The sequence below is a fragment of the Ricinus communis genome, chromosome 6, assembly GCF_019578655.1.
Source record: "Ricinus communis isolate WT05 ecotype wild-type chromosome 6, ASM1957865v1, whole genome shotgun sequence".
Taxonomy (NCBI): Eukaryota; Viridiplantae; Streptophyta; class Magnoliopsida; order Malpighiales; family Euphorbiaceae; genus Ricinus; species Ricinus communis.
Window position 1 is genome coordinate 14,900,408 of NC_063261.1, and position 72,089 is coordinate 14,972,496.

General features: G+C 32.2%; 3 protein-coding genes across 7 annotated transcripts; 1 reads left to right on the forward strand and 2 right to left on the reverse strand.

Moving 5' to 3' along the window:
- The first annotated feature begins 7,381 nt into the window (after positions 1-7,381).
- LOC8288402 lies at positions 7,382-19,859 on the forward strand. Of its 5 annotated transcripts, none has more exons than XR_001535925.3 (12): positions 7,382-7,757; positions 8,842-9,070; positions 9,754-9,901; positions 10,598-10,690; positions 11,755-11,912; positions 12,501-12,666; positions 14,036-14,172; positions 15,222-15,906; positions 16,270-16,382; positions 17,809-18,064; positions 18,784-19,404; positions 19,475-19,859. XR_001535925.3 is itself a non-coding variant. In XM_015725026.3 (11 exons), the coding sequence occupies exons 1-11, from the start codon at positions 7,568-7,570 to the stop codon at positions 19,051-19,053; spliced, it is 2,445 nt and encodes an 814-aa protein (XP_015580512.1). In that variant the 5' UTR covers positions 7,382-7,567; the 3' UTR covers positions 19,054-19,859. The 5 variants fall into 5 exon arrangements, 3 of the variants coding, with proteins under 3 accessions (XP_015580512.1, XP_048231628.1, XP_015580513.1); XR_001535926.3 differs by having other exon boundaries at positions 19,513-19,859; XM_015725026.3 differs by having other exon boundaries at positions 18,784-19,859.
- Positions 19,860-20,021: 162 nt separating this feature from the next.
- On the reverse strand, positions 20,022-23,959 carry LOC8288403 (pathogenesis-related thaumatin-like protein 3.5). Its single transcript, XM_002528556.4, has 3 exons — positions 21,831-23,959; positions 20,427-21,093; positions 20,022-20,329 (listed from the first exon to the last, which is right to left on the reverse strand). The coding sequence occupies exons 1-3, from the start codon at positions 21,934-21,936 to the stop codon at positions 20,188-20,190; spliced, it is 915 nt and encodes a 304-aa protein (XP_002528602.2). The 5' UTR covers positions 21,937-23,959; the 3' UTR covers positions 20,022-20,187.
- A 138-nt stretch (positions 23,960-24,097) lies between these two features.
- LOC8274869 (dynamin-like protein ARC5) lies at positions 24,098-38,242 on the reverse strand. Its single transcript, XM_002528555.4, has 17 exons — positions 37,815-38,242; positions 37,124-37,288; positions 36,916-37,038; positions 36,418-36,639; positions 35,528-35,661; positions 35,347-35,439; positions 35,027-35,090; positions 34,702-34,750; positions 34,436-34,518; positions 33,679-33,836; positions 33,494-33,554; positions 31,988-32,050; positions 31,799-31,899; positions 30,782-30,839; positions 24,670-25,017; positions 24,407-24,571; positions 24,098-24,306 (listed from the first exon to the last, which is right to left on the reverse strand). Exons 1-17 carry the CDS (start codon positions 38,121-38,123, stop codon positions 24,205-24,207), a joined length of 2,298 nt encoding a protein of 765 aa, XP_002528601.1. The 5' UTR covers positions 38,124-38,242; the 3' UTR covers positions 24,098-24,204.
- Positions 38,243-72,089: the final 33,847 nt, after the last annotated feature.

The window sequence follows — 72,089 nt, forward strand, 5'->3', positions numbered from 1 at the left end:
TTGAGTTTTCACAAGAGATCAAAACTTATTATAAATGCCAAAAAAGTCTGAACGATGTTTCATAAGATAAACCCAACAATAACGAGTGCAATCATTAATAAAAGATACATAATAGCGAGAATCCCTTTTTGTAGAAACAGGAGAGAGTCCCCATACATCAGAATGAATAAGATCAAAAGGAGCAACAGATATAGTAATGCTTTTAGGAAAAAGCAATGCATTAAACTTGGCTAGTTTACAATCATTACAATCAGAAATATCATGACTTTTCAAATTTTCTAAAGCTCCTGTAGAAACTAAAAATTTTAAACGAGACACAGAGACATGACCAAGGCGAGAGTGCCACAAATAAAACACAGATGAAGAGGGATTCAAACGAAAGGATGACAAATTCACACCAGGAACAACAACCGCAGTGTGAGGGGTTTTGAGCTGATCCAATACATAAAGTCCTCCTTCTCTATGCCCGATCCCGATCACTTTCTGAGACTGTGGATCCTGAACAAAACAAGCAGAAGAAGAAAAGGAGACTGAGCATCCAGTATCACAAATCTGACCAACAGAAGCAATATTCAAAGCAAGACTAGGAATGTGATAGACATTAGACAAAGATAGAGAAGGCGTAATAACCGAACCAACACCTTGCAATGGCATAGGTGTACCACTAGCACTCATGTGAGGCCCGAAACTTTAGGGGTTAGAGAAGTAAATGATGATAAATTAGGTGACATATGGTTTGAAGCACCAGAATCTAAAATCCAGGAGGAAGGGGATATACCTGAAGGACTAGATGACGGATCTACTTAAGAGGAAGCAGACGTGGCATGAGGCTGAGAAGCAAGGAACTGCTGAAACTGCTCAATCAGTGATGGGTCTAAGGAGGAGGTTGACAAGGCATTGTGAGGACGGGGTAGAAGAGGAGGTCCATTGTGGAGAGGCGGTGATCGATCGACCAGATGAGGCTATTCTTGCTGCTTTGATGAAATGTTATTTTCCTCGCCCAATTTGGACCGAGATTTCCAATGACCTTTTTGCTTGCAAAACCCGTATTCATCATGAGCAACAGATCCATATGGCCTGAACTGAGATTTAGAGTTTGATCGAGGAGGCATGGCAAAAACAGATGGAGTAGAAGCTGAAGAAACCTCTTTTACAACTGAGGACTTCAAACGAATTTCTTCAGCTAAAAGTTCACTAACAATAGAGTCAACAGAAGGCAGTGGATGACGATGCAGAATAGACCCACGAAGTCCCTCAAACTCATCACGAAGGGCCATTAAAAACTGTACCAATCTCTGCTCCTCTCTTCGTATAATATAAGGCCCAAATGCTCGTAATTCAGCAGGTTCTGTGAGAGCCAACTGATCCCATAAATCTGTCATAGCATCGTAGAATTCCTGAATACTTATACTTTTCTGCTGAAGAGCACGAATGTCAGACTCCAACTGGTATTGCTTTGCAAAATTAGACTGTGTATACAGTCTAGCTAGGTGATCCCAAACCTCCTTAGCCATCTCATATTTTGTTAATTGGGTGCCTATCGAATGCTTAACAAAATTATTGATCTAAGTAATAATTTTTGAATTATCGATCTCCCATTTATCCAATAATGCCACATCGTCTTGAGGCTTAATATAAGCACCCGAAATATATCCCCACTTTTGTTTCCCTTTCAAGAAATTTTTCATCACGTAGCTCCAATACACATAATTCTTACCATCCAACTGAACACTAACTGCTTGAAACAAATCATCTCTAGCTTCAGCCATACGAAACAGACAAAAGAAAGGAAATCAACAACAATCAATTACTCCAAAGAAGGGGCAACAAATCTACTTTTACAAACTGATAACAATCTTACAAAGCCTCTTTTACAGATTGCTTATGTTCCATAACCATTTATCAATATTAAACCACAATATATAATTTTCCACCAAGCAAATAAATTTAAGCCACAGCCCCTATCAACAAAATACCTATCACCAAGCAAAAAAATCCAACCTTATAATGTTATGTCTGTCAACGTCGAAGAGCAAAGAATTTTGTCGAGCAGGTGGCATGCAAAGAGTACCACTGAACAACACGCCATGAACAGCAGTCTACACAACAGATTTAACAGGGGAGTTTTGTCGAGCAGGTGGCGTGCAAAGTGGAAATGTCGACGCACAACAGCAAGAACCAGCAGCAAGAAGCAGATGCACACAACAAAGAAAAGGAAGAACGAGCAGACACACAGCAACCTATTTTCCAGACGCAGCAAGCAACAGCAGAAGAGAACAGTAGATGCACGCAGCAACAAGAACCAACAACAAGAAGTAGATGCACGCAGCAAAGAAGAGGAAGAACGAGCAAATGCACAGCAGTCTATTTTTCAGACGCAGCAAAAGAAAGAACAGTAGCAAAGCAGCAGACGCACGCAGCAAGAAGAAGACAAACAATTTATTTTCCAAGACCCAACTGCTCTGATACCAAGTTACAAATGAAGGAATAACATATTGTACATATCAAAGTAAGCTTAACCTAAAAACAAAGATTAAGATGACTATTTATACTCTAACATGGAAATAACTATACTACCCTTACAATAAACATTTAATTACAGTGTTTAACAATGGTTTGGGTCTACACTCGTCAAGAAGTTCAAAATATTTTTGTTGTTGATTAGTTATGGAAATCACTTGATCTTTTGGATTCGGATGGTAAGGCATTGTTGTTTGGTGTTTTATGGAGCATTTGATTTGCTAGAAATTTAATGATCTTTGATTAGAAAATGTTGGAGACAACTGAGATCATTACATTAGCAAATAAAATTATTATTGAGATTTTCTAAATGAACCTTTCTCTAAAAGGTATTTTTGTCGAGGTAAGACAACAATGGTCAGCTCCAAATACAGGAGTAATCAAAATTAATTCAGACGCAAGGCAGGTTGCAAGAGGAGGATATGATCTCAAAGTTGTTGCCCGAAATTCTATTGGAGACAAAATTCATGGCTCGTAAAACATGTGGTAATGCATGGTCAATCGATATTGCTAAAGCGCAGGCGATTATGTTTGTTGTCCAGATGGCTATTGAATAAAGAGTTGATAATGTAGTCTTTCGAGGGTACTGATCACACATGATTTCTATGTTACAAGGAGCTCATGCATGCATATCTTAGTTATGTATTGTGCTTCAAGACATTCAATTACTTTGTCATTACTCACTCATAATCTTTTACTCGTCATCAAGGCAGCTCAGTCGTTTCCTCAAGCTCATCCATCCACCACAAGATTTCGTTGTCAATCTGCTCTTTTTCTTTCTCCCTCATGCTCATGGCGTCTGCTTGATAAATGATACAAACCTGGTTGTTTTGATTACTCATTTTAGGTCATTTTCTTTTTCTGTTATTGTTTGGTTTCTACTTCTATTTATTTGATATTCTGACTTGTTCAACTTCTATTTTTGTTTCTTCTTCACCATATATTCCAATTTGATGGATTATTGTGGCGTATATTTTATTGTTGTTGCTGCTACTATGAATAGTTGTTGTCACTATGCCCGTTGTTGTTGTTGCTGATGTTTTCTGGTTGTTAGGTTCAATGGGGAGACGAGCGAGGTAGTGGAGGAAGATGATGGTACTTGTGGTGGTGGAAATATGATATAAGAAAAATGAAATTGATGATTACAGTAGGGTTTCAGCGATGGTGGATGAAGAGTAGGTAGTGGAGATGGAAATTACAAAGGAGTAAGAGACGGTGATGATGACATTTTCTCTTTCTTTTTTCTTTTTCAATTTTTTTCTCTAATACTATTATTACAAAATTATTAATCAATTTTTTTTATGATCCAATCTTTTTATGCGTTTGCAAAGTAATGAGTTTTGATTTTTTAAGAAGAAAATTTCACCAAGAAATGAAAAAAAAAAAAAAGAATAGTTAAGGATACAAAAGAAATTAAATTTAAAATTATTTTATATTTTATTAATATAGCTTACTTGCTCATAAGCCGTGTGAAATTCACTTTTCTAAATTTGGGGCAATCCACCAATTTAGAAAATGTGTAATAATTGAGCCAAAAAGATTAATTTTGAAGTTGAATTTGAACCTCGCTGATAAGTTAAGGCACAATTTACTACTTACACCGTCCCTTTTCAAAATAATAAGTATTCACATAAGGATTTAAATTAAAAAATTAATAGTTTAGGAATTCTTTGAAAATACAATAAAATCTTTAAGGACTTAATTAACTAAGGATCTGTTTAGAATGAAAATGGAAAGGAATAAAAATAAAAATGTTTAGAATGAAAATAAAATTTATTTACTGTGATACCAATAGTAATAATAATTTATTATAATTAAAAAATTTAATTTAATTTATAATTATTTATATAATAAATATATAAAATAATATTTATATAAATGTTAAGTTATTATTTAATTTGTTTGACTATTTATAATTGATTTAATTTGATTTTCATAAAAAATGAACTTTTTATTCTTTAAAAGGAAAAGTAAATGGTTGATTTCCATAGACGGGTAATCCCATTTCAAAATTAAAGTGACTTTTATGAACCAATAATGAATAATGAAAATTATATATATATATATATAATGTGCTTGGTGAATAGAAGCTCTCACCGCAAGTTTAGATCAAGGCATAAAGATAAAGAAAAAATAAAGATTGAATCTTGAAAATGCTACAAAAGAGTGAACTAAAGTCCAAAAGTTGGAAATCCGAAGATAAGTTTTGCCTTTTGTATCTACTAGTTTTTCTTTTACTCGCATAAATCATATGTAAATATGAATTATTTGATTTCTTTATTATTTAGAAAATAAATAAATAAATATATATAATTTCTTCAAAAAAAATTTTAGATCTATATAGTCTTTTTAATTTTTAATAATAATTTATATGAATACAAATATATTTAGTATAATTTCACTATAAATCTACAATCATCCATATAGTATTTATATAAAGTATATAAATTTATATAATTCTATAAATTGTATTTTAGTTAGAAATAGTATTAGATATAATTCAGTTAAAGCACTATTACTATTATTATTTTATTATTATTATTATTATTATTATTATTATTGTCCTGATAAAACTATAATGATATGTTTCTATCTACTTTAATTGATAATGTTTTTAACTTATTTGATGAACTCTCTGCACCATTAATTTATGTAACGGTTTTATAATATAATTTCAACATATTTATTTTAATAAACTGTGAATACTTATAAGCATACATATAAAAATTGTGGAGATTACATATAATATATATATTTTTATTTTTATTGTTACTGTGTTATATTAGTATATTATTATAATTTCTTGCTTATTACATTGATATTAGATTATTAGATTGATATATGATTAATATTAAAAATTATAGTTATTATGTTATCTATTAGAATTAAATATTATTGTGTAATAAAAATAGTTAATTAGTTAACATAATGTTAAAAATATAATTAAAATGCTATTTTCTAAAACTAGAATTTTTGTTAATTTAAAATCTTGATAGAGTTAGACTTTTAGAAGTAGACTTGTATTAATAAATTATTAATTAAAAATATTATATATTAAATTATAAATGACTAAATTAAACTAATTAATCAAAAATTAATAAAATTATATTAGTAAATATATATGCTACTTCCTTCGCATTTGTATATATAGTATGATTATAATTTATCACAACATAAACAAGGCAAAGGAGAGTTAAAATTAGATAAGTCACCCAAATTGAGATTATTAAGTTTAATTGATTGATTCACAAAGAGATATATAATAGAAAGTTTAATAGATTTAATAAATTTAATAAGCAATTATTATAAAAATTTAGAAAATATTATGAAATATATATATAAGAGAATGATTTAACCATAACTGCTATGTGGAATTACTAGAAAATGACATTTGTCATTCTTTTATAAATACTAATTTATAAAAGATATTTCTTTTCTCTCTTCTTTTACAATTTTAATAATACAACTTTCAAATTTTAATTTTTATATGAAATTTATATGTCATTTTATTTTATTTCTTATGATATTTCTTGCTATATCACAAAATCTTATTTTACAATTTAATTATTTATTTGATATGTTTCTTTTTTATTTGCTTTTCTTTATTTACTAGTTTGAGTTTATTTATGAATTTTGTGTTCTTTATTTTTTAAATTTCTTTGCTAATTTAATTGTTTATCTTTACTCATTTAATCTAAAATTTTCATTGATTTATAACATCTTTTTAAAGTGATTTTTATTCTTTTTTATTTATTACTTGTAGAAAAAAGACCAAACATTATATATTTTTATTTTTTTAATAATTTTTATCTAGAAACGACCTTAAAAAAGAAAAGAAGAACACTATCTTAATAAGACTGTATTAAAGTCATATAAATTTCTTTTAAACCATATCAACTTTGGTTTTTTCTTCTACATCCTTCTATACTTTATTTTTATTTTTATGTAATTTTATTGTTAAAATATTTAATTATTAATGAATAATTAATTTTATTTATTTATATATATTTTATATTGTTAATGAAATTAAATTTTAATTATGATTTTTTTTACATTTTATATATTCTACTATTATTTATATTAATTTTTAACATTTAGATCAAGAATTTATAAGTTACGTAAATAAATTAGTAGTCAGTCATGGATGTCTTTCTATTTATGGCATATACGATCTACAATTCTTTACCTCCTTGTGAAATATACTTTATGCTAAAAATAATTAATTTTAATTTTTATACCTTTTATGATATTTTTTATTTTAACTATAAAAATTCAGATTTATGAATATACTATAATGTAGATTTGATTTAGAACTAGACTGATTAAAAATGAAATCAGGCTCGAATCAGTCTGGAATCGAGGACTGATTCCTCGTCAGTTGAAACCGAAACCATCATTTGTTATTTCTAAATTGGTTGGAATCGATCAAAATTAAAATTGTGAATCAAAACTGATCGATTTTATTGCCACCATGTCTACTTTTATACATGGTATGATAATTATAATAATTATATTTGAGAAACAAACTAATATTAATAGAAACTATTTAATATATATATTTTATTAATTATTTTGTAGGAAGTGTTTTATTAATTATTTAGTTTATATTATAAATTATAATAATTTAAATAAGATTTTATTAATAAAATATTTTTTTCAATTATAAAATATAATAAATTTTTCCACTAGATATGAATTTAAAATTAATTCCATAATTAGAATATATATAATTTGTCAATAAATATTTAATTGAGTTCTACTAGCTTAGTAAAAATTCAAGCCACATGCAATTTTAACTATCATTTGATAGACACTTATAAAAAAGATAACAAGTATCAAAAAATTCCGAAAGCGTGTGAAATCATTACTCAAAGAAAAGAAACACATGGCTAAACTCGCTTCCGCTTTCTCTTCTCTAACTTTTGTCTCTTTGCAACTCTTTACTTCCGTTACTTTCTTTCCTTCCTCCTCCTGCTTTCTCTGAATAATTCCAATTATTATCATGAACTCGAAGCTTGAATCTTGAATATCCCAAAAGATACACAAAATGCTATCAAAACTCCCTTCTACACACTCTAAAGCATCAATACCAACTATACCCAGTTCTTTAATTTTGTTCCAGAGGAACTTTTGCAATTTTGGGTACTCTGTATTCAATTCCACTGACCGCAGGTTGAGGTTTAAGCTTGTGGGTCAATCTCTTGGAGATGGATGGAAGCTTAGGGATATTGATACTAGTAAGATTTTTTTCTTTTAATTTCTTTTGGTAGAAAAGCTTGGTGCTTTTCTTGAATTTCATGTACTTCTCAAAGGATTAGTAAAAGTAAGTAGTAGAGATTTGTGGAATTTAGATGAATAAAGGGTTGAATGGACAAAAGAACAACAATTACTAAGGAGAGATGGACCAAAATCAATAATTACTAAGGAAAAAGGAAGGTTCTTGAGGTTATATATCAGAACCCAGAAGGGGATATTGTCCCCATGACAAATTTGACAGTAAAAAGTTGGTTTAGTTGTCTATTTAAGTATTGGTCAAGGTGACAATTGAGAGAACACTGAAAGGGGATCAATTCTTTGTGCAGACACTAGTTTCTTAAGTAATTCTAATTAGAACCTTTCGACCAAATTTTTTTTTTTAATTAGAACCGAAAAGATAGATATTTATTGATCTTGGGACTTCTATTCAGCACTGTGTTATGCTGTGTATGTATATATATGTGTATATGTAACTGAACTCTATTAAACTTTAGTCCCAAAGTTAGCGTAGCTGCAAGGGTTCTGTTTTTCTGATTATCCCTGTTCTTTTTATTGGTCAGTACTCATTTACAGATGGCTAATTGCTGTTTTCTAGATGTTTCACAGTCTAGAACAAGAACCTCATGATCACATAGAACTTTGAGTCTGTTTGAATGCTTCTAGAAAATTAGAGTATAGGTTTAAATGAAAATGGTGCATATCATTTAAGAACATGGAACGATCTAGAACATAGACATGTACTTGTTTATATTTCTATAAAGTGGATAATCCAGAACTAAATACTTTCACTGCGGTTGTGCATTAATGATTTCAGAAAATGGAGTTCACATGTAAATGAAATGAATTATCTTAATTTTAATAATGCTGAAGTGTCTAGAACAATGACCTTGATCCGGATGTGTTTATATTTACGTGAGTATGAAGTGATCTCCAAGTCTATAGATTTGCATGCATTATTACGTGTTTTAGTTCAAAAGATTCTGATGACTTCATGAAAAATGTAAAAGTATACAATTGTTTCTGTTGTGTCTTTGATCTATTTGACCATCAACTATCTCTTGATAGAGGCGGTTCAAGAAAGATTCAGTTTTTGGCTGTCTAAGACTCAAGATCTTTTAAATGATGTGACCATGCCACTGGTAAAATCTGGCAACACTGGGAAGCCAGATCCTGATAATGCATTTGATGCTCCAGAATTGGAGGAAATATTTATGGGAGAGCAGACAATTCATAGTAGGACACCAAATGGAGTTCTCTCATTAGCTGCTGTAGTATCTATTGAGCAGTTTAGCAGGTAAAATTGTCCATCTGTTTGGTTATTCTGGTCTGAAATTCTTTTATCATTCTATTTTATGTAATTACTTCATATGTGAAAACTGATATTCCCTTTGTGAGAATGACTTGTTATGTTGAATGAAACGTATCAATTATGCTGATAAAAAAACTACTGTAAGAAGTGGAAATAATCAATTATGCTGATAAAAAAATAGTGTAAGAAGCGGAAATAACTTTCAGAAAGCAAGATGATGTTTTGTTAGTCATGGACCTTTACCAGCAAAACGATTATGAAGATCGTTGTAGCTGTCCCTACTACTATGGGATTGAGGCTAAGTTTGAGTTTAAATTACAAATGACTAATTGGAGATAATTAATCTTCTTCAGTCTTGTACTATGTTAGTTCCTCTCTTAATCTTAGCCAAAGATCTGCATCCAAATTTTCCAAGTGGGCAAGTCACTTGGATGGTTTAGCTGGTGTTACGTAGTTGATACTGTTTTACTGTACTGTTGCTGTTAGCAAGTGAAAACTTAGTTCAGTTATTTTGGCTAATTGAAAACTATATAGGCCTCCTACTTGTTCTGATTACTATACTAGGATGGATGTGCCGTGAAAATGATTTTCATTAGGATGATACTTAATAGCATACCCATAGGACTGATGAAAGAATTTCATTTTGACCCCTGGAATAAGACTTGCAGGATGAATGGATTGACTGGCTATAAGATGCAGAAGATATTTAAAGCACTTGTTGCTGAACCTGTTTATAGTGATGCCCGTAATTTGGTGGAGTATTGCTGCTTTAGGTTCCTGTCAAGGGATAGCTCTGCTATCCATCCCTGCCTCAAGGTTTGTGGATTTTAATATCAGTTTTATTTCTATGCATGTAAGAGTAGATGTCCTTGAAGGAGTTAAGTCAAGCCAATGTAAAACTTTGATGCAATTTGCAGCCGTAGTGAATTCCTTTAATTTTTTTAAATCTTATACACAATATTTCACAGTAATCTCAATTATAGCCAAGCTTAGAAGGGAGAATGCTAAAATCATCAAATTGCTAATAAGGCATTGGTTTTATTCAAAACCATATTTTATATTCAAGTGTAAAAGCTGAAAGGAATTGATACTTATGTTTCATAATTTATTTGAAATATCCCGCTACATCTTTCTTCTCTACTCTTTCCTCCTATCCTGTATATGTACTAATGTATATTTTTATGAATATGATGTATGCTGCGCCATCAATTTGAGAGCTTTTGGTAGTTTTCCATCTAACTTGGCTATAATTGACTCTAATTTGGAAGGTTACGTATGTGGTTGGAAAAGTTTAAAGGATTGACCATAATGCCAAATTTGATTAAAGGTTTGGATTTTTTTGGTTAATAACGTGCACTTCAGGCTTCTAAATATATTGATTCGCTTCTTGTTTCTGAACTTTATTAGTTTAATTATCTGATACCTGAACTTTTTATTTGAATGTTTGTTGGTTTTTAAGCATGTCGAGTATTTATTTGTTTCATTCTACGAGACAAAATGGTATATTTACAGGAACCAGCATTCCAGCAACTAATTTTCATAACAATGCTTGCATGGGAGAATCCTTACCGCAAAGAAGATGGGACTGAAAAGGCTTCGCTTCAGGTTCACTTTTCAGATTTGTAATCTTTCTGGAAAAATACTTGTAGCATAGTGAATTAGAATTTCTAACTTTTATTATTGCATTGATGGTTTTGTTTCTTAATCTAATTAAACACCTTCAAATTGTTGAAAAGAAAATGCAAATTCATATATGGGTGCCTTTGGAATAATCAATTTGTGATGATTGAGGACAACTAAGATTATGGCATCAACTTCCTTTATATATAGAAAGTATAAATTAAATCCTGCTCTACTACTTCACTGGGATAGCACAAGTGTGGCATATTGCGTCTTAGATGGCTCAGCTGATGGGCTATACCTGACTATATTATGATGCTCCTACCAAGTAATTAACGAATTGAATTGTAGGAACATTTTATTTAATAGGAATTGAGAAGGGCAATGATGTAATTGAAATTCAGCATGATTGTATCATTAAAATTTTTGGATAAGGACAGGACAGGAGCCCACTTCGGCTTCAAGTTATGTGTTAATTTATTGAATCAAACTGCAGCTAAGTATGTAATCTACTGTGGATTGTTGTTGGATTAAATGTCATGACTGTATTTAGTGTTGAATATGTGTGAACTTCAATGAGCATTCTGAATTTCATGGGCCAGTGTTTAAACATCAAGCCACAACCTGCTATAGTCAAGGTTAAGTATGCTCTACCAGATAAATATTTCAGTCAAGTACTTGGTCAAAAGTGACTCCATGCCAATATGTGGAACTGCTTTAAACTAATGCAGGACACATTATTCCACCAAAATATGTGGGAATTTGTGGCTAATGTGGAGCCAACAATGGAGATGATAAAGCCAAAGAACAGCTTTTGCCAACTCAACTAAATTTAACAGCGTCTTAATTTCATCTAATGTGGGGGACCCTGAGAGAGATAGTGTGCAAGTAATGACCATTGTTTGAAACCTCTCTTCAGTGGTTTGGTCTGAAAACATCATGAGAAAAACAGATTACAGGATGGAAATTACTACTTGCTCAATTATGGTTATATTTGAGATGGTAGAAGATTGGTTCAAAAATAAATTTATTTCTTGTTGGCACTGAAGGGAAAGCTTGTACGAGAAGAGGCTTTTGTACGCATTGCTCCTGCTATTTCCGGTGTGGCTGATCGCCCCACAGCACATAACCTTTTCAGGGCTCTTGCTGGAGATGTAGAAGGAATCTCGTTGGGCTTGTGGTTAACTTATATTAACGAACTTCTCAAGTAAGATTCATGGTATCCTTTATATGATTTATATTATGTTTAATGGTCTTCTGATAGTTTTCACATGAAATCACATGATATGGATTTCCTTTGTGATCATGAGGTGAACTGATATGTACTACGTTAGACGATGGGTCATACGTTTATTTACTCAATTGTGAAAAAGAATTTGACTTTCTAGTGATAATTCTAATAAAAAGGGGAAGTTATAGACCAAACAATGAAGTAAGTCACTGGAGGAGATTGTTGAAGGTTATGAATTATATGTCATCTGTTGGAAAGCCACAAGTTGGGATTGTTTATACTTATGATTTGTATGTTGTTACTGTTTGTATTATATTTCAATTCTTTTCTTCCATCTGCTGGATGTGAAAAGACTGTTGGGATAATAGTTTCACAAATGCTCTCAACTCTCAACTCTCAACTCTCAACTCTCTCTCTCCTTTCTTCCTTCCTCTCACTTTTGTTCTGTTCTTGTCTTCTTGCTTTCCTCTCTCATTATCAATGACTGGTATCTTTGATGGATAATGAATTTTCTTCCAATCCATGTATTCTGGAGAGCTGAATTCCTACTGATTTTTAGTGTAGAGTGCATAAAGGACGTAGATCATACCAGGCTCGTGATCGTCCTAACCTTTCAAAGGAGCAAATTTTATGCATTGCTTCCAGCAGGAAGCGTCCTGTCCTAAAATGGGAGAAGAACATGGCATGGCCAGGAAAAGTCTTTTTAACTGATAGAGCACTTTATTTTGAGGTAGGTGTTCCTTCTGCTGTTCGTCATTTCATGTTGAGTCTGGTATTGCTATGTATATGAAATCCCTGATATAATTGCTGACAAACTACAAGCATTTTCAGAGGTTTACTGAAAAGTTTTGGTGGATAATATAATGATCTTCTGTTTTCCATTGATTCATCATAATCACATGATAATAATTTTTATTGATTAGTCAACTAATTAAGCAACAAATGGATACCAATTTAAAAGGTCTTTTCCTTTAAAAGTTTCAAAATTGTCTGATTGAGAGCATAGCTGTGATGCATTTTAGGTATAAAAGCATGCAGAAATGGTTAGGAGTGGAAACAACCTGATCTTAACTAAATTGCGTCAGTTCATTATGTGCTCTTCTTTTTGTACCGAATGATATTTACTTTTTCAAAATGTTGCATGTGTTATGTTCTTTTACTTAATTTTTCCTCCTATCACTAATTTGGGTTCATGTTTACTCTCTCCACTTGTGAAGTGGAACTTTGGTTGAATGGTGAAGCTTGGAACTGACTTTAAATTTAACATTTCTACAAATAAGTTTCTCCTTCTATGAGCTTTTTTTACGATGATTTCTTGGGTTTTTCTTCAGCCTGATCCTGAAATCTATATAGTTCTCAACAAGACATCCATAAACGTTTTTCTGAGCCATGCTACATAAATATTTTGTTATGTTGATCTGCCCAGACTTCGCATATATGAATGGAAATATAGCGGTTATTTGTTCTTTAGGCTCTTATTATTTATTTCATCTTATTACCTGTGAGAAAATGATACTGTGTTTCATTGTTGAAGCAGCTTATTAATGTAAATTACTAAACTTAAATGCTAAATTCAGAAGTTTTCTGGATGCTTTTTTGCTTGTGTTTATATTAGTAATGCAGTTATAAAAAGGTTAATTAAAATTTCAAGTGAATATGATATGGTTTGGTTTTATAATGTATTCTGTTTCCTTCATTATTTTATTTTCTGTCATTCCCATGTTTTGGTTATACACATGGTTGGAAACCTTTTATTCATAATTGCTTTTGACCTACTGATTCATGCGTGTCCTGTTTTATCATATACAGCATTTGAAATTTCGATATATCTGTCATTTCTGTTTTGGTTATAGCAGCATAATTCTTAAAATGATAAGCTCTTGTTCTCTTAATGTATTGTGAACCTGGTAAAGGCCACATAGGACCTGGCAAACAATCTTTTTACCTGATTGCAAATGCATTTTGGTATTCGTTTTTGCAAAATTCTTCGAGTGTCTGATAAAAAGGCTATAATGTGCTAGTGGAGAATTCTTTATCTTTGTTTGATTAGATTTATTTCATTGCTTATCATGTGTACTGTAATCATACCTGCCTTGCAGGCAGTTGGCTTGCTTGGGCAGAAGGAAGCTCGAAGGTTCGATCTTACTAGAAATGGATTACAGGTGGAGAAGACAAAAGTTGGACCCTTGGGCTCCGTAATTTTTGATTCTGCAGTATCCATTTCATCTGGTCCTGAGTGAGTGAACTTTCAAAACCCATCTCTTGAGGATTACCGAAGTTGTTTTCAGTGCCTGTACGAATGCATTGATAAATAGCCTCATTCATTTTGTATGTCCAAGGAAACTAGGATAAAGTAATACAGAAATGAAATATCATTATCGTTTCAGTATGTTAGAGGAGACAAACAACAGTCGAGCAAAGAACACATATTAGTGGTTAGTTTCCATTTGATTGAAGAGTTTCTTGAACTAAACTAGCCCGTACAAACTTTTGATTAAAGAATTTTTTGTACTAAACTAGCCTGTGCAGAATTTCAATCATTGGAGGGGAAGGGTTGAATTTATTTAGAAAAATTCAAATTGCCACATTTTTTGTGCTATATATGTCTGGCAGCTAGTCTTATAACTGTCTGATCTTTTGTTGGTCGATAGTTTCTAGCCTGAATCATGCTCATGCAGACTGTAAGATTTGTCAAAAATAAAATAGGAGTTCAAGTATGAAAAATTTAAATCTATTAATAATGGAAAAAAAGTTCTTCAGCTAGTGATCCTTAACATTGGGGCATTGTGGCTGTTTAAAGTGACCAAGTCAGTTTTTATTTGAATCTGCACTTTAGGAGGATCTACTGTTGTATAACTGATAATAAAATAAGCTAAAATTACCTTATTACATATTTGTGTGCCAAAATTAGGTCAATGCATTTCCTTTCTCCTTTTTTTTTTCCCACAAAGTATAGTAACACAAAATGCAGCCAGACCATGTTTTCAATATTTAGTTTAGTGGTTTATCTGTAATAAAGCTTGTCCACATTCTTAATCAAAAGCAGCGATATGAATGCCAAGTAGCCCAAATGCTTATGTTATTGTGCTCATCATGTTTATGCTAAGATGTCTAGTTGAAACTCTCATATATATCAAGATTGGTCTGACACATTTAGGCTTAGCACTTCTTATTGGTTACAATTTTTATTTTGGGTTGCTTACATACTATCTTTCTGCTCTCCATTTAGCTTCCCTCTAATATCTTTGGTACATTTGCATGTGCAATTATGAATTCCTTGTTTAGGTCAGAGACATGGGTGCTAGAATTTGTTGACTTGGGTTCTGACTCAAGAAGAGATGTCTGGCATGCATTCATTAATGAAGTTATTTCCTTGCACAAGTTTATGAGTGAGTTTGGACCTGAAGAAGGTGATCAGTCAAAATCTCAAGTCTATGGTGCCCAGAAAGGAAAGGAAAGGGCTATTACTAGTGCCATGAATAGTATTGCTAGACTTCAGGCCCTTCAATTTATGCGGAAGTTGCTAGATGATCCTACCAAACTTGTCCAATTCTCATATTTGCAAAAGGCACCATATGGTGACATTGTTTACCAAACTCTTGCTGTAAATTACTGGAGTGGACCATTAATTAAAAGATTTACCGAGGCAGAGTATCAACCAGCACAAGGAGCCAGACCTTCTGATGGGTTAGAAATTAGTAATCATGTGTTTGACATAGACGGGAGTGTGTATTTGCAGAAGTGGATGAAGTCTCCATCTTGGGCATCCAATGCTTCCACTAACTTCTGGAAGAACTCCTCAGTAAAGAAAGGGGTTGTATTAAGTAAAAATCTTGTTGTGGCTGACGTGACTCTTGTAGAGAGGGCAACAATGACATGCAAAGAAAAATGTCAGGTGGTTGAGAAGACTCAAGCAACAATTGATGCCGCAATGTTAAAAGGGATACCAAGTAATATTGATCTTTTCAAGGTTTGCCTCTTTATCTCTTTTCCCTTGTCTCTTTTTCTTCTGAGCAGTTTTCGCTAAATATGATCTGCATGTGTCGCTTGGTCAAGAAACATTTTGAGAATCCATGATCTTGTACTTCCCTGAACTTCTCTTTCAAGATTGGCTGGCATTCAAATGAAGTGCAAAGACTAAAATAGCATTTATGTGAATTTACATTGTGTATTAAATTTTTTAAATATTATTGAAGCTCAATAATTTGTTGCATTCCTTAAATTTCTTATTGGTAACTATAATCAGTTTTTTAGATGTGTGGAAAGTGTTTATTGTTGTTTTCAGTTTTTAACTGGTAGCTACACAATGAATTTGCTTTTTCCCTTGATGCAGGAATTGATGCTTCCACTGACTATTATTACTAGGAATTTCGAGAAACTGAGACGCTGGGAGGAGCCACATCTGACTGTCTCATTTCTTGCATTTGCATATTCAATTATTTTCAGGTAGACTCTCCAATGACACAGCTTTCATTGAATTTTTACTGATGTTATTTATTCAGTTAATAAGTAATGATACAATGTTCTTACTCAAGGGGTCTTCAAACTTAGTTCGAGGTTTCATTATTGTGGTTCTATTATGACTCGGATTAATTTAACACTTGCACATTTTCCAGCCACTTGTAAAACTAGTTTTATAGGTTTTTAATTAAAGGTTAGCTACATAAGAATTCATGATCTGTGCACCTTTTTTCAATTATATCACAAACTTCTAATTTTAGCTAATTAATATTCAATTCATAATAATTTTATCATATGTTCAGATGGAGATACATTTGCCTACTAGTGAGATAATGTGGCTTTTATCTCTAAATTAAATTAAAATTGAGGAAAAGTTAACAAATATTCATATGAGCATTTAAACAAACACATGCCCTTACTTTCGAACATTCATCCCTATCACATTCGTGTGAGTGAGCATACATGTGTAGAAAAAACTGCAAGCCAACACAAGCAAACAAATTGCAAAACCACTGAACTCCTCACCCAAACACAATCCCTTACTTTTCAAGAAAACCATAACATTGCAGAGGCATTAAACCTATACATAACCAAGAAGAAAATAACCTTGGTCATCAGTAACTTGGAAGGCACTATAGTGATTTCATCTGGCCTTTACATCACTTGTCTCCGAAAACTACTCTAGTGCCTTTTTTAAATGCTTGCTTTTGAATACCTAAAAACCTTCGCAGTCCTAGAAGCCACATCTTTGTCTGGCTTATCATCCACAGGTTCCCTCCTAGCAAGCTCTAATTCTCTAGCTCTCACATAAGCCAAAAGCAAATGATACAAACATCCAGTCTTATCTCATAAAAAACTCTCCAGGCTATTGCTGGACTATCCTACACTGAATACAACTGAATTGATGAATTTTGGACAAATGAATGAGAACAAAACCAACCCTTTAAACACCAAATCGTGTTTGTCATCAGCACCAAAATTAAAGGAAAGCCATGAACTTTATGCACTCTAGACCACAATTTTCATCAAGAAATTAAAAGTAATTCATATGGGTCAACACAATTATGCCTCATTTGATTAAATAAATGGACAAAGTAAGAAGCATATGAGCTTTTAGCAAAGCTATGTATTATGGTATTATAAAGAAAGCGATTGGTTGGCGCAATTGATCAACCAGGCGGTGAGCATTAGCTAAATCACCAAAAGGAAGACATCAGCAAAGTGGAGCAACTTTGACATTGAATCGTGTGATATCCTGGTTGCGCTATGACATAGTAGTGGCTGGGCATGAGAGGCATGGAAGAATGACATGATCACGGCGACTGCCAGGCTCCTTTTCTTTAAAGAACAATTTATTCATATTCCTTATACTACTAGAATCTGAGCTATAACATTGTTTTTTTTTTTCCAGGAATTTGTTGCCTTATGTATTCCCGATGGTGTTGATGGTTTTGGCAGCTGGAATGCTAACACTAAAGGGGCTTAAAGAGCAAGGTCGCTTGGGTAGATCTTTCGGAAAAGTGACCATCCGTGATCAACCACCTTCAAACACCATTCAAAAGATTATAGCAGTAAAAGATGCCATGCGTGATGTGGAAGACTATCTCCAGAATCTCAACGTTGCCCTTTTAAAAATACGTACAATTGTTTTCTCTGGCCATCCTCAGGTATGTTCTTGTACTCTTGAAAAGAAATTGTTGAAATCTGTAAATTATAAGACTTCTATTGGGATTTCTCTTCTTTTGTTGAACACTGAAAACTATCAATCTTTCTGTCCATAAACTGTTGATGCGAGAGGAAGGCAGTTTGAATCCTTGGCCCAGTTTTAGCCTCAGCTTATATTCTAGCAGAGATTGAATCTCTGGAGCAGAACACTGACAATGAAATGATTTGGAAGGCAGTGTGGCAAGGGTTGGATTCTAGCTAGTTAGAAAGCCAGCTCAATTTCTTAGAGTAGATAGGTACTAGTGGGAACCTTTATCTGTTCTGTTATTTCAATTGATTGTGTAGAAAAGGGCCCCCTGTTCAGATGATTGAATCCTTTCTGTTACTTCAAATGTTCCTTTTCACTTCCAATTTTGAATAGTCACTTTTTTTCTTGACTTCTTTTATTTTGCTTGAAATCCAGTAGACCATCGTAGATTGGTAGAATTGAAGGCATCTGAACTTATAATGGTTTTGACAGATATTCTAGGAGCTTGGCTTCTGAAATCCAGGAAATATTAGATGAGGGCATTCCATTAGGTTGATCCACTATGTTGATAATCAGTTAGTTTGAGAGCTTCAAATTCTGTTGCAGTGCCTCTTGAGAATTTGAATTAGGTTGTTTTTCAATATTTGCTTTTCTAGTATGACTGTATGTCTAAAGATTTGTTTTATCTATCAGATTACAACTGAGGTTGCCTTGATGTTGTTCGCTTCTGCTACCATTCTTCTCATTATCCCTTTCAAGTATGTTGCTGCTTTTCTACTCTTTGATTTCTTCACTCGGGAGCTCGAGTTCCGGAGGGAAATGGTTAAGAAGTTCATGACCTTATTGAAGGAGCGTTGGGACACTCTGCCTGCAGCCCCTGTAGTTGTTTTACCTTTTGAAAATGATGAGTTAAAATCAAAAGAAAAAGTTGACAAGAAAGAATCAGAGAAAAAGTTAGGGTAGAGGCAAGCCTTTGCAACTCACACGAGCCTTTGCAACTCACACGAACCCTTATAAAGGAAAAGCAACCTCTACTTTTCTTGGTCATTATTTTTTGTATATGAGCAGAAACGCTTGAAGGGTAACGATTATTCTTGTTAGCTCCCAGCATCTTTTTGTGGGAGTGAGGGGGCAGGTAAGGGACGAGAAGATTCCTAAAATGATGTAAATATACTATAATTGTTTTCAGAATTTCATTTGAAGACAGTATATTTATTCTGAACACAAGATGGCATGGTATCTATCAATTATTCCCAAATGCTCTGAATTTCAACTGATCATTACCAATCACAAGTTTTGTGATCAAGAACCAAGGTAAACCTATAACAATATATTTTCTTTCTGCTGATTTCATCTTGGTTAATCTTGTGTTGAAGTTTTGCAGTTTGGTGCTCTACATTTAATTTTCCTTCTTGCCATTAGTAAGTTTCTGCTACCAAGTCCACCTAACTCGATAGCTTCAAGTAAAGCATATGCTGACATGGAAGGATATAGATAATGTTCCTGGAGGTTGTTCAGAAGTTATTCCATAAAAATTCCATTACATTTGACTGAAAGGTTTTCCATTCAAGAGTGTTGAAGAATGCAACTGTAAATGATGATATGATGTGGAGGGCGAATATGGCTTCTGATCTTTTCTTCTTCTTTTTTCTGTTATAATTTGATTGAATGTGAGCTTTTCTCTCTGAAAATGTTTGTCCTCAGGTTGACTCAAATTTTGTGTTTATTTTTCTTATTCTTTCTCAACATAATCAGTTATATTATGGTCATGGTAATTTCTCAAAATTCTTCTCTTTGATTTTTCTTTTTCTTTTAGCATAGGTAGTTACTATGAATAATAGACCACATCTATCCATAAGAACATTTGTACACCTTTTGGAGATTTTCCTTTTTTTTTTTTAGAAAAAAGAAAAGAATAAACAAAGGAAAAATGAGAAAATCAAAGAAAAATTTGTTCTGATGAACTTGTTCGCATTTGAAAAAATCAATCAAAAAAGAAAAAAAAAAAACGAAAGAAATAAAAAGAAAACAACATACAGGAAAAACCCAATTTCAGTTGAAGATTGAGAAACACACTATACAGAATTGCAGGGACTGCTAAATCTTGGTTTGCAAAATAAATGCCAAAGGCAATGTCACCATCAGAATCCACCAGCCATGGGGCAGAAGTGCTTTTGAGTCATTTGCTGATGTATTGCACTGAACCTCATTGTCATGGTAAGAACAGAAAGTCTGATTCCTAAAATCCGTCCACAAAATAAACAATCAGTAAATAAATAAATATATACTTCCATTATTACTATTAAGCTACTAAAGGACAACTGATAAAAGCTTACCTTGATGCACAAAAGGCAACAACATAATCTGATGCAGAGCACGTTATGATGCTTGTAGCATCCCTGTCAAATGCATAGCTAGACGATGCAGGGCAGACTTGCTTAAAAATCCTTGAATAGTTTGAGGGTGCACATGCCTCAGGATCACTATATGCTCCTCTACAACAGTACGCATCAGTGTTGAACACGTCGCACGCGCTCCGGCAAGCAATGACCTTCCCATCGGACCTGACGGAGAGCTCGGGCGGACAATTCTGCCTTAAATCTCCATCACAACCAGCAATGCTACAATTTCCTTTACTGTTAAGAGGTGAAATCACTACAGGCAAATTAAACCCGTTCACAAGGCTAATATCGAAAAAGTCATTATCTCCAAGGGTGAATTCAGCAATTGTGTTAGGTGGGCTACTTGGTCCTGAACAATTCAGATAGGCGCCACAACTGCCTGTTTGACATGTACCAGTGCCATTTTTATCAAAATTACAACCAGTTCTAGCCCATATACGACCACTCCAGCCGATTGGTGCATAATGAAGATTGGTTTGGCCAGGCTTCAGGGGAAAACCTTTCCCATCACTGTCATTACCTTTTGTTATTATTCCAGGCCAAATTGTCTCTTTGCAGTTATTAAGCAATGTGAAAGTTTTTGTACTTGAAGCATTTTGCCCTGTCAAGACGCAAAAGTAGCTTGTCAAGATGCTGACAACTCAGGAGATGTCTTGGCAAGTAAAGAATATACCAACTCCAGTATCTATTGGACTTGCGAAACGGTCCAGTATGATCAAATGTCAATAAAAAAATAGTGGGTGCCTAAATTAGTCATTATTTAACTATCAAATTTAATTACATTATGATGCTAAAAATTATATTTCATAACTCGAGTATGGTGCTAAAATTTATATTTCATAACGGTCCACTGATTCATTCTATTTTATATTTTTAAAGTAGTAGAATGTAGTTAAAACATGATTATTGGTATAACTCATTAACAGAATAAAAGTAATTAAAGCAATAAAAGCCTCACATAAAAATAATTACTTAATTAGTCATTATTTGACTATCAAATTTAATTACATAACTATCAAACTTATATATATATATATATATATATATATATATGTCAATAGAAAATAGTGGGTGCCTAAATGTTACTAGGACTATAACTTAGATTTTTTGTAAATAGTGTATTAATAAATATTAACAAATATATTTTAATTAATAAGTATATTTTAATATAAAAAATAAAAATAAATATTAAATATTAAAAAATATACATAAAGAAATTTATTTTTAACAATGATCGTTGGTGTTAACGAAGCAATAGAAGGTTATAAAAGAAAAGAAAAGAAAAAATGTTGAGCTCCACTCCATGACAACAGTTAAGCAAAGATTAGATAATGTTACCTGATGTAATAGTAAAGAAGATGAAGAAGAGAGCAAGCAGAAGCAAACTGGGATTTTGAGCCATGTGCCCTCTGCAGCTTAGTGTATACATGAAGTGAAAAGCCATTAGAAGTGAGTGAAGATTTTATATGAGTGCATGGGATAAAGGGAAAGGAAGAAGAATACGTGTAGAAGGGAGTGAATCTACAAACAGAGACAGCCCAAAAACAAAAGGCTTCCTTGCTTAATTGCATGTCCAACCAATGGATACCTTCCTCCCAACAAATTATTCTAATTTCTTAATTAAATTGCTAAACCCTTTTTTCTTTTTGGCCAATTCTTTTGATCCTTAGTTGGCTATTATCCTTTAGTTGTCAATATGTATACTGATTTTGTGACAAAAGTAAGTCTCTTAATCATGATTTGATTTTGTTAGTGTCTTAAAGTTCAAGTTAGATTGGGGTTTACATCCTGCTACAAGATCCCATCTTAATTAACATCAAAGCTGACCATTTCTTTTGCAGCCATAAGCTTAAGCTTAATCTGACAGTAGGTATATATTTTAACTTGAAATAATGTTTTAACTAAGTATGTTTTGCATTTCTAACTTTCACAGAATTTCTGTTTTCCTGCTGCATAGATGGCAAATGCAGTAAATGTATAAAAATAAAAAGGATTGAAGAAACAGATTTTTTGGGTATTTAATTTTACTATATTATGTTGACCTAATTAAGTTTTAGTCTTTTGAGGGATTTTATAGTATAAAGAAACCAAATAGAGTCAAGTATATGAAACATATACATAATTAATGTGTAGCAAGAACATGATTCTAATTGTCTTCTTGTAGTTTGAAAATATTTAATCAATAACATGGTAGTTTCCATCATGAAAGATATTATAATGGTCGCTCAAGAGTCAGGAGGCATCTCCTTTTTTGTTATGTTTAAGGATTGCCAGTGGCAGAATGTCTAGCAAAACTTGCCAAGGTAATTGCTCTCTTGTGTGGTTAGCCATCTTTTATGCCTACTTTATTACCTATCTTGATAGGTTCAATGCCAACATAAAAAAAAATAAAAAATAAAAAAATTTGGCTATCATATTGCTTCAGTGACCAATTGACCGGTTTATAATTTTATTTAATTTAAGATTTTTTTAAAGATTGTTAGAATCGGTTACAAATATAAACGAAATACCAGTTGGTCCTACAGTCCGATAAATAAACAATATTTATTTAAATTTTTCTGTGAAATTTAGTTGTTTCCTCCTAAAAAATTTATACACTTCAATATCTGAAACTAGATATCAGTTATATATTGTAATAAGATTTTTATTATAAAAAGAATCCAAACTCTAAACCTCCAAGTGATCAAAGACTAAACATTCTTAAGCCAGTTAATAATATTATGATAAAGATTATGCAAATATAACTTTTTTTAAAAAGTGTTCATATATGTTTCAAGTCTAACTACATATTTCTTAATTATTACTTGATTATTCTTTTATTCTTTTAATCTCCGTCGTATTGTTCCTTTTTCATTGTTACACTAGAGTGACTCTTAAAACAATTAGTACTAGAACACCTTCTAGCTCGGACTTCAGTGAAAAAGACTTCAAAAGAAAGCTTCAGACATTCCAAACCTTTTATTTTCTGGAAGAGGACACAATGTTTTGATTTGACTTTGGTTATAGAGCTTGGATATTGATTGAATCTAGGAGATGGGAGCTTTACTTGTACTATATTTACTTGGTGATTCTCCCCATCATCAATTATGATTTACCACTTTATTCTCATCATCCAGTAATCTTTGATTGTTGCTATTCTGCTGCAACTCCAGTCATTAAAGCAAGGAAATGATTTATTTCTAAACCCATCAGCATGATGATGAACTTATATAACTGAAAATATTATTAGTTTGTTGCTATATTAAAAAGGAAGGAGGGGGAGAGAATGCCTGTGATTCATTTTAGGATAAATATATAAATGTAAAATAATTGTTTACCTTGTATAATTACTAAATTAAAATTGAAAATATGGTTCTTATACTAAATTTCATACAAAAAAAAGAAAAAAAAAAGAAAAAGAGTTGGATATTCGAAACCTAGTATTTATGAATATTAATTATGAAAATCATACACCTTTAAAGCTCAAAAGCTTTAACTTGGGACTTGAAGATAAAATCCTTACTCGTGTGCATATTCCGGAATACAAGACATCCCTCCAAAAAAATTCATTTCTATTTTAATTTATTTTTTTTATGAGTTAATTGATTTCAAAATTAATCTTAATCTTAAAGTAGTAAAGTTGGCAGGAAACCTTTAATAGATAATCTTCAAATGTAAGTGCAACCGTAATTGAAAAACGAGTGGAAAAAACAAACTCAACAAGTGGCGCCTCTTATTTACAATTCATTCCTTTGAAGCTAGCACGAATGGCCTTGACTTGCTGCAAGTTAAGTTGTTCATATATCAACCTAAATTTGTCTTTGAGCCTCTTGATCTGCAAGTCATCATAACCACATTAAACAAGAAACCAGAGAACATATCCAGATCCAAGGTTCTGTTAAGTTGTATGCCAGAGAAAGCAGAGAGCAACATACCCTTTTCAGCTCAATTTCTATTTCTCGCTTCTGTTGGTTCAGCGAGTGTCTTATATTGGTGATGTCGAAAACATTATCCATATCATCTTCGAAGGCAGATTCTAGGTCCTGCCGGAGAAGGGCTGGTAACTTGTCTATGACCGGCATCAAGAGAAAACAATTGAACTGCAAAGGGAAAGTGCAAATTGTGAAGTAGTGAAAAGGAAAAAAATGGAGATGGAAAAAGAACAAACGAACACACGTGTAATGGAAGATGTTTAGACCTTCAATTCAGCAGAGGCCAAGAAATACTCTCTTATGCCATGGAATATCTGTTGGACCAGAGCATAAACAATCCTTTCAGATGAAGGAGCAAGTCTCCGATTCCAAAGGGTGTTGTCTAGAAGATCGGCAAGCTTTGTTTCTGTTGTCTGAATAGATGACCCTGAGTCAATGCCTGAGGCCAAATGGCAGAGCTTCACATCACCCCTTGGCTTATTCTCATGCTTCTCAGTGGCAATGGAGCCCATGGATGACTCTTGAGGGAGACCAGCTGATACAGAATTTCCTCCCATAGCAGACTGCTCTGTCCCACCAAACGAGTCTAAGAACTGGCGTAACCCAGCTCGATTCTATAATTTGGCACCAAAAGAGAGAAAGCAAGTCAATTACAAATAAAATAAACACCACATCCAAAAGCTTGTGCATTTTAATAGTAGTGTAGATAAGTTAGAATAACTAATTAGTTATTCTAACTTATCAACAATGTAGAATTTTATAGAGAAAGGAACAAAGAGAAATGTTTTCTTATATTTTTTCTATATATCAAACATAGGAGAAACACAACTTATATAGACTAGCTAAAGGATAGAAAAAAAACTTAAATAGGAACTAATTTATCTTATCCCTAAACCTTAGAATGTTTATCCATATCTCTAACAAACAAAAACTAATTAGCTATTCTAACTTATCAACACTCCCCCTCAAGTTGGAGCAAATATATCTGTCATGCCCAACTTGCTAACTTGAAATTCAAATTGCTATCTAAATAACCCTTTAGTTAAAATATCTGCCACCTGTTGTGTAGTTGGTACAAATGGAGTACAAATATTCCTTCTTCAAGTTTTTCTTTTATGAAGTGCCTGTCAATTTCAACATGTTTTGTCCTGTCATGTAAAACAAGATTATGAGCAATACTGATAGCTGCCTTGTTGTCACAATACAACTTCATAGGTAAACTCACAGATCTTTTAAGCTCTTGTAGAACCCTTTTCAGCCAAAGAATCTCACACACTCCCTGTGCCATTGATCTGAATTCTGCCTCAGCACTACTTCTAGCAACTACATTCTGCTTTTTACTTCTCCATGTGACTAAATTACCCCAAACAAATGTGCAGTATCTAGAAGTTGACCTTCTATCAGTGATTGAACCTGCCCAATCAGCATCCGTGTACACCTCAACTCCTCTTTTTTCATTTTTCTTGAAAAAAAGTCCTTTTCCTGGTGTACGTTTCAAATAACAAAGAATTCGATATACAGCTTCAAAATGTTCTTCATATGGAGAATGCATAAACTGACTTACCAAGCTTACAGCGAAAGCAATGTCCGTACGAGTATGTGATAAGTAAATCAGTTTTCCAACCAACCTCTAATATCTTCCTGTGTCTACTGGAACACCATTCTTTACCTCCCCAAGTCTAGAATTAGCTTCAATTGGAGTTTCAGAAGATTTACAACACTCATTCCAGTTTCTTTCAAGAGATCTAGAATATACTTCCGTTGTGAGACAACAATGCCTTTCTTTGACCTTGCCACTTCCATTCCAAGAAAGTATCTTAGCTGGCCTAAATCTTTCATTTCAAACTCCTTGGCTAGGTTTTGTTTCAATCTGCTTATTTCAATTATGTCATCTCCAGTCAAAATTATATCATCTACATAGACAATTAAAACAAAAATTTTGTCTTCAATAGAACTTTTTATGAAAAGAGTATGATCAGATTAACTTTGATTATAACCTTGACCTTTAACAAACTTTGTGAACCTCTCGAACCATGCTCTAGGAGATTGTTTAAGGCCATATAAAGATTGCTTTAGCTTACATACCTTGGTTCCAAATTTCTGAGCAAAACCAGGTGGAGGTTCCATGTATACTTCCTCTTCTAAGTCACCATTCAAAAAGACATTCTTCACATCTAGATGATTCAAGGACCAATCTAGATTAGCTGCAACAGACAAGAGCACTCGAATAGTATTGAGTTTCGCCACAGGAGAAAAAGTTTCATAGTAGTCCACTACATATATTTGAGTAAATCCTTTGGCTACTAGACGAGCTTTATATCTTTCTAAGGATCCATCTGAATAGTACTTCACAGTAAACACCCATTTACATCAGACAACTGTCTTCCCATCTGGCAGATCCACTTCTTCCCAAGTAGCATTCTTCTCCAAGGCTCTCATCTCCTCCAAAATAGCTTCTTTCCACTCAGGAACATTTAGAGCCTTCTGAACACTATTTGGAATAACCATACTAGACATTTGTGAGATAAAAGCACAATATGGTGATGAAATATTTTTGTAAGATATAAAATTTGACAAAGGATGTTTAGTACATGACCTGACACCTGTCCTAAGAGCAATGGGAAGACCAAGTTGACTAGATGGATTATTTGTATGAAGTTTTGGAGACTTACCATAAATTTCATGATCCAACCTCTGATTAGATTCTTGATGGTGCTGTGGGATGGTGACTCTTTTTTGTGCTTGATGTTCCTTTGAATATACAAGACCTTTAAACTTTTCCGCATAGATATCATTTGTTTCAATATTTTGATTTTGAGAAGACCTTATCAAAGGCTGTTCAGTATTTTCAATATTTAAATCATTTGTTTCTACGCTTTCTTTATTTTTCGACCCATTTTCTTTTGAAACATGATCATATCCCCAAGAAATACCATTATTTGAAAAAAACTCAAAAGTTAAATCAGAATTTAAATCAGAACCAGAATCAGTTGAGACATCTTCACTAGTGTTCTCCCCCTGAAGATGAAATTTGTCAAAGTATGATTGTCCTTCAAAAAAAGTGACATCCATAGAAATAAACATTTTTTTCAAAACTGGATCAAAACATTTATAACCTTTTTGATTTGCAGGATAGCCTACAAAAATACATTTATGTGCTTTTGGATCAAGTTTTGAACGTTTGCGATCATGATTATGGACAAAAGCCACACTTCCAAAAAAATTTAAAAGAATGTTGCTAGTTAGCCGAGTTATGGGAAAACATTCACAAAAAACTTTAATTGGTGTTTTAAAATTCAAAATTCTTGTAGGCATTCTATTAATCAAATATATGGCTGTTAAAACTGCTTCTCCCCAAAGATACTTTGGAGTTTTAGTTGTAAAACTAAGAGCTCTAACAACCTCTAGGATATGTTTATTTTTTCTCTCAGCCAACCCGTTTTGCTGAGGCGTGTTACTACAAGAACTTTGGTGAATAATCCCTTTTTCAGCAAAAAATTGTCCTAACACATTGTTAAAGAACTCCTTTCCATTATCACTTCGAAAAATTTTAATTTGAGTATGAAATTGTGTTTGAACCATATTATAAAAATTTTTGAACACACTTTCAACATCAGATTTCTCTTTTAAAAAAAAGACCCAAGTAATTCTAGTATGATCATCAATAAAAAGGATAAACCAGCGTTTTTCAGAAAATGTTGGCGCTCTAGAAGGACCCCAAACATCACTTTGAATCATGGTAAATGGCTTGGACTGTTTATAAGGTTGCGATTGATAAACAGTTCGGTGATGTTTAGCTAATTCACAAAATTCACATCGGAAAACAAATGATTTTTATTCATAAATAACTTTGGAAACAAATACTTTAAATATTGAAAATTTGGATGTCCTAGCCGATAATGCCATAACATAATCTTAGTGTCACTTGAAACAGAAATAGAATTGAAACAAGTTTGCAGGTCTTGCCTTCCAAAGGTTGACTCATCATTGAAGAAGTAGAGTCCACCATCCAATTTAGCACCCCCAATCATCTTCCCCGAGGTTAAATCCTGAAATTTACAATAGGAAGACTTAAAAATCACTTGACAATTATTATCAGAGGTTAACTTACTGACAGACAAAAGATTATATGACAAATGTGGAACATGTAAGACATTCTTAAGAACTAGAGAAGAAATAGGAATTGTTCCTTTCCCAGCAACAGTGGCTAAGGAACCATCTGCAATTTTAACCTTTTGATTTCCTGCACAAGGTATATAAGAGGAAAAAATTTGCGAATTGCCAGACATGTGATCGTGCTTTGAGTCTAATATCCAAGTGCTATGGGATTTGGAACTAGCTATGGCTGCAATGAAAGAATTACCTGATTGTGCAAAAGAACAAGACAAGTCAGATTTTTCTAAAGTTTGGGACTTAAACATTTTATACAGGTGCTCTTATCTATTCCTTGGTAAAAGGAAGAGATTCAAAAGAAGACTGTTGCCCCGAATTAGTATTGCTAGCTTGAAAAGCTCGTACATCTCTTCCTAACTTGGTGTTATCGCTGCCTGTTTTCTTCTTCGGTTTCCCATGCAATTTCCAGCAAGTATCTCGAGTATGCCATGGTTTTCGACAATGATCACACCAGGGTTTTTGCTTTCCCCCTGAGTTTGTACCTCGAGTTACAAGAGCAAATCCGTCAGCATCTATTTTTGGTTCATCATTTTTCAACATCACTTTTCGTTGTGCTTCTTCTCTACGCACTTCTGAAAAAACTTCTCTAATAGTTGGTAAAGGATTTTTTCCTAATATATGTCCACGAACCTCATCAAGATCTTTGTTTAAACCAGCCAAGAAAACAAATACTGGTCCTCTTTCAATTTTCTTTTTGTACCGAGCACTGTCATTAAGATTCTCCCATTGTTCATCTTCAAACATGTCCAATTCCTGCCAAACAGCCATCATATCATTATAGTAAGCTGTTACCTCTCGATTACCTTGTTGCATTTTCCACATATGGGTGTTTAATTCGAATAACTGCGAATAGTTGTCCAAATCTGAATAGGTTTCTCGAACTGCTTCCCAAACATCCCGAGCAGTCCGCAAAAACATGAATGGTTTTCCAATAACCGGATCCATTGAGTTAATCAACCAAGCAGTAACCATTGAATTTTCTAAGCGCCACTGCCTATATTTCGAATCATCGGTTGTTGGTGGTTTTATCTCACCATTCAAGTATCTAAGTTTCCCTTTTCCATCAATCACCAACCTCATGGACTGAGACCATTCAAGATAATTCTTGCCATTTAGTTTGTGAATGGTAATTTGAAGAGAATTTTCAGGAGGAACAGGTGGAAGAAGCTGAGAAACTCCCCCTGATGGTGTCACGCCACTGCTAGCTTCTGAAGTGGCTGAACTAGAGCCAACCATGGCAGCCTTAAAATTTATGATCAAGCCCTAAGCTCTGATACCATGTAGAATTTTATAGAGAAAGGGAAAAAGAGAAATGTTCTCTTATATTTTTTCTATATATCAAACATAGGAGAAACACAACTTATATAGACTAGCTAAAGGATAGAAAAAAAACTTAGATAGGAATTAATTTATCTTATCCCTAAACCTTAGAATGTTTATCTATATCTCTAACAAACAAAAACTAATTAGTTATTCTAACTTATCAACAAGTAGATTGGAAGTTTTAAAGCAATACCACTATCATGTATTTTATTTTCACAACTGAAGCAATTGCATTCTTAAACAGTGAAAAAGAAAAAAATAACGAAGAAGAGAGTGAAGAAACATAATGATTAGAAAATAAATAACTCTCTTCTTGTCACAAAATAGTGAATAACCTTAAGATAAATAAATAACCTTAAGATACGCAAAGGATGCACAGCCTAGTTTGAAAAGGAAATTGGAAAATTTCTGTAGCCCTAAAATAGTGAATAGATATCGAAATAGTCCAACTTGATACTGGAAGTTTCATAACAAAGAAAGATGAGAAAAACAAAAGTCAGATTTTCAAAGGAATGAACACCAGGTCCAGAAATTTGTAGATTTTAAAATTGGTTTTGCAGTTTAATGCTAATAAAATCAAGTACTGTACTTGGACAACATCTGAAAAAGCACTAACATCCTTGATTATGAAAAAATAAGAAGAAAACAAATTATTGGAGACAAACATGATGTAGACACTGCAAAAAACAGCTCCATAACCCAAAGTGACCACTAGAAATCTCATGATACTACAATAACCATAAATTGAAGACAATATGTACTACAATCTAATAAAGAAATTGCACAAATTAGTGTGACATGCAAAATCACTGGAATGCCAGTTAAGACTTCTTAGCCCTCCCACATCCCAATTTAATGCCTTGTTTGTTAAATGTGTTTAACCTTATTGTGGAGAGACCATGTTACGTAACGAGTGGTGCTCACTAAATCCTCCATACATCTGCAGCAGATATAAAAGAAAGCAGGTATAAGGACAATTCTTTTTTATCCAATAACTGCATATGCACAAAAATACCACACTGCTGGTGAATACCAGCACATTCACATTTGACAAACTAACCATAAGTGACAAAATCAACTAGCAGCAAAGATGATGACAAACTGAATTAGCACAGACGAGAAAAGATGACAGTTCATAACCAGAAGAGGAAACCGATTACTAGCATAATAGTGCTCCACCTTGTACTATCTTGTCACAAAATAATATAAGATACTATAAACATGGACAGGTTCAAGTAATAACATCAGTGACAGGAGAAGTAATGCAATCCATTGCCCAGCGAACATGTTGGAACAGTAAGAAAGACTGGTGATGATGGAATCAAAAATTAGAAAAGTGGCGAAGTAATACCCCTTTAAGTAATTAATTTTATGAGTTCGGAAATATTCTTATGTTTTTCTAGGGAAGAAGGCTAATAATGGCACAATATAAAATGTATGTACTAAGGAGATAACAGATGAGTCATATCTCTTTGTCTGCACATCCTTGAACAAAAGTGTTTTATAAATTAATTGAATTACAATATTCAACTGGTGATAATTGTATCTTCATCATTTTAGAGATTCTATATACATGTAAATATGCATATATACCCTCACAACAAAAGAAATAGGGCAAACTAATGCTCATTTTAGGACAATCAAGTTAAAAATTGAATATGGCAATTTAATTAGGTGCACAAACATAAAGGTAGTTTCTATTTGCTCATGCTCCAAGGCAAACTAGAATTTCATTGCTCTCGTGCACTCCATCAATTTCATGGTTTAGGCGTTTATTATTGTAGTTCAACATATTTGATCATATTAAAAAGAAAAGACAAATAAAAACCAAGTCTGTTTTAGCACAAGAAAACAATAAGAGAAGAAAAAAATAGCACAGGAATAAAGGCAAACAATTACTTTTCACGGCATGCTCTTTCAGTAGATTCTGCAAATTTATTGAAGGCAGAAGCAACTCGCCTCAGGAATACATCATGACTGCTAAGATACTCACCATCTTTCTGTCACAATTCAGTAAGTAGGTTATAAATATAATTACATATTTCAGAAGATAACTAACAAAATCCCATCAATAATTGAAATCCATACCTGAAGAAGAAAGACAGAGATAGGAAGTAATCTCTTCAGAATATACAAGAGCCTATTACCCAACTGCAGCAGCAAAAGAAAAAAGTTTTGTAGTCTATTCAACTGTCTACAGGAATAAAATCCAAAATTCTCTTATAGACCACAAACGTAAACTAATACAAATTGTACTTTGGCAGACTAAAGCACAGGCAGAAAATAAATTTCATTACCAGTCATGCAAGTCAAATAAGACAAATAATTAAAAGGATGTTCCCCTTCACTCCAGAGCTTGAATTCCTACTACAAAGTCTGCATAATGATAATACAAGTAATTCACAAACACCCCCATCAAAGGAGTGTAGACAAAATATTGGATCCTTGTACTTCCTAACTTGGTTCGTATGGTCTTTAACTTTTGAATTCACTTGTTCTTCAATGTATAACAATATATACACTTTAGTCTGATAGTTGGGAAATAGAAATAATTAGCTAGTCCTCTAAGGTTCCATATAATATATTTACTTTACATTAATCCCAACTTTTAGGGCTAAAAGAGGTTTCTTTTAATAAACTTGGAAACTAATGACTGGTTACTTAAAAGGCAAGGAACTAAGGAGTATATGATTTTGATGAAAGGATAACGCTAATACTCTTAGTGACCATAAAATTTTATTTGAAAACAAGCGAGGGGCCAAGAGTATGTATTATATTTTATTGAAACTAGTGTAGTTTGGTAATTATAAAGAGTTTCAAGAAAATTTAAGACTTTGTAAATCTAAATTCTCAATGACCTATTACAAGCATTTAAAGAACTAAATATCTCTTTAACATGAAAAATCATTTATTATGCAGGTGTAATATTTTTAAGTTTGAATACTGATCCTTCCTACAATCATGCTTCAGGTGAATCTTTTAAGAAAATGAATTTTGTTAAACATTTAAAGCAAGTAGATTGCAAAATGAATAATAACTATCCTCCTAATGGACATAAAGAAAAAGAAATAGAAGAAAAAGAGTATCATGGTCAAGCAATGGAAAGGAAAGAGCCTCCAAATGCTTGATTATACTTAAAGGTGCTGATAGGAGTAGAGCTCCCAGATTTTACGTTTTTATTTTATGCACCCTAACCTTGAGCATTCTAGCTAAGACTTTCTGCCTATAATTTATAGAGGTTTGGAAGCATCAAAATTAGATAACAGCCTTTGAATTTCTTTTAGCAGGGTGATTTCAACTTCCTTAGATAAGATAGAGATACAAGTTGTAAAGTGACTGGATGTTACTATTATGTACTAGGTAACATGCCTCTCAAAATAAGATCAAATTAGTTTCTTAGATTTTCAATTTGCAGATTATTGGTTTTCCAGATCAGAAATGGATGTCCTTTATGTTTAAGAAAGTGAAGGGGGGTGAAGGAAAGAGGGAGGAATTAGGGGGCAGGGGGCAGGGGGCAGGGGGCAGTTACGGGAGTGGAGGAAGAGGATGCAGATCAATGAATTTGTTTTTATTAGCAAAAAACATTATTTTCACCTGATGAAGGAAAGGTTCAAATGTATCACGAGCTTTGGCAACAGCTATCACACATGCTGTCCTGAGATCCCATAAAAATAAATTAATTGAATAAAGAGAGAGCGAAGTTAGAATCCAGATAAATTGAAAGGAAAAGAGTTATGCAACCTGGAATCATGCATGGTTCAGAGAAAAGTCATAAATACCTTGAGTAGTTAGTTCCATCATGAATATCTTCAACTCCACATGCATTTACAATTTCTTCACGAGTAATTTGAGGGCATTTGGTTCCTCCTACAACAAAACGAAATTCTGCCATGGCTCGATGATACTGTGCACCCCCATAAAGACGCATCCCTGCATTCTACATGTAAAGTAAAATGTCCACTTTTTGCTTAGATTCTTGAAAGCTTGAACCTTTTTCCAAAATATAAGGAAAATGTCATAAAGAGCCACAGCATAATAATACCCAATTGTAAGAAGAAAGAAAATATCTGCAGATATCATTTTACTTAAATGGCAAGACTGATAATAAAGGTTATCAAAAAAACAAAAATTTGGAGAAATAGAACAGCTTTGTCAATTAGGGTTATGAATCTAGGAAAGAATGGAAACTAATTAGTATCATTAAAGAAAATAAGGATTTGTAAGGGAATGAGTGAGGGTCAAAATAAGATAAGAAAAACAAGGTCCAGGGCTGTTTTAGTTTCATGCCCCCTAACATCCTCTCACATCTTTCACGATCACTTCCGCCTGCATAACAAATATAACCTCTAACAGAAATCTAGGCCTTAGTTCTAAGTTTCTCAAGTCTTCAAACTTGCTTCTTCTTTTTTTAGCACCCTGTTGTTTATGCTATAAGGGGAGGCAGACAGATGTCCTACAAGAATTTCTAGCACAAGCTGCACAACTATGAAATTTATGCAAAAAGCAGAAAGAAATTGAGTACACAAAGTAGTTTACAGGAATTAGCTTGTGTGGAAACTGAAGACCATCAGTACCAACAAATGCCCCTCCATTAGTTCTCTCATCATGTAGTGTTTCACCTGCAACAAGCATAATGAAACTGCTGATTGTCCGATACCAACCTAATACAGTAAGCCAACAATGACTAAAGAAGGAAGGATGTCAAAAGTTGAAGAAACCAAGTTACTTCTTTGAATAATGACATCATAATAGAATGACACCATTTACTAAGTTGCCTTCAAAAGTAAAAATAAATGATTTACCAAATTTGTCTGGAGGTGCAACAACTGTCCCTTTCAACAGCAACGACAACTGAGTATGCAAAGCATATTTAGTCAGCAAAATAAAACAAGATAAATTATCAAAAAGAAAGAAATAGAAGCCACCTGTACAGGATATGCATGTATCACATTATACAGAGCTACTTCTTTAGGCCCAAAGTTACAGGAAAAGTGGCAATGACCTCTTTTTTAGCCAAGAGCTCCACTAAGCCATTTTAGATGTCCAGATTTGAAGATAATGAGTGGGTCGAAGAAGAAGACGTCAATGTAAGTATAAAGTTGGATAATAACAGTAAAGGAGATATACCTTGGTTAAGAATAGGTCATGAAACTCCCTTCCTTTCTCCTTCAATTTTACTTCATCCAAAGTGCTGCATATAAAGCAAATAATGTTGTAAAATCACTCATGTCAAGGAAAGAAAATGATGCATATTATATAATCAAAATCATAAAGGTAAAAGAGGTAAGAACGAGCAGTGATGTTATTACAAGTCCAATTTGGTTACAAATTACTGATAAATAGTTTAGAATAGCATTCAAGATAAGCCTATTTGTGGAAGAGGGAGTAAGATAGATTAAAGCCATATAAAACTGCTTTGGATATACTGGATACTTCAAACAACAAACCTGAGGTCTTTATTTATTTCATTCAGTTTTCTGGTTGAAGTGCGGGACTCCTTTTCAAGGAGTGGAATAATCAAAGGAACACTGTCCATATACCTTAAAGGCAGAAAATCGAGTAAATTTGTTATAAAGCAGTGATGAAACCTATATAATATAAGGAAAAGGAAATGAAATAACGAGATACCTTTTCTGTAGCAATTGCTCCAAGAATGACCTTAATTTGCTAACCCCTATTCTACTTCGTTCTTGCTGTGATAATGGACGGCCTAGCTTCTCCTCTAAAGATGCAACATCTTCCAACTCTCTTAAGGATATAGCCTGCATAAAAAAGTTCAATTATGAACTAGTCGAGTTAGAATAGTATACATTTTAATTTTAAGTCTGATCTTTGCAGCAAGTAATTTGATATCATGTTTCTATCAGTCATCCTTTGTGAAAATGTAATCCGTGCTTTGAAACTTCTATATTCTTGGAGCTAGTGACATGTGAAACGTTTTCTCCCTTTTATTATAGAATTAGTTTTCACAGCCACATCAATCTTGAAGAGATGTTCAGAGTTGTAGACAACATGGAGACACATGCAAATAGGACTGAGGTTCTGAGGAATTGGATACATTTGAGACAGGTATTATATGGATACCAAGAAGATCCATATGGCTCAAAGTGGTGATGTTTTATATTATTTTCCCTCTGAACCTGAATAAAATTCTTTTCTTTCAGCTGATTTTTCATACAAAACTACAGCAGGACGTAAATACCTTGGTTCAGGAAACATCATTGTGAAAATGAATGATGGATGCATCAAGAAAGCTAATGGCTTCGATTTTATCAACAGTATTCATGTTCTTCAGAGTGACCAATTTTTCTTAGGGCCTCTGTCTTTACAATTGCATCTTCTGTTCCTGACTAAATTACCTTTTCCTTTTGTTTTCTCATTACCATGTGTAACTCTGACGAAGATGTTTTGCAAAGATTACTTTAGTTGATGCAATAGAAATTACTGAGTGTTAGTTTTGCTCCTAAACAAAAGCCAAAACAACAGCAGCTCCGGTATTTGTACAGGTAAAAGAAAACCTGCTTAAACTCGTCATTTGATCTGTAAACTGAATCATGACCAGAACCAACTCTTCCAGAAGGCACAGATGTGAAAAAGGGAGACTCGCCCAGTATGAAGCCATCCAATGTTTGTGTAGGTGGAGAGAGGAAAACCTCAACATCTGATGAACGAGCAAACTGAGGTATTTTTGTGTCAAGCTTGGTTGAGACAATAACAGTCCTTGAAAGCTCAGGGTCAATCTGTTGCAACCAATAAAAGAAGTCAAGCTTTGGAAGAAATCATCACAAGACACAGGAGCATCCTAAAATTCCCTAAAACTCCAAAGATGACTAATGCAGCTAATAATTCCTTTTGCCAATATAATTAGAATTATAAAAGGAATCTCTTCTCCACATGGAAATCCAGGTTTCCTTGAAGATGCATGCTTTTTCTAAAAGAAGGAAAAATCAGCAATTGAAAAGCTAAAAGGCCTAAAAAGAAGAGATGTGCATCAGTGAAATTTAAAAGAGACATACTTGCATTACTACCCTTCTAGTAGTTGCATTACTCCAGTCACTACAATCTTCAAGACATAAAATAATAAACTCCTTATGCTGCATTTTCGCTCGCACAAGAGACTCCACTGCACGAGCTTGGCTCTGCATGAATTTTGAAGTCCGTCAGCATCACAATTAAAAACATTATAAGGAAAAAAAAGCTCAAGAAACCAAGATTTATACAAACCTGTAATGCTTGATTTTTTCTACCTGGTGCAGGAGCAATAAGTCCAGGAGTATCAATAATGGTGAGATTGGGACAGTATTTGTACTCCACTCTAATTATTATTTCCTTTGCTGAAAATTGACAGGTCTCCCGCTCCAACCTCATGTTTTCAGCTTCAATATATGCCTATGAGAAATAATCATTTCAGCAATTAATACAACAACAACACTTATGGCTTAAACATCAATTTGCCCCCAGAATTTACAGGCAATGGAACAATTAAACCCCTCAAAGTTAACTTTTTTTTTCCCCGAAATGATTCACAAATTTTAAAATGTGGCTACAAGTGTTGCAAGTTTAGAGAGAACTTGTAAATTGACCACAAAGTCAGGGGAAAAACTAATATTTACATAGTGTTTGGGATAAATCCACATGAAACTCATTTCATTTGCAGATGTTTTCATCTTATTCATACCAAACACACTCTGAAGCACAACTATTCCTATTTCGGGCTTATGACTCAAATCACCATTTCAAAATGTTTCAAAACAACCATGAGATTCCAACGAAATACAATTTTCACTTTGTCAATTCTCATAATTTAAAAGGTCTACAGTCGCTACAATTCATTTCTATCAAACTTCAACTCCTTGAAAGATACATGTCAAACAAGGCCTTAATAAATAATCAAAACAAATACTAAAACAATTACCTGAATTTCATGAAGAGACTTGTGTTTAGGCTCATTATCATGATCACCACCATCAGAAACAAGCAGGCAAACAGGTGACTCGCATTGAGGATCATATTTCATATGAAGTGTTATAGGGCGACGAGTTTTGGTACCGCCGCCAACATGATTAAACTGGAAACCCATCAGTGCTTCGACCAATGCGCTTTTGCCATCTGTCTGTTGGCCCACCACTAAAACTGCTGGTGCATCGAATGGTGTTTCAAGTTCCTGTGCTAAACTGTGTAGCTCGTTGTACGCTTCGTATAGACTCCATTTCTCTTCCTGCATTGCTTCTTCTGTCCCCTTTCTTTTCCGAGAGAGAGAGAGAGGATTTGAGAGTTATAGTACCTCACACAGTCACTGCTCACCAGCCACTGGTAGTACAGATTCTATCGTCTTACTGCTAGCGCTGTGCTTGTCAAACCGGATTGTACAAAACGACGTCGTTGCTTTCTCCCTATTTTTCTTTTTTTTTGAAAAAATTTATAATTCTTCATATACGTCCACTCTCTAATTTAAATATGGTTTTTCGAATAGATATCTAATAATATTTTTAATATTTTTAATGAATTGTAAAATTAATGCCACCTAAAAATTTATGGGTTTATAAATTTTTTTAATTTTATGAATTCGTCCATACTTTTTAATTTTCATTTAGTATTCCTATTAAATCCTCAAAATAAAATATTATCATAAATAGTTGAAAATTTTCAAATGATAGATTTTTTTATTTTTACAATAAAATCCATTATTTTAATAAACAATAAGTTTTCATAAATTTTCTATCTCAAAATTACTCTAATTCATTGATTTTATATTCAATTTAAATAAAACTTGAGTTTTAGTTAAATTCATAAATTTTAAAATTTTTAATTCAAATAACATCATAATGTATTTTATATATGTTAAATTGTTTTATTAATGTTATAAAGAAATATATTTATTTTAAATATTTGTATATATTTTTAATTTTCAAATAAAATTAGGTAAATATTTTTAAAAATTGACTCTAATCGTTTCGATTTTTCAAAGATTGTATACTATATCAGCTATATATAGCATTTTCATATGAAATTAAAACTATATTTGATAAGATGTAATGAAGTATGTAATAAAATCTTCATTATATAACATGCTTTATTATTTTATTAGTTAATAATTTATGACATAATGTAATAATAAATACATCTTGTAACCAATTATCTTTAATTTGATGTAATATTTAATATAAAAAAAAATGTATGTAATGATTATTTAAAATATATTTTTTTATTTTTTTTAATTCTTTTATCAATATAACTTGAACGCTTTCAAACACCATCAACCATCATCATTCGGTGACTTGTGACCAAATTTCGACAATCAATGATTAAGTTTCAAAGACTGACGATCAAATTTTAATAACTGGATTCCGACGATCAATAATAATTCAAGAGAATAATAATTTTAATATTATTCTTAAATAAATTTTATCTCTACCAAACATAACCTAAAGGTACATTTTATTACTGTGGCATGTTTTTTTTTGTGAAACTTACGGGTTTTGTGGTTCTTTATTATCAATTTCTAAAAACTATTTTTATTATAGACTTTTTTCATATTGTTAAATACAATCATGCATATTACTCTTACGATTAAAAAAATAATAGTATAAGAAAAAATAAGAAAAATATTTGCTATATAAAACACATCAAAGTTTTTATTAAAAAAAGTACAACTAATTATTCTTAAGAAAATAATAATAATTTATTGACCATCATTATTTTACTATAAACATTTGGCTATTTTTAAATATTATTAATTCAATGAAGTTGACTATACCTTCAACACTCAAAATTAATGTTCAATAATATTACATAGAAAATGCCTATATTTAAATTGAAAATTGTAAATTTGATGTATTAACTTTCTAATTTCTTGCTATTTTGGTGTTTTAACATTTTTTTTAATTAAGTGCTACAAATGCTCCAAAACATGTTGAACAAGTGCATTGCTTCAGTTAATGCTTACAAGGATAATTGTGCCCATACAACTAATTACATGACTTTACCACATCAAACAATGAAAAAAAGATAATTAAAAGACCTAAATACCCTAACTCAATTAAAAACATGTATACCTTAAGCTAGCCAATTGTCACAGCCCGCCTCATCTTGGGCGAGCAAGGCTTGTCCATGGGGAGAAATGTGCCCAACATGCGCCAAGAGTGGGCTGTTGCTGCCTAGCCCAAGTGTGTTGTCTAAGGAAGCAAGGGAAGACACTAGAAGGTGCTGGAATGTTGCAAGGCTGTGTGCTGCCAAGCCAAGCCAAGGAGCTGCCTAGAAGCTTCCCATGAAGGAGTAAGGATGGCTGCCTTCTAGAAACTTCCCATGCTTTGTAAATAGAATAGCTTCCTAAGGAAGCCATGTACATGAGATGTTTTTAGAAAAGTCTAGACGAATTAATCCTAGCCACATGTTAAGGAGGTGGAAAGCCTATATAAAAGTCACCCCACATACTTGTAAAGAAGGTTGGAAAAATTAATAAAGCTCTTCATACTTTCAAGCTTAAGTGCTCCTAACTCTACTCTATTATAGTCCTAAACCCTTATTGCCTACTTTGCTCATCTAAAATCCCTTCTAACTCACATCTAGGCTTACTTAGTTCGACTTTTACTTGCAAGTTAACTAAGTGCAGCGCGACTTAGCTAACCTCCAAGCCTAAGTTCGTGACAGATGGTATCTGAGCAACGGTTTGAATTCTAGGTACCGCTGGTTGAAGTGATTTGAGTAATGGCAAGCGAGGAAGGAATTGTCACTACTGCGATGGAAGAGCAACACACTGAGCAGACTCATGGGCGTGAGGAACTACGGTCACAGCCTAGACGGGGCAAATCCAAGGCTTCAACGCGCAAGCCTATGGAGTCCAGAGTTGCTAGCCTTGAGAAAGACTTGGTTAGCGTAACTTCGATAATTGGCGAGCTCAGCGATCAGGTTGACAACCTCATCCATGAGAACATGGAGATCACGAGGGCTGCCAAGGCCATGATCAAAGACCTTGGCAAAGCCTCTCGGGGAGAACTACGCTCCCTAAAGAAGGAGTTCGCTGATCAACAAAAGTCCCTGCGAGACAAGCTAAAAGAGCTTCGTAGGGAGATGGATGCCCTTTATCGAGGTAGTCCACCCTCGACAAGCACTGCTGCCACTACTAGTTTCGTTGCCCCTCACAGGCTAAAAGTCCCTAAGCTTGCCATGTACAATGGCACGCGCAATGCCACTATGGTGGAAAATTTCTTGTTTGGTCTTGAATAATACTACAAGGCGATCAATGTCATCGAATTCGCCTAAAAAGTCTTGGCAGCGAGCTTGCTTGGGACTCAACTTTTTTTGAGTCTAAAAGTAGCTCGTAGCCACATTATCTGTTAGTATTGTGAACTTGCTGCCGAGCAAGTAATGTCTCCATGTGCGCAAGCAATGGACGGCGATAGTCATTTCCTTTTCTTGGACAGTATATTGCCTCTCTGTTTCGTTGAGCTTGCGACTTTCATAGGCAATAGGGTGCCTATCTTGCATAAGGACACCTCCAATGGCATAGTCTGAGGCATCTGTGTGCACCTCAAATGGCTTCCCGTAGTCGAGCAGCATCATAACGGGCTCCATTGACATGACATCTTTCAAGGCTTCGAATGCAGTTTGGCATTCTTCACCCCAACTCCATGCCTTATTTTTCTTAGGTAAGTCCGTCAATGGGGCGGCAATGGCAGAATAGCCTTTGATAAATCGCCAATAGTAGTTCACTAGCCTAAGAAAATATCGCAACTCGGGCACTTTGGAAGGAGGTTGCCATTCTTGGATGGCCTTGACTTTCGCTGGATCCATCATTAACCTGCCATTCTTGATTCGACGGCCAAGGAACTCCACGTCTTGTTTCGCGAACGAGCACTTCTCTCGCTTCACGTACAGCTCATGTTCGCGAAGTACTTAGAAGACTTGCTGAGGTGTTGCACATGCTCCTCAAGACTGTTGCTATACACAACAATGTCAGCCAAATAAATAATCATAAACTTATCAAGGAAATGATGGAGTACCTTATTCATGAGCGTGCAGAAGGTGGTAGGGGCATTTGTGAGGCCGAAAGGCATGACCAAGAACTCGAAAGCTCCGTATCGCATCACACACGCTGTCTTTGGCACATCACCAGGTGCGATGCGGACTTGGTAGTAACTAGACCGCAAGTCTAGCTTCGAAAAGTACCGAGCCTTCCCCAATTGTTCAAAGCCTGATAATCTATACACATGTGCAGTGAACCGTCCTTCTTCTTTTGAAAGAGGACTAGCATACTATATAGGGCCTTCGATGGCTGGATGTAGCCCGAATCAAGTAGATCTTTGAGCTATTTCCTCAATTCAGCTAGCTCCGGAGGTGCCATTCGGTAGGGTGCCATGACAGGAGGTTTAGCACCGAGCTTGAGCTCAATATGGTGATCCACATCTCGCTTTAGTGGCAACTTTTACAGCAGCTTCGGTGGTATTACGTCCTTGTACTCGTCAAGGACTGCTTCGATGGATGGTGGCAAAGGCAGGGCAGATTGCTCAACATCGTCCTCCTCGTTGAGCTCTCTCATGGTTGCGACATAACACTCCCTGTTCTTGAGACCCCGCTTGAATTGCAAGACAGAAATAATAGCGGGTTTAGATTTTACCATGCTCTTCAAGGGGATCACTCGAAGCTTGGAAGCATCGAGGATCAATAGAGAACTCATAGAAGGGACCGGAACGACATAGGCCTTGTAAAAGAATGCTAGACCAAAGACAACCTTAAAATCATCCATAGGCACAATAGTAAAGTCTAGCGTACCTTGCCAATCACTGACTTGTGCTTTCACATTCTTCATGATGCCATGCACAGGCTTTGGCTTTGAATTGACAGCTTTAATTGTGCCGACTCCTTTGGACAGCTTCAAGCCTAGGCGCTTCGCCTCGTGCACGTCGAGGAAGTTATGCGTAGCAGCCGTATCAAGCATAAGGCAAGCAGCTTTGCCCTCAATAGCAGCATTGATGTATAGTAGGCCTCTCTCATTGGAGACTAAATGGAAGAGGAGCTTTGATAGCGCACCCAAGTGCTGTAAAGAACCCATGCCAGCTTGGGATTCTTCTTGGCATTTGTCCTTGTTAAATTCTGCCACAATGGCATTCATGGCCTTACGATTTGGGCAGTCCCTCACCCAATGTGGACCATCGCAAATGAAGCAGGGCTTGGGCGGTTTAGAGGTAGTAAGTATCTCTTTGTGCGATGAGCCTTTTATTGTGCTTTCAGTTGCCGCCAGAGGACTTCTGGTAGCCACTCTCCTTTCCCTTGTTGAAGTCCTTCCTTTAGCCTTCCCTACTCTTAGAAGAGCTAGGTTTCTTGCCCTTGTCTTGAGTGGAGTAATCCTTGAGGTTCTCCACCGCGGCGATTACTTTGTTAAGGTCTGCACTCTGTGTCGTTCGAGCTCCATCTTCATCCAATCCTTCAACCCATCCTTGAAATCAAAGAGGAGTTAATCATCAGTCAAGTCTGGAATCTCTAGCATAAGGGTCATGAACTCCTTGACGTACTCGACAATGCTTCCTGTTTACCTCAGCCTATGGAGCCTGCTTCGTACCTCATTATTAGAATTGTGAGGCACAAACTGTTTGCGGAGTTCAGTCTTGAACTGCTCCCATGTGTTGATGATGCAAAGCCCCTTCTCCCTTTCAAAATGTTTCCCTCTCCATCATAGTTGGGCAGAATCCCTTAGAAAGATGGCAACATTGCTAATCTTCGAGAAGTTGCTAGGCAAAGCTAATGTTGTCGCTGACGCGCTGAGTAGAAAAGTGGAGTTGGCTGCCATTGCTACTAGCACGCCGAAGAGTGACTTCCTTGGCCATATTAAGGAAGGAATGCAATAAGACACCTTGGCCAAGAGCATCATTAAGCTAGCGATTGAGGGTAAAACTTGATGCTTTTGGGAGAAAGATAGCCTTCTCCTCACTGTTGGCAATCGAGTCTAAGACAAGGTGGAATAACAGCAGCCTGCTGGACTTCTTGAACCTCTTCCCGTTGTTGAAAGGCCTTGGGAAAGTGTCTCAATGGAATTTATCGTGGCCTTGCCGAAATCCGAAGGGTTTGAAAGTATTATGGTCGTTGTGGATAGATTTAGCAAGTATGCTACTTTTATCCCTGCCCTCGCGAATTGCAAGGTAGACGAGGCAGCTTGTCTCTTCTTCAAGAATATTGTGAAGCTATGGGGCTTACCGAAGAGCATAATCAGCAATAGAGACCCTCGGTTCACCGGTAAATTTTGGCGAGAGCTGTTCAAGTTGCCTGGCACAAACCTCAACTTCTCCACAAGCTTTCATCCACAAAGTGATGGCCAAACCGAGAGAATTAACGCCTTGCTAGAACTCTACTTAAGGCACTATGTTAGTGCTCACCAGCGAGATTGGGCAAAGCTACTTGACGTAGCCCAATTCTCGTACAACCTCCAACGAAGCGAGTCCATGGGCAAGAGTCCCTTCGAAGTCATCATGGGACAGTAGCCATTTACGCCAAATGCTATTGCTGCTAACTACGGTGGAGCCAACCCTTATGCCTATAAATTTACGAGAGAATGGTACGAAGAGGCAGACATCACAAGGCATGCCTCGACAAAGCAGCAAAGCGCATGAAGAAGTGGGCTAACATGAAGAGGCGCCCCAAGGAATATAGAACTGACGACCTGGTGATGGTGAAGTTGCTGCCTAATCAATTCAAGTCCTTCCGCCAAGTGCACAAAGGCTTGGTAAGGCGATATGAAGGCCCGTTCCCAATTGTAAAGCGTGTTAGTGCTGCTGTCTACCAGCTCTAACTTCCCTTAAGGTTGAAGATCCACAACGTGTTCCATATGAGTATGCCTAAGCCATACCATAAAGACCCTAGCCGTGGCGAATCTAAAAGAGCTCCAACAGCCGTTGTCACTGAATTCGACAAGGAAATCAAATGCATCCTTGCAGATAAAATGATAAGATGAAGAGGAGTTCCCAACTACACCGAATACTTGGTGAAGTGGAAAATCTGCCCGATACCGAGGTTACATGGGAACGTGAAGATTTGCTATGTCAATTCCTCGAGCACATCCAAAACTATAAGGCTCAAGGTGCGACGAGGACTTGGCGAGATTGAGTGGGGGAGGGTGTCACAGCCCGCCTCATCTTGGGCGAGCAAGGCCTGTCCATGGGTAGAAATGTGCCCAACATGTGCCAAGAGTGGGCTGCTGCTACCTAGTCCAAGTGTGCTGCCTAAGAAAGCAAGGGAAGACACTAGAAGGTGCTGAAGTGTTGCAAGGCTGTGTGCTGCCAAGCCAAGTCAAGGAGCTACCTAGAAGCTTCCCATGAAGGAGTAAGGATGGTTGTCTTCTAGAAACTTCTCATGCTTTGTAAATAGAGTAGCTTCCTAAGGAAGCCATGTACATGAGATGTTTGTAGAAAAGTCTAGACGAATTAATCCTGGCCACATGTTAAGGAGGTGGAAAGCCTATATAAGGGCCACCCCACATACTTGTAAAGAAGGTTGGAAAAATCAATAAAGCTCTCCATACTTTCAAGCTCAAATGCTCCTAACTCTACTCTACTCTTGTCCTAAACCCTTGCTATCTACTTTGCTCACCTAAAATCCATTCCAACTCACATCTAGGCTTACTTAGTTCGACTTTGACTCGCAAGTTAACTAAGTGTCGCGCGACTTGGCTAACCTCCAAGTCTAAGTTCGTGACACAATGCTTACTTAAATCGCTCTTGATTACCATTGTCATTGGAAATTAGGATTAGGATTTTGTCAATAAATTGAAATTAAACGTCAGAACTTGTCTTCAATTGCAATGTAGTAGTTGTAGTTTAGGTTTAAAGTTGTCAAGTAAAGATTGGACATTGTAATGGCTGATATTGAAAAAAGATATGCAATTTTGTTGTCATTTTCATTAAAAAAGAATAAACTCAGTTCTCGTTTATGCTTTAAAGGTAATGTTGGTGTTTTTCTTTTCTTTTCTTTTATTTGTGGCAATATAGGAGAGCATGTGATTAGTGTCTTCTATGGTGGAATCTTTATTAGTGAGGAAGTTGATGGTAAAAAGTTGTTGTATATGGGGATGAGAATGCAAAGATTGAGGTAACTAGTCTTGGTAATTTTTGTGTTTCCAATTTAGAAAAAGTTGTACATCAATTTGCCAGGTAATAAAAAATTACTAAAAATTCACTTTAGGGATCCTAAGAAACCTTTAGCACATGGCATGAGGTTTTTGTACGAGGGGTCCATCTCAAGGGTTGAGATGTATGTTGAGCTTAAGATTCCAAGGGTTAGTTTAATAAATTCATAAGAGTGAAGAGATGGTAGAAAAGAAGCTAGTGAAATTGATGAGTGTGGTCCTGCACTTGGTGAGGAAGTTGGGCCTTTAAATTTAGAATCTGTAAATATTGTAAATGAGAGTGTTAGTCAGCCTTCTTTATCTGAAGAGTTGAATGCCATTCTTGGTAGCCTTGGAAGACCTTTTGAGTGGTTCATTGCATATGATGTTTTAGAAAGTATTCCTGAAGAATACTTAAAGGGGAAATAGTTCTTAAAAAGGAAGAAAGTAAAACAAAAGCTCAACAGGAGGAACATAGTAGATGTGAGGAGCAAGTTAGAGCTAACAATATGAGGAGCAAGAAAAAGATAACAGATTTGAGGAGGAATACAACATATATGAGGAGCAGGTAGGAGCTAACAGAATTAAGGAGTAAGATAAAGATAACGGGTTCGATAAGGAAGTTGATAACAAATCTATTATTGTAGATGGAGATCCAAATCTAGTAGAGTGTGATATCAAGGTTGATGAGCAAGTGAATAATGTATATAAAGACCCGAATCTAATAGTTTGAATATTTATCTAATGACGATGAGGAGTTGTAGGCTGCAAGGAATGCTTTAAGACAAGCCAAATGAAAAAAAAAAGTTGGAGGCACAACTGTTAAACAAGTTGCTAGAGCTTCAAGTAATTTACCTTCATATGATCTTGGTGTTGATGAGGGTCAAGATGGGGATGAGATAGGGTTTGATGATGAATGGAGTGCATATAGTACTTGTGGATTTGATGATGATCATGTAGTTAAGAGGAAGAGCAGGTTTCTAGGTTATAACCCAACAGTTGAGAAAATACATATTTGTTTGGGCATGACATTTAGAGGAATAAGTAAATTTAAGAAAATTACAATATATTCTCTTCAAGAAAGAAAGGAGTTAAGATTGGTAAGGAATACTTATGGGCAAGTTAGAGTGAAATGTGTGAAAAGGAACTGCCTTTTTGTTATGTATGCATCAAACGAGGGTAACAAGAAGGTGTTCAAGTAAAAACTTTTGTTGATGAGCATAACTGTCCAATTTTCTATGATAATAGAAGGGTGACTGCAAAATGGCTAGCAAGTAATTACTTATACAAATACAACTATATTACAATAATAAAGCTAGTAGATACTAAGAAATTAGTAAAATAAGATTTGCATGCTGAGTTGACTTTGACACAACTTAAAAGAGCTAAACTACTTATATCAAAGATTGAAGGTGATGTGAAATAAGAGTTTGGTCTTTTATGGTATTATTTAGGTGAAGTTAAAAGATTTAATCCTAGAAGCACAAATGAAATGAAAGTATATAGATTACTGCTTGAAGACCTTCCATTTTTCAAAGGCTTTATATATCATTTGATTGTCTGAAAAAGAGACTTTTAGGAGTATGTAGAAGGTATTGAGATTAGATGGGCGCTTTATGAAAGAATTGGCTAAAGGTGAGATTTTGGCAGCTGTTGGGAGAGATGGGAACAATCAAATGTTCCCAGTTGCTTGGTCTATAATAACTAGTGAATCTTATGTTACTTGGGAGTGGTTTATTAAGCTACTCCTTAAATACTTAGAAATGGAAGATGGTGATGGTTGGACCATCATAACTTATCAATAACAGATATGTTATATGTTTATACCTTACTAGTTATGTATATTATTGGTTATGTGAAATGTTGGTTTTATGAAATGATGGTTTTGTGAAATATTGTTTGTGAATTATTTACAGTGTTTATTGGATGTCGTGGGCACACTACTGCCTAAAGCTGAAGACAGGTGTTATGTGAGACACTTTCATGCAAATTGGAGGGAAAGCATGGAGGGAAGCTTTTTACAGAAGTAATTTTGGATTTGTGCAAAATCTGACAACATACCTGACTTCGAGGCAAATATGAATGAAATGAAGAAGCAAACACCTAAAGGATTGAATGACATGTTGAATACTCACCTAAGACATTAGTGCAGGGCATACTTTCCTACTAAGGTAAAATGTGACATTATGGAGAATAATCTGATTGAGGCATTTAATAGGAAAATAGTATAGGCTAGAGAAAAGAACATGTATTCTATGTTAGAAGAATTAAGAAAAATGGTGATAAATAGGTTTAGGGATAATAGAGCTTTAAATGACAAATGGCGTTGTGATTTTGGTCCTATAATTAGAAAAAAGTTGTATTATAATTTTTTTAGAGAGCACCAAGTATCATATGTTATGGAATGGGAATTCTGGTTTTGAAGTAGAGTACAAAGGAGACACGTATGTGGTTGACTTAAAGAACCAAACATGCCATATAGAGGCTTGGAGTTAACAAGGATTCCTTTTCCCCATGTTGTATGTGCAATCCACCATATAGGAAAAAAATCCAAAGATTATGTTCATAGCTAGTTTAGGAATGATAAATATAAACAAACATACTCATTTATAATGGATGGAATGAATAGCAAGAAGTTTTGGTAGAAGAAGGAGATTGATCCAACACAACCACCACCTAATAAGAGGATGCCTGAAAGACTTGCAAAAATTAGAAAAGCTGAGGAGCATGAGATTTTAAAAGAGATTAAGCTATCTAGGAGAGCAAAAGTCATGACTTACCAAGCTTGTTATTACTTTGGTCATAACAAGAAGACATGTAAAGCGACATCAAATTAGCAGCCAATAGAAAAACAAGTAGGAACAGTAAGTAATAGCCAGCAAACACAGGAGCAGGTTGCTTCAGTTATTCATGACTAGCCAATGTAAGAGCAGGTAGCTTCAGTTACTAATGAGCAACCAACACAGGAGCATGTAGCTTCAGTTACTAATAAGCAGTCAACATAGGAACCTACAACACTTTCTAGATGCAATGTAAGTTCAACTTTTTATGGCAGTGTTCTTTTCTTAGGTTGTAGTAATTTTTTTTATATGTTATCGACACAAGAAGCTGCTAGGGTATCACCTGCCACTCCAGTTGCACCTACTGTAGAGCATAACTTCAATGGAGCAATTTCTTATTCAAAAAAAATGGAAGCCTGATTATTACAGTACAATTAATTCAAAGAGAAAATATCAGTCCAATCCACCATATGGATTTGGCCTTTATGTGTTGACTTGAATAATAACAACATGATTTTAGATATAAAATAATTGTAATTAGTGTATATTTACTTTTTCTTAAGTAATTTATGTTGATAACTATTAATATTATGTTTGATATATCATGACAGCCTGGTACTAACAGAGAAAGAGTCATATTCATTGGTAGGAAGAAGAGAGTTAGTAATGAGCCAGAGCCAAGCTTCATGATAGAGAAGAGGGGCAGTTTTAAGAAGTGGGGAAAGCAATTTATAACAGGCTTTCAATTTTTTATTGTTAATCAGGTTTTAAAAAATCTTAATGCTTGTTTACTTATTTTTAGTACTTTTGTTGATGTAGGTTAGCCAAGATTTATGAACTTGGTATTATGTCTTTTGAGATCAAGAATTGTGAACTTGATAATTTTTTTCACTTAATATTTTGTCATTAGGTATCACTATGAACTTCATATTTGTATCTTGGATTAGCAAATGAATTAAATAATTTTTCTAGATTACTGTCTTTTGTGTATTTTATCTATTCCAAATTAAATGTTATTAAAAATACCTCATTGTCATATTGTCAAAAACAAAGTAGCCATAAGCAAGTATCATTTCATTCATAAACTAAAAAAAATTTGTACATCTGATAACTATTTCATCTATCACAGAAACATTCTTCCCATAACTTCACATTTCATCTATCACAAAAATATTCTTCCCACAACTTCACAACCTACATCTGATAGCATTATAGTGGTTTGTAAAATAATTGAACAAAATCCAACACTACCCATTCCGTTCATGGAAACACTACTATCTATCATTTTAAAAAGACAATAACAATTACTAAATCCAATAGTACCCATAAGAACTTCTCTTTCACTATACTCATTCGTAGCTGCAATTCTATCATTTGAACCCTTTGCAATAAGCTATGTATTATATGTCTGGCCATTGAACACATTAGGAGACAATTCATTGAAGAATCTACAACCATTCTGCATAAAAATGAAAAAATAACAAAAATTAAACCACTTTCTTCATGCCTATTAATTGAGTTTCAATCAAATTATATGCAAACTTACATTTCGCTTTGAACAATTCACATTTCTCCTTCCTGGGTTCGAACAAGTCTATGAAGTCCTAAGCAAACAAGGAATCCCACAATTGCAATTTTGCTTTTTTATCTTCAATTTCTTGCTTCTTCCTCGCTTAAAACTGATTTGAATTTCTTGCATCTTCCTTTTATGCTTATAGCTTAATCTATTTCTATTTTTAAATGAAGAAAAAGAATCCCTAAAACCAAATTAATTGTAAATAGATTTGAAGTATACACGTTTCTAACTTCTAATTATTTTCTTTTATTTTCTGATGGGGTAAAGCCATGTAATCAGTTGTGGGCTCAATTATCCTTGTAAGCATTAAGACCACCACAAACTAGAGCAATGCACTTGATTGACATGTTTTAGGGCGTTTTAGCACCTAATTGAAAAAATATATATTCATATACCAAAATAGTAAAAAACGGAAAGTTAATACACCAAATTTGCAATTTTTCCTATTTAAATAGATGTCTAATTACTAATTAAATTTAAACTTTACACTTTTTAACAATTTTATCCAATTATTTCAAGATTTTAAAATAAATACCTAAATCTTTAATTTATTTTCAAAACACTTTTTGGTAATAATTTTTGAGATTTATAATGATAAAAATGACGTGACAAGTCAATCCTGCTTATTAACATAAAAATTATTGAGTTAATAAAAAATTTATTGCATTTAGATGTAAAATATGTGAAAGAATACACATATACGAGATTTTTAATGATCGTATTATTAAGTTTAGGATGAACTATTTTTATTGATTCATAGTTATTATTCTTTTAGTAAGCACAATCGACTTCCTATATCATCTTTTTTACTGTGAAATTTTAAAAATTTTCATCACAAAATATTTTTAAAAATAAATTAAAAGAATAAGTATTTATTTTAAAATTTAATAATAATTAGATAAAATAATTAAAAAAATATAAAATTCAGGACTTAATTTGTAATTAGACCTTAAATAAATGCTAATTTTTTTGGATTTTGACCATCTATATAATCATTTAAATGATAATACTTTTCACAGTATGTTGAAAGAAACTCAAATATATTGGGATATCCAGAATCAACCGGATAACAATTGTTTAATGGTTGCACGGACAATACAATTTCTTAGTTTAGTAAGAGTTTCTAAAAAAAACTCTTGCATCATTTGTTATTTCTTTTCAACCAATCATAATAAAAGAAAATCGTAATTAAGTAAGATATATATAATATTTTAACTCAACTGAATTTTTTTTGTCACGATATGAAATTTATTAATCAGTTATAATACGTGTAGAAATATGAGACCGTAATAGCTCTTGTGCGACCCTAATTTTAATTAGTAGTTACTATATGTTCTCTGTGTTTTTCCATATTAAAACTACTTATCCCTAAATATTTAAAAAGTATACTTTTTCATCTTTTTATTTTTATAATTTTAAACTAAAAATCCCTCTCGTTAGAATTTTCATTAAATAATTGTTAATTAAATTTGGTTTTATTTATTTGTCCTTGATTTTTGATGTAATATACAAATTGTCTCATATATTTTATTTATTGAACTAAAATTTACTCACGTTTTAAAAGTCAATGCAATTAAAAGACTAAATTAATTAAAAAATATTATTTAATTGTACTAGAAATTAAAGTAATTAAAGAATATTAGTTAATTTTTTTGTACTGACATTAGAATTGATTTTTTTTTGCACAAAAATTAGACAAAAAGTTTTAGTGTAATAAATAAACTATAAGGGGCTATTTGTATTTTACACTAAAGATCAAAGGGATAATAGTATAAAACCGAATCTAGTTAATGATTTTTTAATGAAAATTTTGACAGAAGGTGTTTTAGTATCAATTATGAAAATAGAAAAATGAAAAAAATATAATTTTAAACATTAAGAACTAACTAATATAATATAGCACAATTCAGAAGGCAAATATTAATTATCCTTTTTAATAAAAAGACTTATGATGAGAACCAATAAGTGATCACTATTCATCCAACATTAGAAAATATCCTTTAACCATTAAGGAGGACCAAGGACAAAAGCTAAAGCTAAATTATCAAAGAGGTCTTAACTTATTTAAATAATATCATTGGAAGGAGCAACAAAGTTAGAATTCAATTAACGTTCTAAGGATGCAAGAAGAGCCCAAAATAGTCAAACATGAATCAAGCAAGTCTAAATCATGAAGACAATAGTCCAATCTTAATAGAATGAAGAATTTAACGCATATTTGAAGAATAAAAGCCATTAAACAATATTGGATTCTTGGGCTTAATTCATGAAGATCCAATCTAATGGGAGTTTTGCTTGGTTTTGCTCCATTCATGCCAAACTTCTTAAGCAACTCCTTGGTGTACTTCGTTTGATTGATGAAGATCCCTTCATCACATTGGTTTTTGTCACGATTCGATCTGTGGGCCCATGACCAACGCCAGAGAATGGATAGGCTTAAAGCCCTGAAACCCGTAACAAGCCTAACTAATCAATAATTCAAATAAACACACACACACACATATATATATATATATATATATATATATATATATATATATATATATATATATATATATATATATATATATATACATACTACTTAAATATACTAACAATTCATCAAATTGCCACAACATAATTAGATCAAATTCATCAGCGTGATCGCTTAATAATTTTTTTTAGTTTTAGCAGACCAAAATAAAACATAAAGTTTCAAATCCACTACTGCGGAGAGTCTAGATTTCAAATAATTCAAAATGTAAAAGAAAAAAATTAATAACAATAGGCCCGAAGGAGAAGGAAGTCAGGCTATCAAAAGAGAAGGACGACGGAGAACCTAGCTATCACCTGAAAAACTAAAATTGAGAATGTCAGTCTCGGAAGTGAGTTAAAATCATATAATCTAAGTAAATACAACAATCTCTGTGAAATATTCATTTTATCAAAATAATATTAAAACGTGTGCCATATCATATTTTTAAAAAATACCATTTAGCATGTACGGAACGAGTACCTTAGCAGAACACTAGACTCCAATACTATTAGCCAATTGACTCTTTTATTCTAATAAGATTGGCACCCAGAGAGCGAAGCTCAACCATAGTCCTTAAATCCAGTCTAGACATTTAATTTCCAATGTGGCCGACGTCCAAATAGCAACGCTCGACCAGAAACTTTTCCTCTAGCAACCAAATTTTCACATACCAAAAAGCTATACTCCACCATGGCACATCACAAAAATATTTTCTTATTACCCGTCTCTGATTTGTGTTGGTGCGCACGTGGTCATGATGCAACCCATCAAATGGCATGTTCTACTACCGTCTCATTCTGAGTCATAATATAATCATATCATTAATAATATGAAAAATGGTATAAATCACAATAATTCTTAATATTATTCAATAAATTATTAAGTATTTAAATTAAACAACATCAAGTATTATGGACATAAAATTTAGATGAGATATGGATCATTATAATAACAATAATGGAATTTATGTTGGTAAAACAATAATTAAATAAATGAATAAATAATCAATTAATTAAATAAGTATATAATAAATAATAAATTTTTTTAGATAATATCCATAATAACAAAAATAAGTTAATAATGATAATAATACTAATAATAACAAAATTAATTTTTTAGTAAATATAATATTAAAAATATCATTTAAATGTTATTTTGTAGAATTGAAATCATTATCTAATTAGGAAACTAATTTATTAGTTAATATAATATTAAAATATAATTACCATTCTATGTTTATGATAGAATTAGAATTATAATTAGAAAATTAATTTATTAGTTAATATATATTTAAAATATAATTAATATGTTATTATTTAGAATTGGAATTAGTGTTTAATTAGAAATGCAACTTATTAATTAATAAATTGATAGAAAAATCATAAAATTATATATGAATTTGAATTTTATGTGTAAAGAATAAGTTTACGTGTCAAATTAAAATTCATGTGTCAAAACAAGGGTAATTACTATTTGCCTTATTGTATTTCTTCATATTATACTAGTTACTTCCTAATATTTAAAAAATATATTTTTTCAACCTTGTATTTTGTAATTTTGTACTAGAAACCTCTTTCTTCAGAATTTTCATTAAGGAATCGTTAATTATGTTTGATTTAATACTATTTGCCTCCTGATTTTTTTATATACAAATTGCCCCTATATTTTATTTATTCCACTAAAATTTTCCTGTATTTTAAAAGTCAATGCACTTAAAGTACTAAATTGATAAGGAAATATAATTTTACCCTCAAACTTTTTATCAAAGTTATAATTCTACTGGAACAAAATTAATTAGAAACATAATATCTATTTTATTTTAACAATTTAAAGTTAAATTTTATGAATTTTTGATATTTTGATTAATATAAGTACTTTTAAGATATTTATTAGAATTTAATTATATGGTAAATTAGAGTAATTAACGAACACTAGTTAATTATTTTTATACATACACTAAAATTGACACTAAAATTGATTTTTATACAAAAATCAATTTTAAAAATATATTTTAATTAATAATTTTTGTATAAAAATTAGATAAGGGAGTTTTAATATAATAAATAAGTTATGAGGGGCAATTTGTATATTACCAAAGATCAGGGAGCAAATAGTATAAAATCAAACCTAGTTAATAGGAGTTTACGAAAATTCTGACGAAAGAGACCTTTAGTATAAAATTAAAAAAATAGGATGATGAAAAAATATATCTTGTAAATTTTAGGGGATAACTAGTGTAATATAGAAAAATATATAGAAAAAATAGTAATTACTTCGTTAAAATATAAATACACATGTCAAGAAAAAGAATCTTAGAAATTAATATATACTAATGTTCAACCAGTGCATTGCACGACTGTTGTTATTATTTTAATTATAAAATTAAATTTATAAATAAAATTTAATATAATTTTTAGTATTTTTACTTTTAATATTTTAAAAAATAATAAAAATTTAATATATACTATTCTTTTTTTACAAAAAATTAGTGTTCAGAGTGTATTTCATACTAATTATATACTAAATGTATTAAATATTATGAAATGAATGTTGCCATATACTAATTATAAACTAAACATATATTAAATGTTGACAAAAATTGTTATATGTTTGTTTTATAAAAATTATTTTATAGTAGATAACATCTAGAAAATATAAACTAAACCTATATCAAAATCAAGAAGATTTAAGTTCAATCTGCTATAATAATTCAATATCATAAAGGCCAAATTTCATTTATGAAATGGAATAGGTATATGATATAGAATAATAATTCCTAAAAGATTAGAATAGATAGAAATAAACATTAACCCAAAATAATTTAAATCATCATATCATTTAAAATTAAATTATAGTTTGTTTTTGAAAAATATATAATAGTGCAAATTATATCTTTTGTATTCAAGATATTTATGTAAAAGAAATTGCCATATTAATTTCATTACTGTTTGGTCTTTGTTTAGGAAAGAAACCTTTGTACTTTTTCCTTTAAAAAACAGAACAAATCAAATAGAATTTCTTTTAAGTGGGATGCTTAATTAGAAGATAAGACATTCTGTTGCTGTAATAATCAACCCAAAATAGGAAAAGGAAAACAAATACAAAAGAAACAAACAAGACACTGGTGGGACTTCCTGATTTCTTCCCTGTCATCATAATCAGAAGCAGGATTACCCATTTCAACTCCTACCTGTACATCACATCTCTGTTTATGTCTATATCTGAATCTTAAAACAATTTGATTTATGCCAATAATTTTAATGCAGGTACAATTTCATTTATTGTATTTTTAGTATAATTCTCTGCAATGTAAAATTATTGTATTAACTAAAAAAAAAAATTCATAATTAAAAGTAATTTAAAATTTTTAAAATACATTTTAATTAATAATTTATACATAAAATTAATACATTTATTAATAATATTAAAAATAAAATAAAAAGATTTTAAACATTAATAAACAATTTTAAAATCTTGAATTTGATATGATATTTCAATTATAACATTTGTTAGATTTTTATTTTATTATTTAACTAATTATTAGTCAAATCTTATACATATTTCTTTAAATTAAAAACTACATTTTTAATGTTTGAATTAATATTTTATAATTAAATTATAACAATAGTTCACATAATGTACAAATAGACACTAGTATAAATATAAAGTTTAAATTTTAAAAATACTCAAATAGAAAGTATAAATCTAAGTTATTTTATTGGCATACAATAAGAAATTTGGCTCCATTCGTATGCCAAATAGGGATTATAAAATCCTAAAATACTTGAGAATGTATTAGATTGAGAAATCTTTCTATTAACCTATTTAAATTATTATTATTATTTAATAAAATATGTTTAATATTTTAAAATATGAAAAATATTATTAAGTTAAAGAAGTTTTTTTGCATTAATATAATTCAAATTATAATTATTCTTTTTATTTAAAGTATATATAAGAAAAATTTAAATTATATTAAAATTAAAACATTTATAATCAAAACAATAACAATAACCATCAACACCAACACGAACCTATGACTAATCAAGTACATAATGTACCAGTAGGTAAATACATAATATATACACTAATAAGCTTAGTTATAACTCTCTATATTTGGATTATGTTAAACATGTTAGATATAATCGATTTAGTAGATGAATTCATAATCTTTAGAATTAGATTTGGTCTTAAGTTTAGTCAAACTATATGTTTACTTATATTAAATCTTGTTTGATACAAACATTGTAATCTATAGTATCATTAATTTTTTTTGAATTTTTGTATTTAGTAGAATAGTTTAATCAATGAGATAGATTACTAAAATTAATATATTATTTCTTTATTTAAATCAATGAATATATTACTTAAACATCCTATGCTATATATTTATATAATTATATCTCTCTAATTTTTTCTTTTCATTTTTCTCAAGAAGTATTTAAATCATCTTGTATTATTTAGTTTTTTAATATTTTTATGCTAATTATTCTTGCATATTTTATTGTATAAATTTTAGTGAATTTTTTATTGAACCTTATAAATAATCATAATTTAAATCTATGATACAAATAAAATAAAATAATTATTACAAACTCTTTTTAACAAAATTTGTAATTTAAGTGCAAGAAAATAAATTTTAAGATTAAACCACTACAACCACATTAACAATAAAAGATTCTATATAAATTTTAGCAAAAAAATTAATTTGATTTAAACTTTCAATTAAAAAGCAAAAAGAGAATAATAAAGTGGATTTTATAAAGTAATTTTGAGTAAATTAATAAAGTAAAAAAGTAAAGCTGCTTTAGGAATTATAATTTCATTATTTATAGGATTAGTATTTCTATTCAAAATGACTTACTAAAGACACATGGACTTGGTAACAGATAAGACTGTTGTTATGGTTTAGCTAGGTTATTGGGATTATTAAGCTAATTTCTATTATGAGTATCAAATATAATGTTATCTATTAATATTATGGCTTAGTTAAGCAATCCCATTAATCAAATAAACTTTTCGTTGTGTATAGTCTATGAAATATAGTTTTAGCCTTCATAATAAATGTAAGAGGATGACTATTTTCTGCTATCTATTTTATGGCTAATTAATCATGCAGTCCATGACTAATTGGCCTTCCTTTAAATAAAAAAATACATTTATATATCTATCTATCTATAGACATAAGAGTTTTTACCTATAAATTCTCTTTTAATATATGTAATTATTTCTGAATTATGAATATTATTATGATATATAATTCTTCTATCTCTTAAATTGGTAGTTTTATTTGAATTATTATATTAATATAATAATTAAATAATATTTTGTTTCTCTAATTAGACCATGTAATTAATCCTAACAATAACATCTAATAAATTAAATTTTAATTAAGTAATAATTTCTTAAAAATTATTAATTTTAATTTTAATATTAGTCAATATAAATATAACGACTATCTTATTAATAAATTTATAAAAATCTTCTAATCTTATAAGACATATTTCAATTAATTGTATTTTAAATTTTAGTTTATATAAATATAATTAATATATCAATTCATAAATTGACAAAGTTCCTAATTTTATATGATATATAATCAACCATACCTTATATTAAATTGTTATTATATGTATCAAAAGTTTAGGATCAATTAAATTATATATATATATAATATTTTAAATAAAAAAATCACTTTAAATTCTATGGAAATTAAATGAGGTAAATTGTCCTGTTAGTACCAAACCTTTAGATCTAGTATCCAATTGGTATTAATATTTCGATTTTTATTCTTTTTAGTACCAGTGTTTTTATTTTTATTTTAATTTAAGATATCTGTCATACTTTCAATTTTTTTTTGTTAACATAGCCTCTGAAAATAAAATATTCTTAATTAATTTTTCAAATCAACAATCTCAACTCACTAATAATTTAAGCATAGTTGACATTCTCTAAACTTTTTCGAATTACTCACTTTTAGAGGTGGATTCTATGTGCTTAGTAGGATAAATTATTAATAAAATGTCATTGTTGATATGGCGAATCAATTAATAATATTATATTTTATATGACCACTTTAGCAAAAAGAAACCGAAAAAATTATAAATACCCTAAATTGGAATGGAAATAGAAGTAGTAGTATCAGAAAGAAAAAAAATTAAAATATCAGTACCAATGTAACACGAAATCCAAAAATTTGGTACCAAAAGAGCAATTTAACCAGCACAGATGCTTATAGAACATTTATAACTCCTTTCTAACTCATACTCTGATTATAACTTGACAAACTCGTACCGTTTTCTAGCTCGAAAACATTAAAGCTCCTTTACCATCTTTTGTAGTTTGTACATTTCTCCCATCCTCCTACTCCCAACAACTTCATCGTCTGAAAATCAGCAGAAGTTATTGTCTTTTATACTACTGTTTATTGCAGCTGGATCATTGATGATACAATAAAGCTAACCTTTGCTTCCCTGCACATACATATAGTTGAGCAGGCGTCCTCTAGACCTTACCAAGTTAGTGAAAAGGAACAATGGCAATTAATGATGTCTCCTTTACTTGCAAGTCTCGTTGGGAGGCAACGTGATGGGTTAGTCAAATGTTACTCTACAAGGCATTAGTTTGGTTTTGTTGCAAAGAAAAGCCATTCATGCAGAAGGAAAGCAGATGTCCCCAGCATTATATATACATACATATATATATATGTGCATGTTTTGCCTGTTACAGATTCTCTTTTGGAGTTTTAATTGGAAGTTCACAGTAATGTGCTAAAGGAGCCTTGGTAGATATGTTCTAATAATGTTGCTGCAGAAAGCAGTACCATGAAATCTGGTTAATGTATTGTCACACACGTCAAATATGAACTCCGGCTCTAAGAATAGTTTTAATTTAATATTACTCTGCACGCAAATGTCTGTTGATCTATCATCATACATTATGTTGAAGTTCTTCATAAAATGGTGTGCCAAAATTGAATTTGAATCTTTAATAATAATAATAACAATAAATAATAATAAAGAAAAAAGAGTTTTATTTTGTTACTCATGTCACCTAACGAAACACAAAAAGAGTATACCTATGTAGAGTAAGATCCAAATCATACAAAAGAAAAGTTGACAAACAGAATCAAGGAAAATTCAAGAAATTTCAAAAACCAGTTAAAAAAAAAAAACAAGATCCAAAAGAATTTGTATTTATTATATCAAAATAAAATAATATAAAACTCGAAAAGAAATCACCATCAGTTTAAAAGATAATTGGAGGGACCATAAGAGAAAGGAGAAAAGAAAACAGACACGTGGTTAGGGTTTTTAAAGGCTATTAGGACATCTTGACATTCTTAATGAAGTGCAGAGACCATACAATAAATTATAATAAAAAATTTAATAGTGTATAAACGAGATAATAAATGTTTTTTCTAGTTTAATTAAAAATGCATTTGAGATTGACGTTAGATGTTCAAAAGAATAAGTTTAGAAATTTCTTAATTTAATATATTAAATTTTTTGAAAATTATTTTTCCGAAACCTGCTTCTAGAAAAAAAAATCTATTTAACTGGTTACAGCAAAAACAATTTTCAAAAATTTTAAAAATCATTCAAAATAAAAAAAAAAATGAAGTCGGGAAAGTGTGTTTCCAACCTTAATGCCAAACTCATCTTAAAATTCCGAGTTTGAACTTTAAATATACAACTGTGCTGAAGTTATTGAAGTAGTGTTTTACTAAAAACTCTGCTCGATAATCTTTAAATTAATTAGACTAACTCTGGATATTAAATTTTTAAAAATAAAAAACAAGTCACTAACCATCAAATGCAATTATAAATAGTACTTAGGAACTCAGCATACGTATACGAATTGGTCTCCAAATTTCATGAGTAAGGTGGGAAGTTGAGTTCAAATTTCTTCTGTTCTAATGAAAGTGACCTAATGTAGCTGTAGCATTGCTTTAATGGTCACATGTCTAGTTGGAAAGACCATTCAATCTAAGATATACATGTAACATGTCTTTCTATTTTGCTTCAATGAAAATGGGCAGGCGTCTATATCTCATAAATACTGTTCAATAAGAACAATAAATAAAGATAGGTGATTAACTTAATACACATATTAACTTTTTTTAAAAACTATGATTGTAGATTTACAAATTGTTCACAGGAGATTCAGGATATATTAAAATTTTCCACTATATAATATCTTTATAATTATGAAAAATTATAATCTTATTTGACAGAGTATAAATAAAAATAATCTCTATATCGTAATATTCATGTATTTCAAAAAATATATGCCATGCAGTAACAAAAATTTAAGATGAAATAAAATGTTCATTATAAAGCTATTTGAAATGTGAAAGGTGTCATCAATTTGGGCAGAATAAAAAATCATGCAAAGTGATACTAACTGATTGTGCTGCTCAGTCACAGGTTGGTGTTTCTCAATTTGTTTGTTATTCAACTGAGCAATATTCTTACTAATATTGAGTTCTATCTAGGGCAAACATGACCAAGGAAGGAGGGCACTGTTAAGGCACCCAAGTCAAAAATAAGAGTAGCTCCAACAGAGGAAGCCTAGTAGACAAGTGGATCCTAAATATTATTTTTTTTATTAGACGTTGATGTGTGGAACTATTTATCAAGTGTAGTATTTGTATTGTTTTTCTTTTTTAAATAGAATACAGTCTGACCAATGTAAACGTTACACTAATAAATAATGGTACATGCAGACGTGTAATTGATTTTTGTTTTTTTACAGATGACAGTAATAAATTAAGGCTATTAGAATTTTCCATAGAATCTAAATTTGCCAATATTTTAAGTAGATGTATATGTATTAAATGTTTCTGAAACACACTGTGCACTTACAGACGAAACAAAGCCATGCCCTAAGGATATTTTCTGAGTCTCGCAATGTTGATTCAAGTGTATGTACCAACTCCTTATATGACTACTAATATTACGGTTAACGTAAGTAAATTGATATGTGATGGTCGAGTGTAAATATTGCAGATGCCTGATGAGAGAAGAATAGATTATGTCAGTGGATCATCAAGTCAGTAATTCAAGTTGGTCATGTAGTTGCACCACCACAAGGATAATCAAATGGTTTGACATTATCAGTAGAGAATATAACTACTTGCAAGACAGTTGTTTTCAGTTAATGTTATGGAGGCACAATCAACATCTAATCCAAATGCATTGAAAATATATTTTGCAATCAGAGATCTGTTGGTAACCTTAGATGAATATCCAACACATATTAATGTTATGATATTTGACAGTGCTGCCATAACTTTTGGACAGTTGATTTTGGTAAACATGATGAGATTAAGGGTTACAAACTTGAATCCCTAACTGTTATTTTTGTGGCATGTCGGATGCCTTTCTTGTTCATATTAACTGTGGTTATGATTCATTCTGATATTTATGATGCTTTATTCATGAACATTGTTATTTTCCAACTTGTATGAAATCAATAGCTTCCTAATTCAAGTGATTATATCTCCATTATGAGTATACTGTTGAATCTCAAATTCATATAAATGGCATCATTCAAGTTACTCAGGAAGATAAAGTACATTACAAATCTTTGTTGCTCTTTAACTAAAAAACTAAGTAAAGCAATTACTAAGGCAACAATCACCATCTTTGCTACTGCAAATTTCCTCCTCATTTGGACTAGTTCATGCCTAAAGCTCTTGTAATCACAAAATGACTTTTTTCTCTTAATATGCACCATAGCTTTGCTTTCATTCATGTTGTAATCTTCGAACATCAAACCTCGCTTTTCAGCTTAGAATTTATGAGCTTTTGATGTAAAACAACAAGCTTAGCTCCTTCAACCTTCAACTTATCTTCTAAAAGCAATTTCTTACTATCTATCTCAACTAAGGCTTCCTTGACCCTCCTAAAATAGGGTTCTTCTACCCATTTCAAAAAATAATTGTCTCCATTCTACAAATGACAAGTAGGACAAATTGGGTGTTAATAAACCTGAAAAATATCAAATCATAAATACCAGCTAATTTAAGAAAACAAAATAATATGTTGCGTTAGAGGACAATGAAGGAAGCTTCGGTTCTGGGTTTTTAAGGTCCACGATGTACATAAAAAATAAGGAACATATTTGCAGTTAGCTCTAGACAATGAAAATGAAGCAAAACGACATTCAAGTCGATTTACTTTCAACGTTGCTTTAAGTTTTTTTTTTCCTTTTACAATTGTGGAAGAAAAAAAGTTTGTTCTTATTCTTTCGAAACTCTAACTCCTAATTTGAGTAGATTAGGAAGAAAATAGCAAATTTCTGAAATAATTAGCTAAATTTGTTAATAACATGAAAGATTAAGATTTATTTAGTAATTAGGCTAAATAACATTTACATAATTATGAAAAAGTTATAGTCCCAACTTGGACAAAGTAATAAATTAAAATAGTCTCTACATCCTAATAAGTTATAATATTTTAGATGTCGATTTAAAAAAATTAATTTTTACATAGTAATAATTGTATATTTTAGAAAAATATATGTTATGCTGTAGGAAAAATTTAAGATGAAACAAAATATTTATCTAAATCTATTTGATATAATAACAACACAAATTTGTATGGAGCATTTCTAATTTAAAAATGCTTATTCTAAAGTGGGTGATTAATTTAGGATGCAATTACCAATTAGTGTCAACAAAATTTTATAAAAATAAAAATAAATCATACCTTTTGCACGTCATAAAATTATTTTTACCATCATAAAGTATTTGCATTAAAATAATATACGTGACAATAAATTTAGCTATACGATTTATAACATTTATTATTGTGTCGATAATGATTATAGTGATGCTTTTACGCGTTTTTTAAATAAAATTTTTCAGATTCGCATATTTTTCTGTAGTGTTAATACATTCTAGACTTTTAAGATAGATTTGCATATTTCCAATAGTATAATATAGATAAATTGAATAGTCTTTTATAATTATGGTATGTCTTTCTTTCTTTAAATGTATGTATATCTTGATTTTAACATACTCTATTAATTAACCTACTAAAACAATGCATCTTTTACCTCTATACTATTTGTATATAATTAAAATGTTAAGTCAAAAATAAAAATTCATGTAAGTACACTTAATTATAACTACTCATGTTACTGACTATTTTAGAGGGGTAATGGTATTAATGCCTGAAAATTAAAAATTCATAAAACCGAATAATATTATTGTTGTTCTAATTTTTTAACTATTTAAATGCATAATATATATATATATATTTATTGAATATATAGGCAATAATTTTGCTCCAATATTTTCACATCTCCAATTAAATACAGCTATCAATACCCCTGTAATCTCCATGTTTTCAGTGCAGCAGTGTGTCCATTCTGCTGCAGTTACACCTATACTAAATATATGGATTTTATTCTATCATAATTCATTTCAAGTATAATGTTTCTTAGCTTATTTAAATATAAACCACAGTAACAATAGTTAATTTGAAAACATTGCATTCAATTTTTTAAATTTTAACTACATGTGTATTCAAAAAAATTAATGATATAATTTTAAATTATTATTTAAATAATCAAATTTTAATTTTACAATATAATTAGAGAGAAGAAAAAAAAATTATGAGACGATCTAAAAAGAAATGTTTTGTCTAATTTAAATATATATTCCGTACCATTCAATATGAAAATATAAAATATTTATATATACGTATTATTTATCTATTGACAATGTTTTGATAACATAAGTATCTACTTTCCACCCGTCACTTGATAAAATGCACCTATGTGATGGGTCTATTATATGTGGTAGCCATATACCTTTGCTTTGGGTTGTTTACATAAGAACTTTGATATTCGTTGGTAATATACATCACAATGCAAAATCACTCAGAAGCCAGCATTAATATCAGATCATCTTATGAACAATTGAAATTAGTAACCTGCTATTCCTCACAACACAGTATATATATGTCTATATACCATTTTATATTTCTTGAGTCACAAAATGTCTGTCTTTTCTTCTTTTTTATCCTTTGGGATAAGAAAACCATTATTGGTGTCATTGAATTTCTGGTAAGAGAATTCTGAAATGATTTTGTTACACTGATACTGCATTTCTTTCTGCACCTATGTGAACCAGCACAGAAATACATATTCTCAGCATATTCCTTCAATGTTTATCTATTCATTATTATAAAAGAAAAAATCATATAGATAGCAGAGTGCATCTCCTTAAGCTTATTTTTAACATGAAAATGAAAAACATCTCAATTTCGAATTAATCTGTCGATCAATATTAATAAAAATGATCATTAATTATGTCGATAAACTACCTTTGGCAAAGCTTTTATGTCGATCAATATTAGTAGAAGTTATCATTAGTTATGTCAATTTACTATCTTTGGCAAAGTTTTTCTGTCGACCAATATTAGTAGAAGTTATCATTAATTTGTCGGTCAACTATTTTTGGCAAATTTACAATGAGAAATGGATCTTCATAGGAAATTCTTAGGGTGATTGTGGTTTGATTTTTTTTTTTTCAACTTGAGTAGACAAAAATATTTTTTGTATTAAAGAAGTATCACGGGTTTTATTTTCTTAGCATTTTTCAAATACATATTTATGTTTTTATTATTTTTTACATAATTTTACACGTGTTTAACTTGAATTATCACTAAATTTAAAGTAATATGGTATCTAATAATGTATCATTGAATTCATATTATATTAAAGTTTTATTTAAAAAATTATTTTTTAAAATTTAAAATTTAGAAAATATATATTTTAATAATTTATTATGATCACAAAATATCTATTCAGATGCTAAATTACTTAAAGTCACTTATTTTATCAAAACATTATATTTCTATTAATATTTACAATTTAAAAAATTAGAAAAATATTGAATGTATCTAAAAATGCTAAGAAAATAAAACAAATGTTACTCTTTTAATACAAAAAATATATTTGTCTCTCAAATATAAAAATGCTAAATCACAAGAAATGTTTTTGAATTGTACGCAAATTTGTATTTATACTTAGTGTATACACCACAACAAATAGGAAGTAATACATATATAAAAGTATTTTACATTTTGGTATTAGATGATTGATACATATTCTATTATTTAAAACTAGCTAATATGTGTCAATCATCTATAAGTTTGATGTATAGGTTGGGACATACATCAAGTCTATCTCTAATCTATAGCTGCATAGATTAACTTTCGCTTGTAAAACTACCATTGAATAAAAGAAAATTAAATAATAAAATCAATGAGACTTAGTTAAGTAATATTAAGAGTTATCTACATATGGTTGTGATATCTAAAGCTCCAATCTTAGCCTTAACCTAATTATCTTTAAAAAGATTGTGAAAAGAAAGGAACTAAAATGTGAAAGACGAATTGCAACCGCATGCTTAGGATTAGGAAGTGCATGTCTCAATTTCAGTAATCTTTCTCTTTTTATTTGTAACTTAAAAATAATATGTCAAAACAAAATAGCATGAGATTAAGCATATCTAATTACCAACACTAGAAAATGATACAGAAAGACAATTAGTATCAATGATGATAATAAAGGATCACTAAATCTTAAATTTAATTTAGTTGTGATTTAGTCACATTGTCAATATGAAATTGATATATCATATTTTTCTTACTTAATTATATTTTTTTATTAATTGTTCTTATCAAGTGTCAATCTTTTATTTATGAAGTAATAAAATTAAAATTAAATTAAAATTAAATGACTGAAATAAAATAAATTAAAATTTTATGACTAAAATAAAATTAAATACAAATTTCGGTACTTTAGTATCAAATCCAATCCATCTAAGAGAAAGTAAAAAGATTTGGTACCATACATACGAAGTGTGATAGGTTGATTAAAAGGTGAGAGGTAAATAGACATTGAAACATCAATTTCATGGAACCAGATGGCTTTATTTTTTGGCAATTAAGTATCGGGGGGTGTTGGGGCTAAAACAGGCCTTAAGTGGTGGTGGTTGGCTGGAGTTGAGAGCTAGAAAATGAGGGTAGACCCCTTATTTATGGTGGAGAGAAAGAAAGAATTGAATGTGGTCATAGCTAGTTTTGCACCTAAAACAGTAACTTGGATTCTACGGTGCTTCGTACCTAAGGCCTAAAAGAGAGCCATTTTGATGCAAAGGACAAAGCCAAGGAGATGCATATGGCGTTAGTGTGTAAGATGGGTGACGGTCTAGACCTTCAAGTTATTCAAGTAACTTGTCACAGCAGCCTCTTACACAATTACAGTAGATATAACCTGCTCATCTACTTCTCTTCATACCATACATTATTTGTAAATGTTAGGATTAGCTGATAGTTTGTTAACCTTTAGCTAAGCTTAAAGCTTCTTGTATGGGATATGTATCCTTTGTGTTTAATCTGAGTTAATTAGATGGTTTCCTCTATTTATATACTCTTGCACAGCGGTTATTTTGTTAATAAGATATGAATGAATTCAAGAGTGCGTATATATGAGAGGGTGAACGTTTTTTTTTTTTAAATTTAATTAAGGCTTAATTGCAAATAAATTCTCGATCTTTGGCGTTTTTCTCAATTTAATCACGTGTTTTTAATTGTAACAATGTCATGCGCAACATTATAAATTGTGTCAAATCAATAAATAAATGAAATTTTTGGTGAAGTTTATTCCACGTGGCTGCCGGCGCTCTGGTAACTTAAACACGTAGAAACAGTGCGTTTTAAAATAAAAGCAGAAATGTTGCATTTTGCCCTACAGAAACGGTGCGTTTTTATAGTCTTAATAAGGAGCAAAAAAAAGAACGAAACAATGGTGTATATGGTGTAAGAAATTCCTAAATCTCCAAAATTGAAATAACCGTTATTTCTTATCATTTGTGATTACTGAACCCATTTGAAGAATAGAGTGAAAGTGAAGCCGCTTTGAAGAATCAAACACGTTGTGATCCCTTCAACAAGCAAAGACAGCAGTAGCCATCAAACATTATGGTCCCTTGAAGTACCAACCACTGGAAAAGGACAAGTAAATTATTACATTGTTAATTGCTTTTCTAAGAAACTTTTACATTAACGAGATGAGTACGATATGTGTGGGGTAGGGCATCAATCAATTTTTTATTACTGCACTTTTGGGTTTCTCAAAATGTATTTGAGTTTACTGTGATTTTCGTATTTATTTATTTGAGTTTGTCATGGTCTATAGGGTCTTATTCATGTAAGTATTGTGTTTGTCTTGTTGAAATATTAACTCATGCACTCTTTCAATAGAATGTTTGACAGCTTTTCTATATATATAAACTATGGTGGGGGTTTTGCATCTGTTTGTGGCAATGTGGTTTATGTAGGTGGAGATATTTTTTCTAAACATGGATTAGACCCAGATAGGATAGGATATTTGGACATACTTGATGAAGCAGAAAAACTAGGGTATTATGGGGCAAAGATTTCTTATAAGATTCCAGGAATGAGTTTGAATGATGGGTTAAAGGAAATAGTAGATGATAGAGGGTTAATGGATATGATTAAATATATAGATGAAGGCAATGGAGTATTACAAGTCTATATTGAAGGAGAGAAAGGTGTACATGGAAAAGATTGTGGTGTTAGCTGTATTAGTGAAAATCCAGAAGGTGTACATGAAATTGAGGAACATAGTAAGCAATTGCAGCAGGAAGTAGAATCGGAAGAGGATCCTGACTACTTATGAGTTGATGAGACTGATAATTTAGATGAAACTGAGGATGAGAGTGACAATTTAGATGATTTAGATGAAACTGTGTTTGATGTCAGTGTTCAACATAGTGAGCAATTGCAACAGCATGTAGAATCAAAAAAGGATCCTGAGTACTTACCAGTTGATGAGAATGACACAAATGATGGACTAAATGATAATGAACTGTCAGATGATGATGAGTATGTGGAAGCAAGGAAAAGGACAACAAAGTATAAGAATTATGTGCCTGTTGATGAGCTTACTGACAGATTACATGGCAACACTGGTTTGTAGTTCAAAAGAGCATCTACTGATGGCACTACTGGGGCAGAAAATGCTGGACATGAAGCATCTAGCTTTGTAAGTGAATACGAAGACTCTGATAGGGATGTGAATTCAGACAGTATTGATGAGGATGGCATTGAAGAGGCTTCAAGAAAGAGGAAAAGGAGGGTTGTATATGATCCCAGATGTGATCATAAGTATTTACAGCTGGTTCTTAGAATGCGATTTGAAGATGCACATCAGTGCAAAACTGCAGTTTGTAAGACAATTATTAATGGTCACAATGTGCAAGTGATGAGAAGCAGCAAGTACCAACTTCAAATGAGATGTGACAAGGAATGCCCATGGAGACTGTATGGAAGCATGATTAAAAGAGAGCATACCTTTGCTATTAAGACATATGTTGGTGAGCATAGGTTCCCTAGGGAGATGAAAAATAGGCAAGCTACTTTTTAATGGATAGCTAAGGAATATATACATAGATTCAGAAGAAATTGCAATTGGAGTGTGAAGGACTTGGAGGATGACTTACTTGATAAGTTCTGTGTTCAAGTGTCAAGAACAAAGTGCTATAGGGCAAAATGGAAAGCATTTAATATGCTAAGAGGGTCTGTACATGAACATTATGCTAAGTTAAGAGGCTACAAAGTTGAATTGCTTAGGGTGGATAAGGAAGGCAGATTTGATTTCCTCCCTGATGAAGACTGTACTTTTAAAGGGTTCTTCATAGGCTTTAGTTCCTTGAGGAAAGATTTTTTGAAAGGTTGTAGGCTCATTATTGGATTTTATGGGTGTTTTTTGAAAACTTTTTTAGGAGGGGCACTATTATGTGCAGTAGGTAAAGATGGGAACAATCAAATGTTCCCCATCTTTTGGGCTATAGTTGAATGTGAAAATGAGTACTTTTGGACTTGGTTTTTAACCATTATTTTAGAGGAGCTGCAAATTATAGATGGTTTAGGGTGGACCTTTATATCAGACCAACAAAAGGTAATTTTTCTTAACTATTTTAATTATTGTTTACTTTATATTTGTATTTGCTTAATAATTATATTTGCTTTATTGCACAGAGTCTTACTAATACTATAAAGAACCTAGCACCTTTTGCTGAACATATGAATTGTGTTAGGCATGTTTATTATAATTGGAAGGAGTTTAAGGGGCAAGTTTTAAAAAATATGTTTTGGAGTGCAGCTAGAAGTACTTATGAAGCTGCTTATAAGGAAGCCATTGATCAAATTAAAGTAGAGAATGAAGCTACCTATAACAATTTTTTACAGAGGGATCCATCCAAATTTTGTAAGTCATTTATTTCTGAGCTTCCTAAGTGTGATATGATTAATAATAATGTTAGTGAAACCTTCAATGGTTACATTGTGAAATTTAGGAGTATGACCATTATAGACATACTAGAAGAGATTAGATGTGCATTAATGGAGAGAATGCATATTAAGTTGATGCATGCTAGTGGTTTAACTGACTCCATCACACCTAGAAATTAGAACTAAGCTTGAAGAAATCAAGTACGATAGCAGATTATGTACTTGCAAACCTGCTGTTGGTGGCAAGTTCCAAATGAACATAGGAGAGGATCAGTTCTAGCATTCATTGGATGAATTAGGATAGTGCAACTTGGTTGGACAAGTACTTTAGTGTAGAAACTTATATTGAAACCTACAAAAATGCTCTTGAGCCACTGAATGGCAGAAAAATGTGGCCACAAGTTGATGGGCTTCCAATCAAGGCACCTAAATTTAAGAAAATACCTGACAGACCTAAGAAGAACCGGAAGAGAGATATCACTGAAGATCTAAAGAATCCTAATAAGCTGTCTAGACAAGGAATTCAAATGACTTGTGTAGTTTGTGGAGGAGTTGGCCACAACAAGATGAATTGTAAGATGAAAAATGATCCATCTTTCAAGAGGCCTCCTAAACTGCCAGTCAAGCGTGGCAGGCCACGAAAAGCAATTTCTGCACTTGGATCAACTGCAACTTCCCTAACAACTTAGTCTGATATCCTTAGTTCAAGTGGACCAAGTCAATTTGCTGGCACACCTTCAAGTGGACCTTAATCTGGAGCAACTTAATTTGCTGGCATACCTTCAAGTGGACATCAAAGGAGGAAAAAAGAAACTGCATTAGTAAGTTTTTTGAACACTTGTATTTGGTTTACATTTGAATACTTGTATTTAGTTTACATTTGAACAATGGGAAGCAATTTGTATTCATTATGGTTGTACAAACAGGTTAACCAAGGTTATGGAGTTAGAATCTTTGAAGATTCTGGCAACATGTGTTTGAGGGTAATTTCAATACAATATTTTATTTCTTATTATTTTATGCCTAGTCTAATGGAACAATTGTGTTTGGTTTCTAGATGCCTGAATCAAGGAGTGAAATTCATTTCTGGTACAAAGGCAGCAGCAAAGGCAATAGCAAGTAAGGGCAAATCAATTCCCTCTTATGCCAGACCAATAATTGCAAGTTCAACAAACAATAGAGCTAGCAGAGATCGTGGCAAAGGAGTTAAAAATGGTGGGATAGGTGCTGCACCTGTTGGAATCCAAGAGAGTCAAGCAAATTGAGTAGTACAATGCAATTGTGATTAAATGTAGAGCATGCCATTTCTTTTTTTAGGCAAATATTGTGTTTGTTATCTTGTTTGCAGACTTGTGTCTTTCTTTGTAGCAGCCTTTGCACTAATTTTTTGTAGGCAAATACTGCCTTTGTACCCACACATATTAATAGAATGTTTTGAAGGCAGATAATGCCTTTATTTTCATTAATTCATACTCTTCTTAAATACTTGTATTCTCCATTTATGATTTATACTAGTACCATATATGCAAAAGGCATCCAACTTCAAGTTATATGGCCTGTGTCAAAATGCTCAATAATCATAAATTAACATTGTCATTTATTTAATATTTCTGTTCAAATTACAAAACAAACATTTATCCAACAGTTAAACTAAACTCATAGGCATTATAATACAAATACCAATGAGTAGTACAATACAAAACTTTCTTAAACCACATCAGGACACTCTCTTTTGTAGCATTTTCTTCTCAGAATTAAGTTTTTTGCAATCATCAAGTTTTCTGCAATCATCAAGTTCTCTGCAGTCATCAAGCTTTCTGCAGTCATTAAGTTTTCTGCAATAATTGACTCCATTACCATCTTCACTTTTATTACCTCTTCCAATGCGTC

Excerpts from the sequence above, each read along its gene's own strand:
- LOC8288402 (XM_015725026.3), top strand. The coding sequence starts at position 7,568 with ATGCTATCAAAACTCCCTTCTACACACTCTAAAGCATCAATACCAACT. Across the intron at positions 9,902-10,597 it reads CTATCCATCCCTGCCTCAAG|GAACCAGCATTCCAGCAACT; the intron begins GTTTGTGGATTT and ends GTATATTTACAG. Across the intron at positions 12,667-14,035 it reads ATAGAGCACTTTATTTTGAG|GCAGTTGGCTTGCTTGGGCA; the intron begins GTAGGTGTTCCT and ends CCTGCCTTGCAG.
- LOC8274869 (XM_002528555.4), bottom strand. The coding sequence starts at position 38,123 with ATGCAGGAAGAGAAATGGAGTCTATACGAAGCGTACAACGAGCTACAC. Across the intron at positions 35,440-35,527 it reads GAGCAATTGCTACAGAAAAG|GTATATGGACAGTGTTCCTT; the intron begins GTATCTCGTTAT and ends TCTGCCTTTAAG. Across the intron at positions 24,572-24,669 it reads TGGCCTCTGCTGAATTGAAG|TTCAATTGTTTTCTCTTGAT; the intron begins GTCTAAACATCT and ends TTCCCTTTGCAG.
- LOC8288403 (XM_002528556.4), bottom strand. The coding sequence starts at position 21,936 with ATGGCTTTTCACTTCATGTATACACTAAGCTGCAGAGGGCACATGGCT. Across the intron at positions 21,094-21,830 it reads CTTCTTTACTATTACATCAG|GGCAAAATGCTTCAAGTACA; the intron begins GTAACATTATCT and ends GCGTCTTGACAG. Across the intron at positions 20,330-20,426 it reads GTTGCCTTTTGTGCATCAAG|GAATCAGACTTTCTGTTCTT; the intron begins GTAAGCTTTTAT and ends GACGGATTTTAG.